Below are 72,089 nucleotides of genomic sequence, written 5' to 3' on the forward strand. Positions count from 1 at the left end.
CCCAAGAATGTTGAAACCAAGGGTCCTACCTTTGTGGGTAGAGTTTTCTTCCTTTATGTCAGAGCTGCTGCACTTTTTCCAAGCTCGAAAACATTACAGCAGCACTAGCTCATGGGTCCAGACCTTCGGCAGTTGTCCTACCACACTTTTTACCCTGCGCGCGGTGGACAGGTAGTCTGGCTCAAGGGCGGCCATAGTAGTTTTGCGGCGGGGCGGGGGGGAAACACAACTGACCATGAGTGGTGGAAATTTTAAGCTGCTGAGGGAGGAACAGCTGACCTTTAAGAATGCCTCCAAGCATGAGCGTGGCTGTTAGGAAAAGGAGCAGCAGCTGCAAAGGAACGAAGGCGCCCTTACAGGTGATTAACCACCACTAATGCCTCTCCTTCGAGATGGTGGGCGTGGCTGCCCCAGCCTCAAGATATAGGTTTTATGATGAGCTCTCCCTTCATGGCACCCTAATGGGAACACGTGGCTCAGATTTGGGGAAAATATTAACTAAAACCTACATTAATACAGAGTCTAATAGAGTCCTGTTTTTTTTTTTTAAAGAAGCAGCTGGCCATAACCTAATAGGGAAAGAAATGATCATGATGTAGCTGTTCTCCTTGCAAATGAAACTTCATAATAATATAACTTTCATGCATATAGGTCACCCCCAAGACCAGGCTCCACTGTGGGTTTTAGAAACATGATCTAATTTGTGTAGCTCTAAGTGCTCAGTCAGGGTCAGGCATTATTCATCCACGTATCACATTTTACCACTGAGTCAGGTGAGGGATGAGGTAGAGCCCACCTTGGGAAATGGTGTGAAATGAGGAAAAGTATCTTCAGCTCTGTACCAGCAGGGCACCACCCTCCACCCCCCTACCCTCCTTCCTCCAAGTTCCTGGAGCCTGGCCTCCCTCTGCTCTGCTCTCCACTAACCGAAACCTATTTCCTGTGTCTCATGCTCTCAGACCTCAGATGTCAAGCAGTGAATCTGATTCATAAATCAGTGCTCATGTGAAGAGACAGGCAGTGTACCATCATTTAAGTAGATTTTTAGTAAAATCTAGCTTTCACCTCTTAAGGGACAAGTAACAGCAATCACTTTGCTTCTGCTTTTTAAAAAGATGAAAAGAGTGAGTGTGACCCTGTGCGATTTGGAAGGGCCTGCACTGCCCACATCCCCTTTCTGAAGAAACAGCCTTGTAGGGAACTATGTGATTCTACCCCATGCCCTCCATCCACAGCACTGGCAAATGCCTGACCATAGGGTGGTCAGCCTAGACTTCTGGTCTGGCCCCAAAAGATGAACTTTGCAACTCGTGTTTTTTTCTTCAGAATTGGAAAACCGAAAGCAGCTGGAATGGCACATAGCCAGGGTATCATGGTCCAGAAGAGACTCTCCAGCCAAGAGAAGGAGGAGCAGGAGAGAGACGGTGAGGGGTGTGGCTGCCTTGAGAGTTTCCTTAGTCCCTGGCTACTTTCTAGGCTTTCAGAGCTAGTCCAATGAGACTTCCACTCCTCTTAGCCTGTTCTTGGATGTCCATGACACTTGCTCTTGAATTTCAACACCAATGAGACTGCTACCTAGAGGGTGAACAATTGTCCACCAGTTAACAGCAGAATATAGAGCAAAATCCTGGCCTCCAAACCTGAACTGATGTATCTGTCCCCAAAAGTAGGGGTGATCATGAAAACACCCAACAGTTGTGGGGCAGAGGCCCCACTCATCAGAATGGTCTGCCCTGTCAGATACCACCGCATGTGCCCCGGCCTCTAGCTTCAGTCAGGATGGTCGTGGCAGTTGGAAGAAAGCCATCAGAAATGCCTTCACACCCCTCCTTCCCTGAGATGACGCTGCAAGAGCTTACCATAAGTTATCTTCACATGTTTCCCACCCAGACTTGGTGCCTCCGGCCTCCCTGCGATTCCCATGGTGCCTAAAAGGGGTGGGGTGGGCCCTTCTGAAAGGGAAAGTCACCCTGGTCTGGCGCACGTTCCAAATCCTTAGGTGGAACCAATCCTTGGTTGGTCTGTATCCACACGAGTTAGAATGAGTCAGGGTGTGGCCATCAGAGCAGGGGGAAAATCTCTCTGAAGCTCTTGGGGGAGATTTTATAGGTCCCTGTGGAGAAAGACACACAGCATTGGCGGCCATGGTAAAAAGCACAGGCATGCTGCCTCTGTATACAGGCAGAGGACCACTCACTCCTTCACACAACTCCCGTTGAGCCCTTGGGCACTACCAGTCCTGCCCACTTTTACACAGACTCAGATGGAATTTGTAAAACATAGGTACCCCGTGCAGATTTTTAAGCTAATATCTAAATTTTTCATTTTGAGTTTAAACAGTTACAAACAAGTGTCACAATGCAAATATTGACATTAAAAAAAAAAAAAAACCTGTTCCATTATTCTCTTAAATGTAAAAATAGAAATGGCTAGTGAGATAGAATATGACTTGAGGGTGAGACAGGAGGGTGAGAAATCCTCTTTAAGCAGCTGAGATCATCAGTATCCAGGCAAAGCTGTAGGGCAAGAATGCTCTAAGCAGAGGAAACAAGTGCAAAGGCCCTGAGGCGGGAAAAGACCTGACTTATTTGAAGAACAGGAGAATGTTAGTGTTGCAGAAACACAGAAAACAAAGAGTAGTAAGACATAGGCCATAAGAGAGAGGGGTAGGCAGGGGCTGGATCGTGCAGAACTCTGGAGGCCATTTGTGTTTACTTCTTTTTGCCCCTCCACACTCTCCACCCCTATGTCCCTGCCTGGGCCACAGGAGCCTGACCCGTGCCTCTGTCAGTAGGCTTTGTTGACTGCTGACTTCCAGATGTGCTTAGCCAAGGGTGTGCTCCAGCAGGTCTGAAGAGGAAAAAGCAGGATTGGGGGGCTTATTCCCCTGGCTCCCTTCTTGCAGAGTCTCACGAGCCAGCTGGGTTCCTCCAGTGAAGATCCCAGCCCCTGTCAGGGAGCCTCTCTACCCTGCCTCTGGTTCTGGTCACCACTTTCTTTCCCCGCCTCCCCACACCCCTTCATGCCTGGGGTGATCCCACTTGCTGTTATAGCAAGGGAAACTCTTCTGGTTTCCCTAACACCCTCTCCACCTTGGTAAAAAGTCCCTCCATTCAACTCTTCTCCAATTATCCTAACTTGTGTGGGTCATCTGTTTCCTCCCGGACCCCGCTTGGCACGCCATGATAAAGTGCTTACATTTTATTAGCAGTATTCTTAAATCCTTTGGTAATCGTCTTCCATCCTGTGAAATTATAAAGTCGTATCACAGATCTTTTTTATTCTAGCTTTCATTTCCAGTGCTTCTATGGCGTTACAGGAAATGCAGTGACTCTATACGTGATGCATGACAGAGCTACGCTTGAGACACTTGAGAGACAACTGGTCCATTGAGAACAAAATGCAGTTGGAGGCCATGAAGTTCAAGTCTTGAGCGGCATTCCCATGCACAACCCTCTCTGGGGAATGCAGCCACAGTAACTGCAAAGTCCATTCCCCTCTCCAGGTTAAAAACTTCCTCTTCACCCTCGTGTTGTTATGTGGAAGACTTTCAGCCATAACCATGTTTAGTCCTATTTGGGGAGGGGTGGGGAGTGGCGGGCCAAAAGCTAAAAAGAAAAATAAAGTCTGTGTATATGCTTCCATAGCTGAGATCGGTTTACTCCTAGCATACTTGCTTGGGAAAGCCTCCATCAGAGGCCGCGTGACCAACAAACCAGGACGAAAACCTTTCCTTTCAACCGGGTGGACCCTGCCTGCTTTCATTCATCTCAATCCAAGGACCATCATGTCAAGTCAGGGCTTCGTTACGCTGTGGGACCCATAAGTGGCTGCAAGGCCACTGCGGACGGAAGACGGTCCACGCTAATCACGGCAAGTCACAGCTGTCTTTTTTTTGTTGTTGTTTAAAGCGTGTTTCCTTCATCAAGATAACATAAATGTACTGACAAAGGGAAACGTACAGACAGCCCAGAGAGGAAGCAGAAGGTAAGAGTGGATGGCCCAGTTAAAAACAGGAACATGTGCAGAGGAGACAGTTTCCCTCCCCTTGCAGGCTGAGCCAGGTCCCCAGCACCCTGAGCGGCTGCTCCAGGACGGAAAACCCCCGGTGCCGTATATTGTAACCAGACGTTCGGCTCACACCTTCTGAGAACACCAGGGAAGGCCAAGAAGCGTGGGGGCTCCTGAAAATAAGAAGCGAAGAAGAAAGGATGTAGGGGTTGGTTAAAAATAAAACTTATCAGATGAGAATTAAGTCCGCAGAATGTTATCTCTCTTCGCAGGAGGGCTGGGGTGGGGGGGGGGGGGGAAGGTGGGAAATAGGCACGTCAAGGAGAACGCAGGCCACAGGATGAATAAGCATAAAAATAGGAGGAAATGACCAAGCAAAGGAGCCAACCCTGCTGGGGGAGGGCCTTTCTAGGACAGGCGATAGCCCTCAAGGGCCGCATGAGAAACCAGCCAATGCACTGTTTCTCCTGCAGGGATCTATTTTTTTTCCCCTCTGTACCTTTTTCAAATCGGTTATTCTTTGTCGCCTCCCAGGTGCATTTATTATACTTTCAGAAAAAAATAAAGGTCTGTGGAAGAGGTTCTTGGGGAATTCCTACTTCCCGGCATTTTTACGGCAGGTAACCTTGTCCCCAGTGAATTTTTCAAAATCCAGACCGTGGGCAAGTACTTAAGCCCTCGCCCCGCTGGGAACAGCTGCCCGCCTCCCTACCCCCACCCACCTACAGCTCATCTGAGATCTGGCAGGAATTTGGGCTATTCCCAAAGCTGCCTTCCCAACAGGCCTACCACACCCAGACCCTGTTCTCTTTTAACTTCCATTTCCCTGGAAGTTCACGAATGATAGATAAAATGCTTCTTCCACTTCTCAATCCCAAGTCACCTTCCTCCTGTACATCCGCCAGGCATCTGTCATGAAGGATATGCTGTTCTCCCTCAAAGAACAGGCACAAAACAATGTCTACTTGTTAAATTAATGTTTAATGACCCAGTGTTGATCTGCTCCTAAAATGATGAATTTCATTCCACAACTGCTCTTAAATCTGCAAGGCAAAACTGTGGCAATAAAACACAACAGCCGTTCTGAGATGTTGCTCTAATTTTAAAAAAAGAACCACAAAATCATCTTCATACATTTTCTGAAAAAAATCTCAGCACTCAGGAGCATGAGCAGCAACCACTTCCAAAAAAGCTGACTTTTCTAAGGGCTAAGTTTATCAAAGGTCAAACAAACAGGATTCAAGAAAGAAATCTGGTGCTTTTTCAGCGCGCACAGCATTTAAGTAAGCAAAAGAGCTGGGTTAAGGAAATTAAAATGACATCCTTTTAGAGGCCACCTTAAAAAGACTCGGCAGAGACTGTCCAAGGGCCTTTGAGAATTAAAAATGTTTATAAATTTCTACTCAATGTCACTCAGAGGTGATGAAAGCATTCCTAAGATGACAGAGCCTTGCTCAGTCTCTTCCCTTAGTTTCTATTTCTCAGATGGAGAATTGTCAGGAACAGAACTACACTGACATCTCAGCTCTACCTCAACCCCAGAGTGGGAAGCTAGGTGTGTGAAAAAGAAAACTCGGCTTTCCTCCCCCAGAGTGCATCAAAACAGGGACAGGAGGGTAGCAGTTTACACGCTGCCCAAATGTCACGATGATGCACTGTGGCCCGCTGGGAAGCCTCCACATGGCAACCCAGGAAATCCATTCTGTTTTCCCTCCCAGTGGCCCACCCTGCATAACTCTGCTATGTGGGTGATGGTACGCCCATCCTGCCCACGCCCAGCGTGAGCCCGAGGGGCCAACATTGGACATATACCTAAAGTTCCTCCACGATCCTGAGAGGCAGGCAGGAAAGAACCCATTACAAAGTCAAGGGAGAATTCGACTATGAAGTTGGCGATTTCTGTTCCTGTGGTTTACGCTGAGTAACTGACATTCCTTTGGGAGGCTGGGCACTAGACCCCTGTGGATAACCAAATACTTAGGTAAATATGCAAGCAGCTAGCATTGAAAGCTCCCCTTCTCCCTACTCCACTCATTCCTCTCTTGTTTTACCATCTCCTCTGTGGGAAGGAGATACCAAAGACAACAAATACTGAGGAGCTGGAAGTCCCAAGTCACACCCAACCACGTTGTGCTACTCCATTACCCTGTGACCTTGGACAAGCCACCTAACTGTTCTGAGAACATTTTCTCACGTGTAGAGAAGAGCTGTATCCCACTGGCTGCAAAGAAGAAACACATGAGAGCGTGTAGCACAGGCCTGGCATATAGGTATTCTCTGAGTATGTAGTCATTTTACCGATTGTTCTGTGTCAAGACTCGTTAACCGCTGACCGTGGCCTTGTAAATAAATGTAAAGGAGAGAGGCCATGGTAAATGCAGCCTCTCAAAGGACCTAACCTATCAACATGAAGGATCAGCAATATAGTAAAAAATCACATTCGGAGAGGAGTGGAGTGGGTCTGAAAGTTGATTGGTTCTTTAATATAAGGCAGCACATACGATCCAACAGAGCTCCACGATACCCAGCTTCATTTTGAGAAGAACTATTTACTCTGTTTTGGCAAGTCTCTAACCACTTTGTTAACCAGTAGTATTCTCTTCATGTCATTCAAAGGATTTAAGACTGAAGCTAAGTTGATCTGGGATGATTTTTATTTAAAATAACTTGACCAAGAACATCCTTTGGGCCAGTCCTCATAGTTAATCAAATAGAAAAGCACCTGACATGTCCAAACTCCTATTTCATACAAACTGCTGACCCAGCATGGCATTTCCCATCATGGCTTTCTAAAACACACGAAATTTCAGGACTGAATGACAGAAAGAAAGTAGGATGACCCAACCTCTAAAAAACCGGAGTTATTTAAAGAAGAAAAACAAAATCATGTCTGAGTGGATAATTCATGATTCGGACAGCCTAGCATTTAATTGGTATTAACTACTCTACTAAAGATCTATTTAATGCACTTAGGTAAGACTTTTTATTTCCATGAAGTCAGATCTTTGGTTCAAAATTTAATCTCCTGCCAAGGGCTCTGTACTATATAGGTGACGTAACACTGAGGTAGGCTCTTAACATTTCATTGCCAGGAATATAAAGGAAATTGATCAAATTATTTGCCAAATAATGTTTCTTCAGCAGGGTTAAGTCTTCCCCTAAGTGGGCTGTCAAAGACAGGAGCAAAAAGCAGACCCTATTAAAGTTTTATTTTCCAGGTTAAATCTTCCAGGGCTCAAAATCAACCATGAAAAAAATCAGTGCATTAAAAATTGATTTCATTTATAGTTTATTAGTTTATAGGACCTTTGCCTGAAGGAAATAAGCAAGGCCTAAGGGGTCAGATCTTCTGGCAAGTCAAAATATTGACTAAAATGAAAGATACAAGACATACTATTGGAATGACAGGATATTCCTTCAGAATCTTGTCACTAGCATCTTCATGACATTAGCAACCATGGAAAAAAGTTACAATTTTATAGAATATAAAATTCCTAGCAGATGATGTTCTTTCTTTTCTCCTACTGATGTATTTCACCAGAAGTGTTGAAGGATGCACCCTGTCCTATCTGAAGTTATTTTTTTTTTAATTTTTTTTTAACGTTTATTTATTTTTGAGACAGAGAGAGACAGAGCATGAATGGGGGAAGGGCAGAGAGAGAGGGAGACACGGAATCCGAAGCAGGCTCCAGGCTCTGAGCCATCAGCCCAGAGTCCAACGCGGGGCTCAAACTCACGGACCGCAAGATCGTGACCTGAGTCGAACTCGGACGCTTAACCGACTGAGCCACCCAGGCGCCCCTGAAGTTATTCTTATGTTACTCCCATAGTCCCAGGCTATTAAAGGGCAGAATTCTTCTTTGTTCAATTTTCAGATTCAGAGTGTTCAACGACCTATTCCAACAGGTAAACAAATATAGAATGACACTATGACCAAAGCTTTCTAAAACTCTTAGCCTCGATTTGTAGGTCAACGAGAGAAAGATATGCACAAAAAAACTCCAGCGAGCCCTTTCTGCCAAAGGTGGAGGAAATAAATCAAACCACTAAGACACTAAAGTAGGAGACCAAGTTTATTCAACAAGTATTTACTGAGCCCTTAATGTGCCAGGCACTATTTTAGGTTCTGGGAATACATTCCATTGATTAAAAACATACAAAAATCCCTGTCTTCATTGTGCTTACACTCTAGAGAAAAGATATAAGACAGTAAACATAATAAATAAGTAAATTACATAGTAAGTTAGAAGATGATAAGTACTATGAAAAAAAAAAATAGAGCAGTTGTGAGAATGAAGACAAGCCTTATGTGGAAATTTTCCAAAACCAGAAACGGAAAAAAAAAAAATAAGCTTCTTTCTTGGAAAGTGTATATATCTGTAAATGACAAAAGAAGATATTTCTGGCTCTTTAATGTTCATGAGATTTGCAAGCAAGAAACGAAAGGGATTTTAAAATATGAAAATGGAATTGAAAACCAGGAAGAGTAACTTTCGTAAAATAGGTGCACAATACAGGGTTCTTGAGACGGTGGAATCTGTGGCTCTGCTGTAGTGGAATCTTCCACATTTCTAGCAAATTCCATGATTCTGGACATACTGCCAACCACAGTGGATCTGAAGAGTCAATTCTGTTGAAGAAAGGCTACTAGGAACAGAAAATGTGGACAAACTCAAATAGCTTTTCAGGATTTTTTTGTTTTATTTCCATTTCAATTTTAAAATACAATGCCCCGTTTTTTGTTATTTTCTCATTCTGTTAAAGAAGAAGGGTGAGCTCATTAAAAAGGAAAACTGAAACATGGGAAGGCCTACATTTCTAACACCATTGCCATTCTCAAATTGTTCACGATGCATACTTGAGGATTATTGTGTATCGGCAGACGCACGTCTTTTGATACCGTTTTTAGAGGTTGTGGTCTCCGAACTACCTTCCAGGTAGGTTCTTTTCCCCTTTGATGTAAATTCAAAATCCACTTCAACAAAGTAACCCGAACAATTTATGCCTGGTTTTTGCCTCTGGGGAATTAGGTCCTCCACGTAAGAAGTGAAAATAAAAAATAAATGGTGTATCATCTTTGATCAGAAAGTCCTAATGTCAGAAAAATGGGGCAGAGGCAGAAAAGTCCAGGTTGCAGGACCAGGAAAAAAAGAATGTCCACCCACAGGATACTTACAAATTGATGACTATGACAGCAGCCCTTTCTAGAGGTAATAATGTCATTAGATTGTGATAATTCTCCAGAAACCCCAAAAGCCCTGGATTAAGAACATCTGGAAATTGTTCTGATGACACAAATTTCTGCTTCCTGCTGTTAAGGCTTCAATGATGCCTCTCTGTGGCATCTGTCACCGTTGCTTTTTCTTGGCAAACCTCCTCCTTTCAAATCAGGAAGTGTACATAAAGTGCAAGTAAGATTCACTCCCTTGCCCATGCTTCCATGATCTTGTTTTGATAGCTAGTATTACCAAATCTATCAGTTAAACCGCTGGCCAGCTAGGTCGTCTGCAGGCATTTCTGGCGTTAGCAAATGAGTTCATCTTGCAAGGAGAGTGTCTGAAGGTGGATGCCATCTCGGCAAGAAAACACAAAGTACCATACGTCAGACAGGGATGTGAATGATGCAAGCAGGAGGGGGATTTCTTGTCACTGAGTCACCGAAGAGGCCTTCTTTGGATCTCAACTCTTAAAGAGAATTCGGGAACCATTACTAAAATGAATGAGGCCAGTGGATTTCAGAGCACAGTCAGTCTTCGGTGAGGGCCGATTCAGTTTTCCCTGGGTTGGGGACAGGAAAGAAAATAAAGAGGGGAAGGAGCCAAATCTGATGAGTTTAATGTCCCAAGTGTCATCAAAATAGCTTCCAGTGAAAACTTCCCATCTTATAATACAAAGTTGAACACAGTGCCCCATGACAGCACTTAGCAAAATGTGTTTTCTTTGGTTTTTGATAGAACTACAGTCCAAATGGGTCATGGGTTGGGCAATGTTACATATATCTTTATTTTAATCGTAGATTAGCTTGTCTTGATTAATATGCCAATGACCACTGTGACTCTTCAAGAGAGGAATATAGTATGTAATACATTTAAGGGGCCAGAGATTTACCTTTCGAAAACCAACTTGGCCAGACTAGCAGGATGTACAACAGATTTTGCGAAATGCTGGCCTACAACTGGAGGCAGGACAGGAATGGTGCTAAGTCACATTCGGTTTGTATTACATGAGCCCAGTGTCTGTAGACAGAGTCACAGTCCCACACCAATAGAATAAATCAACCATTCTAACTGGCCTCCACAGGATCCCCTATGAAATGTGCCAAAATCAGGGGCCAAATTGAATGTTATGTTTGATGGCTGAACATTAACGAAAAAAGTTAACTATTTCCCATGTATTATAACCTGTCACACCATCAGTGGACATTCACAGGGGATGAATGCCATTTGCATTTTTTCTGATTTTTTCCAGCAGAGCCCAGGCCAGGGGTTCAGGATTAAGCCCATCAAGATGTCATTACATCTGAAGCTAAGCCAAGGCTGAGACAGAACAGAGTACAGCTGACCCTTGAACAATATGGGTTCAAGGTTTGTTGAACCCATACACAGATTTGTTTCGACGAATACAGCACCGTACTGTAAATGCATTTTCTCTTCCTTAGGACTTTTCTTTTCTTTTTTTTTTTTTAATTTAATTTTTAAATTTATTTTTGAGAGAGAGAGAGACAGAGCACAAGCAGGGGAGGGGCAGAGAGAGAGGGAAACACAGAATCTGAAGCAGCCTCTAGGCTGGGAGCTGCCAACACAGAGCCCGACACGGGGCTCAAACTCATGAAGGGCGAGCTCATGACCTGAACTGAAGTCAGAGGCTCAACGGACTGAGCCACCCGGCACCCCCCTTAGGATTTTTCTTAATGGCATTTTCTTTCCCCTAGCTTTTCCTTTGTTGTAAGAATACAGCACATAAATACATAGAGCATACAAAATATGTGTTGACTTTATGTTTAATGCTTCCTGTCAACAGTAGGCAATTAGTAGCTAAGTTCTGGAGAGTCAAAAGGTATATGCAGATTTTCAACTGCAGGGGGGTCGGCACCCCTAACACCCTCCCCCACCCCCACCCCTGCCCCGTTGTTCAAGGGTCAACTGTATATTAGAATATATACAAAAAATCTTAAATAAAAGTCAAAGACTGACTTGATGAAAAGTCACAGAAAATTTTCGCACACGTACTGGTTAAATTCCTGAATTTCTTTTTGGCTTCTGCCCTTTCTTCAGCATCAAAGTACCATACAGTCATAGCGTATCTGTGAAAGATAAGCAAATATAATAAGAAAAGAAGCTTAAAAACACTACCAAAAAATTAAAATGCTATGAATCTCACATCAGAGTCATTTATAAAGCCAGCATTTAAAGTTGTCCCTATTATTAGAAGTCCATCCCAATTTTAATTTAAAATAAACTTCTCTGGTTTCAATTCTATTTAAATGTAATAAAGCACGTAAGGAATTCCAAGTATGCACCAGGCATTATCCTGAGCAATGGGAATTCAAATGATCATGAGAATACATCTGCCCCTTTCTCAAGGAGCGCAGGCTTTCACAGGGGAGGCAGGCCACTTCACAAATAATGTATCCGGTCAAGATGATCTACACAGAAAAAGACTAGAAGGGTGTCATTCTGCTAAAGACTGGGAGACCCAAGATGTTGGAGACAGCGCAAAGAGGAGGTGACAGTTGAGTAAACCTTTGAAGAGCAATTTATTTAAATGACAGAACACTTAAAGCTCTTGGCTGGCTTTCTCTAGTTTTGGATACTAAGGCAAAGATACAAGGGAATAATGATGCCCTCAAGCTTTCTACTGTGTTCCCATTAATTTGCTTTATCCCATCTATGGGTTAGACTGTAATAGGAGTCATTTCATGCACGAGTTTTCAAAAAGTTTCACTTTATAATTACTATTAGCTACTGGAATTTCTAGAATAGCATTCAAATTTTTTTCAGGTGCTTCCCATCAACGTCTAATGTTTCTCCTGTGACTTTGGTCATCCAGGGATTGGGGAATGACGAGGGAATTCTGGCAGAAATGACAGGGTCCAATTACCATACCCCATTAAACAAGCCACAAGCAGGCTCTGGTGGTAGAATTAGTTACCTGCTCACCTAGGGCACATTCCAATTTGACATTTAATATGCAACTCTGTGTGAGGCTCAGATCGGTGATTTCTGGAGGGGAACAGCTATAAATCTTAAATACTTTACACATGTGATTCTAATTTAATTAGGCTTGTTAGGGTTCAGTCATTACCCTACCCAAGTTCTCTCCCCCTGCCCCCAACTGCGATTCCCCATGCAAACTGCACCCCCACAGCACTCCAGCTGCACCTGGTTAACAGCTCTGGCCACAAGACAAAGGTAATAAGAGGCAGAATCCGAAGTTAGGGTTATGTCAAGAGTTTCTAGATTAATACTAAACAATACAAGTTTATTTACTTATTTATTTATTTTAGAATTTTTTTTTTTTCCATGATTGTTTTGAAAGAGAAAAGAGAGCACAAGCCAGGGAGGGGCAGAGACAGAGGAGAACAGAGGATCTGAAGCAGGCTCTGCGCTGACAGCAGAGAGCCCAAGGTGGGGTGCGAACCTGCAAACCGTGAGACCTGAGCCTAAGTCAGACGCTTAACCGACTGAGCCACCCAGGCGCCCCTAAATGATACAAGTTCAGTTATTCAGTTACTCTGAAAATCTCATGCTTGATCTAAAGATGGGGCTTTTAAAAATCCAATTATTGGGACAGGATGGGTATAGTGGGCCCACACCAATTTTAAGCAAAGGAAAGGGTAAAAAGGAAAAGAAGTAGGAACAAATTCCTCTTTCTTCTTCAAGGTTCCTTCTCTGTTTGCGATTGGCAACGTGTCAATTCACCCCGAGTTAACCATGAGAATTTCTGATATGGGATAGCCAGCATTCTCCAGGGACAGTTCAATGTTAAATCTGTTTAAGGTAGAAGTGGCAAAGAAAGAAGAGAAAAGCACTGTGGGAAATCTGGAATCCACAATGCTCACCTAATGGAAAACAATTTGTTAACAGTTCAAATTGACATTAGCTTTTGTAAAGAACCTAAGGAATCCAGTTTCTCCTTTAACTGTTATTGCCTCCAAAGAGGTATGCTGTCAGCTTTGGGGTGTGCTTGGTCCCTCAAATGCACAGGACACAAGTTTAGGGAATTCTGTGGGAACCGAGTTGTACAAAAAGCTTCTAAGGAGGAATCATGGCCTTGGCTGTTACCTGGTCGCATAGGAAGGCTGGACTTCATGTGGGTTCCTACGGTCTGACCAGAAGAACAAGAGTCTGTCAAAAATGGGCTCCACATCCGCTATGAATGATTTCCCTTCTGGAAATATCCGCAGGACCCCACCGTGTAGCTGAAGGCCACAAAGGAGATGGATTATTTCCTAGCCTCACACATAATTAACTAACAATGGTATTTCAGCCTCATCTAGAAACAATGCCATCTTCCAACCTCTAATCCAGGTGTATATTACTCCCCAGATTCTCTTCAACCTTCCACCATGTACTAAATTTTACTTCAGACTTATCTGGTCATACCTCTCGCACCACCTCATACCAAATGAAGCCTTCCTACCCCCATCACAAAATCCACGGATACAAAGTGGGGGTGCGGTTAGGTCCAATCACACAAAATTGCCAACATTTGACAGGTTTTGACCTACAAAAACCCACCAGCAATTTCATACGGTTCAACTTAATATTACGAACTTCCTAGGAGAGTCATCACACAGAACATCTCATTCAGTTAGAATTTATAGTTTTCGGGGCGCCTGGGTGGCTCAGTCGGTTGAGGTCCGACTTCGGCTCAGGTCATGATCTCACGGTCTGTGAGTTCGAGCCCCTCATCGGGCTGTGTTGACAGCTCGGAGCCTGGAGCCTGCTTCGCATTCTGTGTCTCCCTCTCTCTCTGCCCCTCCCCCGCTCACGCTCTCTCTCTGTCAAAAATAAATAAACATTAAAAAATAATAAAAAAAAAAAAAGAATTTATAGTTTTCTTTTGAAATCCTCCAACTCCTAGGTGATCTCATCAGTTGGAACTTCCATGCTCTTTTTTCTGAACGCAAACCGCCTCGTCCGCACCTTGTATTACATGTATCGCTCTCTTCCTCAGACTACTTTTTAAAAATACATACACCCCAATCTCCTGTTAGGATAACCATATCAAAGTAGAATTCAGGTCTCACACATCAATGTCTCCGCACAGCACAATGCCTGGCATTAACAGGCACTCAAATATTTGTTGAATGATTTCATACTTTGTGATTTATTATCACTGATGTGATTACTCTCTTGCCTGTAACACTACCTTTCACGATTTTAAAAGACAACTAAGGGACATATTCCAGTCATGTTACCAAATAGGGAGAAGAGATGAGCCTTGTCTCTTCTGATTCAGTGGTTTCCCAGGTTTTGTTTTCCTGAAGCCAGATAAAATATCTTTGCTTTAGGACAACCAATATCTGCCCTAATGAACAGGAAACGGAGATGCAGAAGGTTCAAAAGCCAAATGAGCTTGAAAAGTTCTCTGACTTCTCAGACTCCTAAATCATCCTTAGCTTTCAGAAAGCATACGAATTCCAGACAAATGTTTGTAAGCGTGGAACCAGATTTCATATCTCTAATCTATCTATATGTTCAAAAAAAAAAAAAAAAAAAAGCCAGAAAGCCTTTGGCATTCACAAACCAAGGAGAGCCATGGCAAGCGGCCACCAACGAAACATATCACCCCAAGAGGACTGTGTGGGAAACCTCGCTTGGGGACAGTTTTATATCCTACAGTTAGTTCTATTTTTGTGGAATTCTCTCAATGTTGCTGCTGGAAGGGAAAAGTATATATCTTACTGTGTGCACTGAAAATCCTATCAGCTCTGGAGTAGATGAAAAAATAGAACTGATCCCCATTCTTAAAATACTAAATTACCTTCTCTTTATCAACCACCCTTCCCATAACCTAGTAATGACCCTCCCCTACGCCCTTTCCCATCAAATTAATTTGATATCTGTTATTTTCATCTCGTCAACTTAAGTACGAATACCACAGTAGGAGAAAAAAGGGAAATGGTGATGTAGAAAAGATTCATTCATGGGAATTATGAATTCCAAACCCTTCTCTAAGTCATCTGAATTAGCTTCCTATAGTTTCTAACCCCACACTCTACTCCCTTTAGTCCAAAGTACCTTGGCGTCCCAATTCTTGTTCAGATAGTAGATACAGGTGATGCAGCGACCGTCACCGTTGGGGTTGTCTACGTGTCGAACATAACCCGTTCCATTTCCTGGGTAGCAAGCCACCATTGCCTATGGAGAAATCCCAAGAAAGCTGGTTAACAAAGCTGAGACAATCCACTCCTATTGGGGAACAGCTGAGTAACAGAAGTCTCCTTGGGTGCTATGTGACATTTACAAGTGGCTGCTGGCTCCTTAACTGCATGCACAGTACGTGCATCTAGACTCTTCATCATATAAGATTAACAGCCAAGTCATACCTTAGGCTCAGCCCAAGTGAAAAGTGGTTCAGCCATATTCCCACAGTTCTGGAACGTTTCAGACCGTAATCCAGCTACATCATCAGGATGCCCTGCTTTTCTCCAATCTTTCTTTTGGCAAAAGTAGGTTCTGGGCTCCCACCCTAGGCCCACAAAATCAGGATCGCTAGGTAATGGAGTTTAGGGATTATGCCTGGTGTAATAAGTGCTCCTGAATCACCAAATCACCCACTGTCTTAGAACAATGGTGATGGTTGCATTGACAAAGAGACAGGAACCAACCACAAAGGGTGAAAAGATCAGGCTTGCTCAATAAAATGCTTAGGACAGAAAGAACAGGAAAGGAAGGGTCAATCAGAAGGAAGCTATGCCCCAATTTGTTAGGACAGGCAGTGTGATCAGGCGCAATTCACAAAGAAGCCACAGACACGTCTCAGTGTGTTTCTCAATACACTCCTACTGTCTTCTCTCCTACTGATAATTATCACATCAGATGATATCCTGAAGTTTTCTTCCTTTGTCCAAGCACTACCTGTATCAGCCAGGTGGAGGGATAAAGTAGAAAGCCATACAAATCTTACTGAAAATTACTATTAAAGAATTACTATTACTAGGGTACCAAACCTCTAATTGTCCCATGGGAAAATTATAGCAAGGAGTAGAAAAAAATGGGCAAAGTGCAAAAGCTAGTTCTTTCCACAGGACACTGCCTTATTTCTAAAATACTTTCATAGGGATGGAAACAGATAAATAAGTAAAACATTTTCATAGGGATGAGATATATGCAGGGAAGATATGGGAACTGGCAACATAAAATGAAGAAAGGGATATTTCTCCTGTTTTGTTGGCCAATGCATCTTAGTGCCCAGAACAGTGCCTGACACATGGAAGGTGTCTGTTTAAAATTTGATAAGGGGTGTGTGTGTGTGTGTGTGTGTGTGCGCGCGCACGCATGCAGTGCATGGGCGGCTCAGTCAGTAAAGCATCCTACTTCAGCTCAGGTCATGATCTCACAGCTTGTGGGTTCGAGCCCTACATCAGGCTCTGTGCTCAAAGCTCAGAGCCTGGAGCCTGCTTCAGATTCTGTGTCTCCCTCTCTTTCTCTGCCCCTCCCCCACTCATTCTCTCTCTCTCTCTCTCTCTCTCTCTCTCTCTCTCTCTCTCGTGAATAAATATTTTAAAAATTAAAAAATTAAAAAATAATAAAATTTGATAAGTGAATTAGCAAGTGGCTCTCTCCTCTGAAGAGTAAGTTTACATTCTACCTAGATCAATAGAGATTTCTGTCATTTTATTTTTTTTAAAGTTTATTTATTTTCAGAGACAGAGACAGAGAGAGAGAGAGAGAATCCAAGCAGGCTCCATGCTCACAGCACAGAGCCCAATGCAGGACTCGATCCCACGAACCGTGAAATCATGACCTGAGCCTAAATCAAGAGTTGGATGCTTCACTGACAGCCACCCAGGCGTCCTGAGATTTTTGTCATTTTAAAAACCTATCTCCAAACATACGTGTAGTGATCCAGTTGGTATTTTTCCTCATAAAGGGCAGGGTTGTTTCACTGGTAAAATGATCAGTCACGTAGAGAGGCCCAAACTAATGCACTAGTGGCTCAAAGGATCAGCTTCAGTGCTGTGGGGCCAAGTCACTCCCAGCTATAGCACGAAAACATGAACGAAGCATGTAGCTTCAAAGGCTTCATGCACACTACATACTAGAATAACGATAAGGCTGAAGAGTAACTCAGCTTTACAATGATCTTAACGCTTAAATCACCGTCCCCCGCGTGCAGCTATCAATGCCCACATCCTGCCTCTGAACATCTAAAATGTCAACGCAATGTCATCTTGGAGCTGAAGTTAGGCTGTTAGCCCTAACCTCGTTCAGAAAGTGGAATTCTGAGGCTCCTGCAATCAAGATTTAACAAATGTGGTACCATCAGGCAAAGGATGGCTTGGAGAAAGCTAACTGGCAGCAGGCAGAAATGATGGGCCTGGCTGGGAAGAAGAGATAAATGAAGTCCCCCATAATGACTAGGGAATTACTCATCCCTGGAAGCAGCTATTAGGATTATAAGAGCCACCACTGAGCCAATAATGAAAGTCACTTAAGCCACAAACAATTATAGGCTAGATTCCCCACCATCTCAGCCTCTCCCCACTGTGAAGTCTTGAAAGGAAGAAGCGCTCCATCAATGCTATATAATCTTATATTCTTAAACAGCTCTACTCTAAGGAAAAGGTCAGTGGTCTGGATGCCTGCCATCTGGTTCACTCAGCAACTAATTGTGTGATCCCAGGCTTAGTGTCTTTTCTATAAAGAGGGGCTTGGGTTGGAGGGCCTCTGAAGGTCTAAGACTCTATCTAAGCAGCAACCCCAGAAGGAGCCACAGGGTTCTTCAGGGCATAATGAAGCACTCATTTGCCTCAGAATTCAGTTTGTATTAAATACTGGAAAAAAATAGACACAAACACACAGAAGTACATCCTTTACGAATTGCTGCATCTATAAAACATATACACCGAAAAAGAGCTAGCACATCCCAGGGACTTGGGACACCAGGAATAATCCCTAAACTCCATTAGGCACAAAACCCCTAAGTGCCAGAAAAGTATCTGATTGCTTAAGGAAGGGGAATGGAGGACATTTTTCTGGCCAGGGTGAATCTTCACCCTCTCTCCTGGTTTCTGAAGCCAGAGCATCAAGTTTGAAACAATGGAAGGAAATTATTGCGGGCCTCAGTGGGCCTGTCGAAACTACATAGGCCAATTTTATCAGTGTTTTCTGGACAAGAGCCATTGGAGATACGTCTTGGCTTGGGCACATTCCCAACTATTTGCTGGTCTCTGATACAGTCTAGAACCAGGAGGCTGAGGATATGCTGAGAAGCAAGGCTCACTTCAACAACTAGTCGTGCATTTCTGTGCCAATTTGTGCACGGGGCAGAAACAAACCCCGGAAACTGACCGGTTCAACTGCATTGCTATCTAAACCTCATCAAGCCTGGGAAGGGATTTATAATGTATAAAGGAGGAGAATGCTTCCGAACAGTGAAGAACAGGGCCAGAGTACTTGAATTATTGTGTGACCAACATGTCAAGCAATAACACGGACACTGATCAGGAGGATGACTCATTTATTGTGGACCTTTTATTTGCCAACACTTCCTGACTGGATTAATATTTGAAATTTATAGAAGTTTAATAACATATTAGTGCGGTCCACAATAGCATGTACAAGATAGCCCTAGAGTTGTATTCTTAGATGTGTAAATAAACCCACATGTCCCCTTATGCACTTACCATTCCTTCCTCTGACCCCACTGTGCACCCCCCCCCCAGCCCCCAACCACTCCAGGAGGCCTTTCCAGAGCTCTGTAGCAAAAGGAAATGAGCAGAGGGGTGAACCCCACCCAAGCTGGCTCTAGACCAGAGATAAGTGCTCTAGCCATCTAGGTGGCCATGTTCAGGCAGGAACTGTGTATGCATTCTTTGAAGATGCACACAGATACACAGAACTTTAATAGCCAAATCCAAGTAACAAAATCTGTTCCCCGAATGCCACGGGCAGAAAAGAGAACAGTGGTTCTCTTGGGAGTTATCGTTGAGCTGGCTTCATAAGAAGCCATATCTCATCAATCCAAAAGGCAAGGTTGAAAACTGAAAGACAAAGATTTCCATTCTGATGCCTACACAGAACACTCTTGACTGAAATCAGCCACAGCTTGATTGTACATATAAACCATTTTCAAAAAGTGCCATCATCAACACCCACTGTCCACTCAGCAATGATGATCATTTTAGACCCACAGGTGGGAAGGAGGTGCGTCTGCCCCATCTAGCCTCCAGTAAGACTCATCACTTTTCTAATAACAACCAACGGCCTAGATTTTTATGGAAACATATTTCACATTGCTCATGACTTTGAAGTCCGATTCGCCAGTCTGACTTGATCTTAAGTAATAAAGGGGACTTTTATGTAATTTTAACTTCACAAATTAAAATATTAATCAGCTCATTTTATTTGTAAAATTTGCAATAGATGTGAATCCGTTTTTTAAAAAAATTGGCAAGAATAGCATAAATTCAAAGCTACCTGGCTGAGTGACCTTTATATTTGTATTTTGGTCCACTGCTAGACCCCCCCTAACTAGCAGGCAGAAATACCAGTCAGTCTTTCCAAGGATTTGTTTTGAATTATGAATGGTCTTAAGCACAGCATACTTCAAATAAAATGCCACCTAAGTACAGGATAACCTGTGCTTAACCTCTTCATGCCTCAGTTTTCTCATCTGTCAAATTGGCTTATGAGGATTAAAGGAGTTAATCCATGTAAAATGCTAGCACAAGGCCTGGCATACACTAAACGCTGCTTCTTCAGCTATTTTTAATTCTTTTAGTGTTTATTTATTTTTGAGAGAGAGAGAGAGACAGAGACAGAGACAGAGACAGAGCATGTGCAGGAGAGGGGCAGAGAGAGGCGGAGACATAGAATCTGAAGCAGGTTCCAGGCTCTGAGCTGTCAGCACAGAGCCTGACGCAGGGCTCGAACCCACGAACCATGAGATCATGACCTGAGCAGAAGTCAGATGCTTAAACGACTGAGTCACCCAGGCTCCCCTTTAGCTATTTTTAAAGTTGATGGTGTGCACAGTTGTCTTCCCCTCAACTGGGGCTTCTGAGTATCTACCTCTTCTTCAGGGATCCAATTCTACTTAAGCGTTTTGTAGCTTCAAATCCAGGACTGGCTAACTCAAATAGCTTCTGGCGCTTCCAAGTAACATAAATGATTGAAGCCAATCAGGCATATATGTGTCAGAACTCCGGAGCGTGTGCTATGCTGCCTACACCAGGGAATCTGCTGTCCTTTGCAATGAAGGCTCCCTCTTCCAAATCTTCAGATTTTCAGAGGGATGCAAGCAACTGAACCAGATTTGCACATAAACTCTCCTGAATAGCTTTTATCCCAATTGTAAAATCGGGGCCACAAAAAACTACATCGCGCTGTACTATGAGGTCACTGTCTGCGGTCTCCTAAGAGGTCAAGCTACTCGGGGCACCTGGGTGGCTCAGTTGGTTGAGCATCCAACTTTTGACCTTGGCTCAGGTTATGATCTCACGGTACAACATGGACTCAATGTGTAAAGACTTGAGAAGAAATACACGAGACCATGCACCTTCTTCAGCTTGGAAAAACAGCCAAGCAGCTCACCACAGTAGAGAACACAACAGCTCAAACCTTCTGGCTAGAAATGCGTCCAGTTTATAGCTGGGTGACAACAACCGAGGCAATAAACTTGCCCATTTTTCTAGTCAGCCATGGGTAGAGGAGTTGAAGGCTATACCTACTCCCAGGGTTATTTTTCTGGGTGGTTTGTGTTCAGCACATATTTTAACATACACATGTGATGAGGACAGAGCAGAGGAGCCCCGTATCTGTACACTTTATGTCCTGTATTCACTAACACACCCTCTGAGAAAGGGGACCCATCTGGTAATTTGGGGGGTGGTGAGGGGATTGTTAACCACTGCAACAAAGGCACTAGCCCTAAAACTGAACTCCTATTTAAATTGAACTCCTCCTTTAAAGCGAGGCCACCTGGGTGGCTCCGTCGGTTAAGCGTCTGACTCTTAATTTCAGTTCAGGTCATGATCTCACGGTCCTGAGACTGAGTCCGGCATCAGGCTCTGCGCTGACAGTGTGGAGCCTGCTTGGGATTCTCTCTCCTTCTCTCTCTGCCTGTCCCCCAGCTCAAGCAGACTCAGGTACCCCCTCTCTCTCTCAAAAATAAATAAACTTTAAAAAGAAAAGCAAAAATTTAAAAAAAAAGTCTTCAAACTGCTCTATGCAGGTAAACCATAAGGAAGGCTAGAGAGAAAAACTGGAAGAGGCATGATCTTTGCAAGTTTTGTTCCAAGAGAAGAAAGAAAGAAAGAAAGAAAGAAAGAAAGAAAGAAAGAAAGAAAAACTAAGGATAAATTAAGCCAAAATGTCATTTTCCATTTGGCTCTGACAAGGACTAGAGGAGAGAACCACAAAAATCCTTTTCAAGGGCAAGTCACTTAAATCCGGAGGAAGAAAGCAAACTGGGATTATTGCTTTAGACTTTCTCAGTCTTCCTGGTTCAGGGGTAAGTAATCTTTAAGGGTACCTTGTAGGACCCACTCTTGTCACTTAATTTCCCACTGCACACTATTCATAAAACATCTTGACAAGATAAAGGCAACTGTGCAAAGCTTTCTGCAAGAGTTTCCAACAAATGACACTGCAAAGTTCACACTATTGGCCAGTCCCATCCTGTACCTGAAACTGAACAAAAGCTCTCCAGGTGATGATGAGTAGCTCATAAACATAAAAAGTGCTTTAGAATCTTTATACATTCATTCCAACTTCATCCAGATTGACCTAAAGAAATTAGTTGTAGATAATGAAGGTACTTTAGAGAAAAAAGTAGGAAACTCTGCGCAAACTGTCACTAGTTATCTTGGTATCTTGCCTGTTATCTATCTCATTGGTTAAGAGCAAACCTAGCTACCTCCTTCCTCCTAGTGCCTCTAGTTAAAGAGCGATGTAACAAAACGAGGGGAAAATAGGAAATATGTTTTTGGTGGGCAATAACGTGAGCTGTGGCCAAGCTACCATGTTCCCCTTCCCACAGTTGTCTGAGCAGACAAATCAGAAGAAGCAAAACACCAGACAGTCCAGACAAATACATCTGTAAGGCAAGTAAGCCTTTCAACAAACCTCAAGTTATTCATTAAAATGTTTCCCGTTATTCCACTTGTACACGGAGAACCACTTCTGCCTTCCTCATTTGTTCTAAACCCACACTAAAAATGCCTCTACCTGAACCTATGTACCCAGAACACTGCTACACAAAACCTCCCCTTCAGTTTAGAGCAATAATCATCACGCCCCTCGTGCATTAATTTTTTTGAAATGTGACAGCTTCAGTAATTCTGAAAATGAAAAGTAAGAAGGTATAGCCAACTCTTGGTTGCTCTGGTGATGTGGATCTACCCAGCCCTTCAGGTCAGGTGAGAGCATCATGCCTGTAACGGCTGAAATTTACCATCTTCACTTGAAAACCCAGGCAGACCTTTCCATCAGTGTCCTTGTTCTGCTCTACGAGGAATTCGGTTCTAGTTTGGGGATCATTCAAACCATCAACAACTACCCAGACTTTAGAACCTTCGATTTAGTTCTCCTGGCTCAGCGATGACAGTTTTACCGGATGGCAAAACCCCTTGAGATTCTTACATTAAAGAGTTAGGCTCCCACCCCGACCCCAGAAATATGCACACGTATACACACACACAAGTCTATATAAAATCACAGGGGATTCACAGCCTTGTAAAGTCTAACTGCACTAGATCGAGATTCTATTACAGGGAATCCTGCACTTCGTGCATGAACTTGAGTGAATCATCTTCCCCAGAGAAGCTATTGAAACTCTGCAAGGCCAAGAATTTAAGAAACTATTGTCATTCCTTTCTGAATTGTGGTTAATTCCTCTCCTTGGAGAGGATTCAGCCAGAGCTCTGCAATTAAGCACAGTAAACAGGCCGGGGAACATCGACATATCAATACAGGCTGTTTGGGTTTGGAAAGGCGGCCCTTCCCCCCCGGAGGCCTGGCTCTTGGCCAGCAGGGTGACGGCTGAGTGACAGGGCTACGTGCGCTGCGTGAGGGTGGCAGCCAGCCCACACCCGAGCACACCGCAGGGCAGACTGCGGAGGGAACCGGCACAGGACAGCCCTCCCCCAGCACTACTCCAGTCACCAGAGAAATGTTTTGAATAAGGGCTTCCTTGCACTTATGAAATTGGCAAAAGTCAGCCAGACTCAGGGTGAAGGACATTAAGACGGGCGTTTAACCATATCCTTTCTGATACCTTTCCCCATATTGTAACAGGTGCCATGTCCCTGAGGACCTATGTAGCCAGGTGGCACTTTGGGGTGGTGCTTTACACGTACCATCCCATTTAGTTTCCTGATTACGGGGAAGGTAAGCAGCAGCTGTCTGTCCTGAGTCACGCTGCTCACAAGTTCTCAGTAGAAGTCATTAACCCTGAAAGTTATCAGGTGAACCTACAAGTTATCTTCGTTGTCTAGAAAAACAAATTCATGAGTGATCCCTGAGGCGATCTGGGGGTAGGGACTCACAATATTTAACTTCTTTTGATGTGAGAAATAGCCTTATCAGAAAAACAAAACTTTACCTGCAGCTCTCTATAGTCTCTGAAAACATCTGTGGTTGCAGGATTGTCAGAAAATTAAATGCGGCTGTCCTTAAAGTCTTATCTGTAATGAATCCTAACATATTTCAGGGAATCTATGATAACTCAAATGTAACTGGTAAGACAAGATTTTATAAATGGTTAATATACCAAAAAAAAAAAAGTTACCAGTCAAAACACAACATGAAAAATGCCTTGGAACAATATTGTTAAGCCAAGAAAAACCAGGAAAACACTTCACCTGCAATTCCCACTGGATTTTCAGAGTATTGACTAGGAACACTGCAAATATGCTGGAAAAAATAAAGTCAAAGAACTTTCTAGGAAACCAGATCTTATATTTGCGTGTGCATTTCAGCACCTAGGAAGACATATCTGCTCAATGAAAGAAATGACACACGGCAAATCAGGTAGAATTAGAACGCACGAAATTCAGTAGACACATCTGTTTACCGAACAAACATTTGTATAGTGCTTACAACGTGCCTGGCACTGTTGTATGAGCTCCACGAGTAATCTCTCGTTCAGTATTCATAATAACCCATAAGGCAGGAACCATCATTACCTCCGTTTTACAGATGAGGAAACTGAGGCACGAGGAGGTTAGGTAACTTTCCTTTTTGAACCCAGTTAGTCTGGCCGCAGAGCATGAGGCCATCATCACCAAGTCATTCTTTATCTGTACAGCTTACTTAATGTCCAACATTAACCAGTTCATCCATTTTTGAGGGAACAGAGATCTTCAGCTCTACCTGAGGCACTTGAAGGCCTTCTCACCCTTGCCTATAACTCTTTCCACAATCATAGAAAATTGTAAAATGCAAAAAAAGAAAAAAATCACCAACTATGAAAAAGCAGCATGCTTGGCATGGAGTCTGGGAACCAAGGCTCCAAGGTGGTGGAGGGTGGGCAGCGGTTAACAAAAAGCACAGAGCCGAGGAAACTGACTCTGAATCTTGCCTCAAAGTACCAGCGGTCCACGTGGTCTTCGCTTCAGTTACTCCCACTGGAGGACAAATTCACTCCCATTCTAAACACTTAGCAGCCCTGGCAGGGCCCACATCTACTTAGGATGCAACTGCTCAACAACTAGCCCAAGTCATCCCAGGCTGCTCTTTCCAGGCCCAGGTTCTACGGGAGGAAATCAGCCTCTCAGGACCTTTCCTTGTTAGCTCAGGTCAGCACCAGTCAAGGTTTTCAGACTTGTTCCAAAGTCAGAAGATAAATGACCAATTAAGCAAAAATTTTAGGTGGAGCCTGGGTGGCTCAGTCAGTTAAACATCCAACTTGGGCTCAAGTCATGATCTCATGGCTCATGAGTTCAAGCCCCGTGTCGGGCTCTGTGCTGACAGCTCAGACCCTGGAGCCTGCTTCAGATTCTGTGTCTCCCTCTCACTCTGCGCCCTCCCCCCTCCCTTCCCCTGCGCTCGTGCTCTCTCTCTCTCTCTCTCTCTCTCTCTCAAAAATAAGTAAACATTAAAAAAAATTTTTTTTTAAGAAAAAATGTTAGGGGTTCCTGGGTGGCTCAGTTGGTTGAACATCAACTCGATTTTAGCTCAGGTCATGATCCCAGGGCCGTGACAGACAGGCTCTGTGCTGAGCCCCACATCAGGCTCTGTGCTAAGCATGGAGCCTACTTAAGAGACTCTCTCCCTCTCCCTCTCTCCCTCTCTCTCTCTCTCTCTCTCCACCCTCACTTGCACGAGCTCTCTTTCTCAAAAATGCAAATAAAAAAATTAAAAATATCTTTATAAAAATTTTAACGTAAATACAAAAATGTATTTGCAAAAGGAGCAGCACCTGGTAAACTCAGAGGAATCCCAGGGATGAGATGAATTTTCCTTCCTCATGGCCAAAGCCTGTTGAGGAGACAAATCCACTGCTTCCATGTGAACTGGAACTCACTGAATACAGAACTTCTTAAAATCACGTTAATTAGAATACACTGGACACAGACCTGAGGCTTAGAGGAGGGGTAAGATCTAGAAGGAGGAACTTAGAGGAGTAGAAAGTAAAAGGCTCCTCTGAGAATAGAGTATAAACTATTTTAGGAGCGGCAAGGGGACTAGAAATAAAGAAGTGCCTGGCTCTGAATTCAGGGGACAGGGGTCATTAATTTAATTCTCCCCATGTTCTCCTGATATATATACAAGCCCCATTTTACAAACATAGAAACCGAATCAGAAACCAAAAGTAACTCATGGAACATTATAGAACTAAGCGTGACCTTTCCACCACTAAACTCTGCTTCTAAAATATCAGGAAACATTTGTTAACTGAAAACAGGTGCTCTTATTTCCAGAGCGCCTGCTTCCACTCCACGATAAAGCAGCAAGGGTGAGCCTCGGATGACTCCCGTGACTTACCAAACGCAGGCTTGAACTTTGAACGGGGAAATCGAAGGCCTCCAAGGCAAGGAATCAGAAGAGGCAAAGAGCTGCTAGTCCCCAACCTCCTCCCGGTGGCACCTTTGATTCCCATAAAGCTGGATTCAGCTGTCCGTGTTCCCCTCCCCTACCCCCTTCCCCACCCCCAAAGGGCTCCTCATCGCAGTCTTCCCAGGTCTCCCACTGGACAAGGGCCAGGGACCACCTCAGACTTCTGTGTGGTGTCCACGGGGAGCACAGAAGAGTGAGCACGAAATCAAGGCAATCTGTGCTTCCAGTCTGTGCTCATCCCAGATCACTAGTATTCTTCCCCCTTCCTCCTGGTGCCTTCAGCTCTCACTTCTCGCAAGACTGTTGGACACAGGAGGGAAAGCAACACCCTGCAGTTCATTCCCAAAGACTCTTCCTTCTGCCTCCGTTCACCGTGAACAGGAGGGAATCAGTTCCCAATTTCGCTCCAATTCTGGCTCTAGAAAATTTAAGTTAACTGATACAAATACAAAAACAATGTGTGAACATGTTAATAACATGTGGTGGCTTTTTCTCAAAAATTTCCCAAATAAACTACACATGCTTGTATGTTTTAGTTCTAGCAATGAATTAGCTTACATCTGATCAAATGACTGAACTTTGATTTTCTTACTAAGAAAGTATAAGGATATAGCACCACCCCTATTTGGCCTCCTCTTACTTTACTCAGCGCTTCTCAAAACTTTAGCATGTGTGAAAAGCACCTGGAAGTCTCGTGAGTTTCTGACTCACTAGGTTCTGGGGGGAGGCCCCAAAACTCATATTTATGTAGCAGATTTCCAGGTAATCGTGATGCGGCCGGTCCAACAAGCACACTTGGAGAACCATGGCTGTTCTGTGGCAAAACCAAGAGATTTTGTGCAACACCTCGCCCTGGATGATAAAAGGTAAAGCGTAAGGAGGCGACTGTCACTAGTGAATCTGGGGAGGGTGGTCGTTGGTGGAGGGGGCGGTGCATAGAGCAGGAAGTGAGAGAATTCCTCAGGCAGTTTTTGGCACAGGCTTTGCAGTGTGATTCCTAAAGCTGGCAGGAAACATTCCAATTGTAACTCTGTAGCATTGTTGAGGATTACTGTCATGTCAGCGCTGGAGTGTGACTGGTAGGAGTCTCTTCGGGAATGAAATAAGAGGCACTGAGAGCACCTATTTGCCCTCTCAGATGGAAATTTAGTCTCAATTTTCATTTAACTCCCTATCATCTTGGAGGTAGTTAAATATTGTATCCATGTTCTAGAGGAGGAAAGTAAGGTTCGGAAAACTGATTGGCCCAAGATCACAAAACCAGCCAAGGTTTTCAGACTTGTTTCAAAGTCAGAAGATAAATGACCAATTAAGAAAAAAAATTAGGGGCGCCTGGGTGGCTCAGGCAGTTGAGCGTCTGACTCTTGATTTCGGCTCAGGTCACTGAAATAAGATGTAAAGTACCCATCCTAGGGTCTAGTGGTAGCTCCCAATTAAATTAAATTAAAATATAAAAATAAAAAATCCATCTCGTTCATGAAGAAGTGGAAACTGAGGTCCCGAGACAACCACTTGCCAGAGCCAGGATCAGAAGCCAGGGCTCGAACCTCACAGTCCTGGGTGTTCTTGCTTCTCTGAGCCAGACCCCTACGGTATGAGCTGCCAGGATCTGGGTATGACCTGGAGACCTTACCCCCTGGGGCCAAGAAAAAAATTTCAGAACTGAGAAAAACAAAAAAAAACAAAAAACAACCTTATAAAGCCAAAGTCCTTTCTTTGAGATGCTCCTTCGCAGCACATTAACGTAATAAAATATTTAAACACTTTGACATGAAATTAGGGGCCACACTGCAAAATCTTTTTTTTTCACCTAACAAAATATTCATAGCTTTTTTGACACCCTGACAGCCTTTGAAATCAAAGTTCCTTTTGAAGATGAAATTAAGTCAAACACCTATGAACTGTAAGAGACTATATATATATATATATATATATATATATATATATATATATCAAGTTTACCAGTGTCTGCCGTTGAGGAATTTATAAGTAAATGGACGGCAGGGTAAGCAAGTAAGTAGGTAAATAAATACATTCATGTATGCGTGCATGTAGTGGGGAGGCTTGGCCTGAGCTACCCACAGAGTTCTAGGCTGCAGAAGGGAAGACTTCATGGAAAAGGCACCTAAGATGCATTCTGAAGAGCACAAGACAATAGGGAGGCTCAGTGGGCCTGGCCAATCAGCTTCTAGTATTTCAGGGACTGGGACGGAAGGTAGTGGGTCAGCAGGAGATTAAGCAGATGGGGTCAGATGAGGTCACATGGAGGGCCTTAAATGACAGGGTAAGAACTTCACAGCACGTACAGTGGACAATGGGGTGAGAGCATGGTTGTTGTTTTTTTTAATGCATGGAGACTACATGAGTAGTGTTGAGTTTTACACTACTTACATTCTGGCAAAATTACATTAAAATGGATCACAGGGAGAATGAGAAACAAAGGCAGGTGATCTATGGTTAAAATAAGTCTCTTGAAAATAATTCCCTCCTCAGGGATTTCTATGAAAGCAAAAAAAATTTTGTTAAGAGACAAAAAAAAAAAAAAAAGACAAATCTTGAGGTTCCACAGCGAACCTAAAACAAAACAAAGACAAAAAGCCAAAACAGTACAAAATAGGCCAAATTTTGACCAATAATACTTACTGCATGTTCCTGCCTGTGTCGAATATTTTGTTTTAAAATTAAAAAAAATTTTTTTTTAATGTTTATTTATTTTTGACACACACACACACACACACACACACACACACACAAGTGTGAGCAGGGGCCGGGGAGGGGCAGAGAGAGAGGGAGACACAGAATCCGAAGCAGGCTCCAGGCTCTGAGCTGTCAGCACAGAGCCCGATGCGGGGCTCGAACTCACGGACCGTGAGATCATGACCTGAGCCAAAGTTGGATGCTTAACCGACTGCACCACAGAGGCAGCACCACCAATATTTTGTGTTTTAAAAAGATTCTATTTAGGGGTGCCTGGCTGGCTGGCTCCGTCCACAGAGCATGTGACTCTTGGTCTCGGGGTTGATTGTGAGCCCCCAAAATAGGTGTAAAGATGTAAAAACAAAATCTTAGAAAAAAATAAAATAAATAAAAGGTTTTGTTTATCCACTCCCATCATTCAAATTAACCTGCAAAACAGTATGAGGCGGAACGAAGCCATCCCAAACACACACAGATACACAAAAGACTCACTGTCAATTCTGTGTGGGGCATGAAACTCTGAGTAATAGTCCCTCAGGTTTAACTAGAACGATGAGGTAGAAATAGGAGGGAACGTCGAGGGAGGGGCCCAGGCAGAATCTATGTTCGATGTGTTGCGTCCTGAGAACACAGAGCACGCTCCAAGAGATGCTCAGTCTGTTTCAAACAGCCATGTCCTTACTACTCCCAAACAATGCTCAGAAGAGTAGTACCCTGAATACTTCAAAACAACTTCACGTCCCCCCTCGTAGAACCAAAAAGAGATGTCACTGACAGCTGGAATTGAGTTTTTCATTTTGTTTTCTTCCCAGTGAAGAACTAATCAGGACGATTATCCTATTCTTTGAGTCTTTGTATCTTGGAACTGTTTTTACATGGGAATAGTATTTTGGCCTCATTTTGGAAGGAAAAATAATATCTACTAGGAAACAGGCACTTTTATTCCAGAACTTGAGAAACAGTGATCACTATTATCTCCCCTACAGAATAAAAAGCTGGCTTGGCCTAATAAGGAGGTATATATAATAATATGACACTGATCATGAGGGATGCTCATGTACCGAATGAGGGAATCCAGTACAAGATCTGAAAGCCTGCATTATACGACTATAAACCCACATGTCTGGAAGGCTGGGATTGAGTTGGGGAAGGGAGTGAAAAATATAACCCTCAATCACTACCAGCACACCAAAACCAAGAATAGAATGTAACACACAAATCATTATCAAAAGAAGACACAAAATTAAGGCAAGTCCCATGTTGGTTTAAGATTGAAATAATCGCTGGAAACGGGGTATAAATTGTATGTATAATGAACCAAGCTAACTAATCTTGCTTGGTAAACAGACACATGGCTCTGAATCAGAGCCAAATCAACGGCTCCTGGCAATCTGCCAAAACCGAATTCCTTAGTCTGGCAACATAAAATGATCTGTCTGTCGCATTTACAATTCCAGTGCCTCTGGATTCCACTACCCGCTGGGCACCCCTGGCAGCTGCCCAGCAGAAGACATCCAAGCTATCATTACAGTCAGAACGGCAGCATTTGACAAACACTAGAGAAAAATGACACCCATTTCTTAGAGCGATATTAGTTAACAACTACAAAGTGATACTACAAAGGAATTAGCAAATCTGTTGCTGTAATAATTAACAAAGAATTAATAACCTCCTCTATAGTGCTAACCTGTAAGCTCCTCCTTGGTGCTCAGTAGACTTGGGTCAATATGTCACTTACTGTACCTAAGACCACAAAGGTGATTCAGAAGCAGAGGTCTTGCCAAACTGAGCAAACGTGGCCCACAGGCAAGGTCCTCCAAGTTTTATCCTGGAGTGCACGATGCTGGAAGTGCCTGGAGATGCTTCTCAGATGTGCTCTGCTCATTATGGGTTAACTCCACCCCACTTTGAAGCTTCAGTGGAGAAATCTTCCATACATGGTGTGTTTTCAGAATGCAGTTGTAATACGCAAGACTGCGTGCTATTTACAAATTTGAGATGTTTCTAGCCAGAGTCAGGGTACAGGGAGGAATTTACAAATTTGGCTTGAGCTGAGCAAGGTCAGAAAGGGAAATCATTCATGACACCCAAAAGTCAAATGCACATAATTCCACCTAAGGGTGGATGCACATAATTCCACTTAAGGATGTTTATTAACTTAAAGTCGTAATTATATTTAAAATCCCCAAATCATGTGCTGGTGCAGGTGAATTAACTTAACGACCCTGTCTCTTGGTCTACCTGACTCATGGAGCAAGCCTAGCCAGGAGAGCCCCTCTCTAAGGCACCTTTGCTCAGGCCCAAGACACGCCCCAATCCCTCCTTCCAGGGCTTGTATAAGGCTTCATCTTTCCAAATATAAAAACACCTTACCTGCAGAACGACTGACCGCACAGGTGTGATTTCTCATACCTCGTTAGCTCAAAAACCTGTATTATTAAAGTTCTGTGTATTTGGGGCCACTTACTTTAAGTGTATTTTGGTCACTTCTCATTTTAAGTAAATAGAGAAGTTGCTGAAAGCCCAAAGAAGAGAAACAAAAATGACAAATCACTGCATGAGTGGACTATTTAACCAGAAAAAGAGAAAGCAAAGTTAGTGACAACTATCTCGCCCCATTCTCGGGGCACCTGGGTGGCTCAGTCAGTTGAGCATCCGGCTTCGGCTCAGGTCATGATCTCATGGTTTGTGGGTTCGAGCCCCACGTCGGGCTCTGTGCTGACAGCTCAGAGCCTGGAGCCTGCTTCGGATTCTGTGTCTCCCTCTCTCTCTGCCCCTCCCCAACTAGCACTCTGTCTGTCTCTGTCCCTCAAAAAATAAAAACATTAAAAAAAAAAAACCACAAAACTATCTCACCCCACTTTCTATTTTCAGCATACTTCTTCATGTAGTTCTGTAATCACTTTCTACCTCCCTGTGTCAATCCATGCACAGGTCTACCTCAGCACAAGGCATTTAATGATTTGCGAATAAATAAACTGATACCCGCTGATTTGCCACTTCACCACAAAGCAGGTAAGGTTGTGGTGGAGAGGCCAGTGGCCCAAAATTGAGCCAAAGAAATTATAAGGTAAACACACACACACGCACCCCTATTGTCTTTTCTTTGCTCCTAAGTGTCATTCAACAAAATGGACCAGGAACATTATAAAAATTCACCCAATGGGGAAACCTGCTTCACTGTCAACTGAGGCTGTATTTTATAAATTATTTCCTTGAATTAATACCCTGCCTCCAGGAGCTAAGTTATTTTTAAATACAAAACCTTTTATAGAAATTCCTCACATCCTTAACAAGAAGATATTCCAGTGCTTCAAACTCCATGACTCGTCCCCCCCCTAAAGTACCTTATTCACAGGCAGACTTTTAAGATCTTACTTACAGAGACACCAGGCATCGTGTCTGGTCCTCAAACACCATAGTCTGAGAACGGGACCTTTCATGGGCCCTGATAACCACTGTTTCACATGATTCTACATGCCCCACTACCACCCTCTAGCCAGGCTGTTAGGTCCCCAGGGCCAAGGTGAAACCATCAAACTTTACTCCAGAGAATGAAAACAGGGATTCCAGAATGTTAGTCAAGCCTCTGTTGATCTCAGACTGAGGCTGAGGTGGCCTCCAAGATGGCTGTGGGGCCGCCATCTTGAGCCATATGCATGGAGAAGCAGCCAAAGCGAGATGGTAAGTAGATTGGGGAAGAAATCCAGAGCGGAGCAAAGACAAAGGCCATAAAGCTCCAGAGAAAAAAACTAATACACCAGCTGGCCTTAGGACTTTCTGGTTCCAAGTTGGTGATTCTGGTCTTCTGTGAACCCTGATGGTGTTTCCTACGCTAGGGTCCTGAGACATATCCTGATTTGTGAAGTATTTTATACCCTTTTTATTTAAAGCAGCTTTCAACCATGATAATAAGCCCCCTTGAAGAAAAGACATTCCTGATATCACGAGAAGGGTGGGCCACAACTGCTACTGCTCAGCAGCAGACGAACAAACCTACCACCTTGCAACATGTTTTCTTTTATTCGTAACTTATTGCTGAATTACCATTTGTCTGGACTCGTTTGGGACTGATCTATCTGTTCACAGTACAACTTCCTCCCATGACCCCATCGTCCAGTACTCCAGTCAGGGATCCTAACAACCAACTTTGTTAACAAATACATGAGCACAGCACTCCACGCTTTCTTCTTCAGTCTTTGGGTTTTGTCTTTTTGCTGTTTTCAGCTTGCAAATTAATCAGGTGTGAACTAGGGAATCCTACCGTTCACAAGCACATGGGCATAGAAGCTCCATGAGGCAGCGTCTATGCCTGTTTACCTCTGTATCCCCACCCCCTGCAAAGTACCCCACACAGAGTGTACACGGGCCAGATAAATGAAAGGACAAAAAGCAGAAGCATTATAGTCAAGAACACAAACTCTGGAAGATCCAGGTAAGAATTCTCAATCTTAAAAAAAAAAAAAAGGAAAGAATTCTAAATCTTCCACTTACAGCTTCGTAACATTTATAGGGGCACGCAATTCTAAGAATTTTATGTACATTATCTTGTTTAATGCTCCTTCCCCCCAAAAAGCTTTAAGGTATTATTATCCCCCATTTCACACTTGGTGAAAACTAAGCAACTTACCTAAGGCCACAAAGTTACTGAGCTCAAGCCTAAACCCCTAACACCTATAATAAATGGTTTCTTCTGGCTCCCTTTGCGACCTTGGGGAAATGATTTAATCACTCAGTGTGCTGAAGATTGTGGTTCCGAAGACTAAGTCAGATAGACCGTGTTTATAAAGTGCTGAGCACAGTGCCAGACAGGGCAAACTGCTCAATAAAAAGCAGTTCTTAGTCTTAAAGTTACTAACTAGTGAGTCTGCAGTGAGATGCTTCAAGCAGGAGAACATTTGGTTCCATAAATTACACGTTCTCTGGAAAACAGCCATTTTCAAGATCTAGGCAGCCAAAGCAAAAGGAGCAAATTATGACCAATATTTATCTTGGATATGGTCTAAATTCTCCAAAAGGGAGTAATAGATAAGAAATCTCAATAGCCTGAAAGCAATGACCATTCTTGAAGTTAGGGGGCGCCATGCTGCTGCACATTTTAGGAAACCCGCTTCCCCAGAGGGTCTCCAGCACCCTTGGATTTTTCTCCAACAAACTGGAGGAAGAAAAACTCTGACTGGTGACAACTTTTTTGGCAGGGAGGGGGAACCTTTCAGTATTTCTTTCCATACTCTTCCACAATTCCAATTTTAGGTCCAATATATATACCTCTATTTTACTCCCAATGCCTTTGCTTTTGCTTCATTGAGATAAAGGGCATTCTTGCATTATTCAATGACCTTTAAAAGTCAAGGGGAAAAAAAGTATTTAATTAGGATGAATGGGTTAACAGACAAGCCCCAAGAAATATCTAAAAGAAATTGGTGTAAAATAAATGTATAAATTGGCAATTGTTGAAAATGGGTCCTAGGAGCATAATTCATTATACTAACCTCTCTACATTATATACATGTTTGAAATTTTCCTTAATAAAAACTTACAAATAAATGTTGAAAATAACTGTACAAACTGTGCCTTTTAAAAAATTTAGTTTCTACTGAAAACCTGCTTGGAGGATGCAGCAGGAAACCAGGTCTGTATCGCTAATCTGGGAAATGGCACAGAGTAAGGCACTCGGTTGAGGGAAGAGAAGAAAGTTAAACTAACTTGAAACTAATATAAATCATGTATTAATGGACTGTTTTTCTACCATGCTTTAATAATGGACATCAAACAAGAGACCCAAGGCCACAAAGCTAAGGAGAATTCTTTATACAAGCAAATCAAACTTTTTTATTTTTGACTCTAATAAAATTTGCTCAAGCCTGGTTTATATTGGGCTCCAGTTGACCAGGGAGTATCCCAGTCTAGAGGTGATTTTTCTAAAGGACAGGAATGAAGAGTTTTGTGCCACGACAATCAAAGAAAAGCTGGAAATCTAGGTATGGACAAAAGATGAATTTCTCCTTTGAATTCACAGTCACCTTCTGAAAGGGTTAACTGAGGAGTTACTTGTTCTACCCAGAAGATAATCTATAACTAAAGAATCTTATCTCAAGATCTTTCTTTTTCCTTATCCAGATGTACAGAGTGGTTTTCATTCAGTTTGCCTGAAATCTAGCCTAAAACCCAACCACTGTCCTTCAAATCAAAGCCAAATACAAATACTTAACTCTGAAATATGTTAGTGATGTCTTTCTACCAATTAATTCTGACCTCCCTCAGAACACAGTATGTTCCTAGAATGCTGGAGGTAAAACTCTTAGCACCTGAGTTTAAATGAAACTTTAAAACGGATAAGAAGCCATCTGCTCTTCCAGATTAAAGCAACAAGCACTTCTGTGACACTGAGGCTAGCCCTTCCCACCTCCCCATTCCCAGCCCGGTAAGCAAGGTCAGTCACTGCAAAAACAAAGCTAACCAAGACAAACAGCTTTCTAACACACACCCAAACGACAGATGAAGAGTAAAGAAAACACTTGAACGTCAATCTTCTATACAGTCCAGGTAACTCTGGATTTTCCCCAAATCAAAATAAAATTTAGAAAGCAGCATTTTCTCCTAACATTTACTTTATTTGCGTCCGATTAACAACTGTGGGTTCACACATTCTATTCATGTCCTCCTGGCTTGACAGGCATACAGCAATCTGCTTCTCCCCTACTCTGTTACCCCCACTCCAACCCCTTCGTTTCTACACATTTCCAGTCTTCACCACTTGCCCTATATTAGCAGTGTCTCCGACACCTATGAGACAAATGTGACAATAAGGGTATGTTTCATCAAAAGGTTAACCTTAAACTGAGATTATACTGCATATATTGTTAAAGAATGGTGCACCTTCCTTCCGGTGCTAGCATGCTTTGCCTCTCTGTGTTATAGTGAAGTTTTCCACAGTTCTGAGTGCCCCTTGACCAGTCCGCAAATTCAAGTGCAAATCACTCAGAACTGCCACCAGAAAATGGCCGCATTATCATTTGTAGAAAAGACTGAGTAGATGGGACTACCCCAAAGTTATGTACATGGACCAATATCATGGTGCTACACGTTCCCTATTTCTGCCAATCTACCTGCAAATGTTTCCAAGATAAATTACCACCCAGGGAGTCACTTTGGGTGGTGTGAACAAAAACATGGTTTCTTTCCAGAGGTACTTGACTACCTCTCCCCATCTCTTAATTAGTTCTGAGTGGATTTCTCCAGCGATTGATAGTTGGGAAAGGGAAGGTGGTGGTGTAGGGCTCAGGACCAAGAGACTTTTCCCAGCCAACGAGATGATCCAATAGTGTCCTGGGTGCAATAAGCCAAGGGCAGCACTCAAAAGTGAAGAGGAGCTTTCCTCTTTCCCAGGTCAGACTTTTATCACACCTGCCAAACTCCACAAACGAAAGGCTACATTGCAAAATCACAACCGGCTCCAGAATTCTTTAAGAGAGCTTTTGCAGGAATACCCTCTGAACGGGGTGAAGTACAATACTAGGTGACTTTAGAGTGGACATAGAATATCAGTAACTCACACCTGTCTCAGATCATACACAATGTTCCTAATATCCTGACCCCCATCTGGACCTTTGAGAACCCCCATGTATTAAAATCAGACCAAAATCCCACAGCTTATCCGGTTTGTACGACCCACCAGACCCATTATTTCAGTGAACAGCAGGTCATCGGAATTATACACCTGAGTCCTCAGCATAGATTTTTCGCTCCGAGGAGGTGTGGGGGGAGGGGGAACCAGACCGACTTCTCGCTTCTTGGTTAAAAACTAAAGTTCACTTGCAGCCTCGCGAAGGCAACAGACAACGGGCTCCGAATGTCCCGGGTCCCCGCGGGCTACAGCGGTGGCGGGGAGCCCGCGCGCGTCCTACCTTGGACCTTTCCTTGACGTAGTATTTGCCCAGCCGGCTCCCGCAGTACAGGACAAGCCTGTCAATGAGGGACAGGAGGAAGCTGATGGCCTCGCAGCCCTCCTCATTGCCCCCGATCCACGTGATTTGGTCTCCCCGCAGGTGCCGCTTGGAGATGCCGGCGCGGGGCCCCGCCAACTGGCCGTCCCGCAGGGCCCCGTTGCAGTGCAGCTGCTTGACGCGCTCCAGGACGCAGTCGCCCACCACTTCGCCCAGGAAGTTGTCCAGGTAACAGAAGCCGACCTCGTGTAGACAGGGCACGATGTACTCCAGGGCGATCTTCTCCAGATCCAGCCTCATGATGTGTCCCAGGGGCATCTCGCCCGCAGAACAGAGCTCGGGGATCCCCAGCGTGCACTGAGACCCGGAGCGACCTAAGCGCGCGCGCAGCCGAGGCTCGGGGAGCGTGGCTCGGGGTTCAGCTACCTGCGGCGGCCACGGTCCCCGAGCCACCGCCGCGCCAGGCAGAGGGGAAAGTTGCTCGAAACTCTGGAGGAGAGATCCCTTCAGAAACCAGCGGGAGTTGCGCGGGGTTCCACGACCCAGCGCCGGACTGGCCCAGCGAAGAGTCGGAGGGCCCCTTTTGGAGATGCGGAGCCACCCCTGGTGCGGCCGCGGCCCCAGGCGGGGAGAGGCTGAGGTCCAGCCCCCAAGCCGGCCGACTAGGCGCGTCACCGGCCCCGCCCAGGCCCCGCCCCGGGACCGCCTCTGGGACAGCCCTTCCCCGGGCCAGTCACCCACTCCTCGTCTACCACTGCCCGGCGCCAGCCTCACTTGTTTGTGACTCAGGGAGGGGCTGAAGAACACAGGGAATTTTTAGAATGCTATCGATTTGCATATGTTTTGCATAAAATCCCATAACAAACTTAGATCCCAACTCTTAAAATGTAAATGAAATTAGCACAGTTTACTGCCACGTTCTGGGCTAGTCACCCCTTGAACAGAACAACAAACCCACGAACAAATATGTATATTAAACAGTGACCTCCTTACAGCTTTACTGGTGCCTTTCCTAATTCCCCTTTCCTCTGCTGTTTGGCCGACGTCAGGAGGCTCCAGCCACTGAGAGACTGGGAGAAATCCAGTTTCAACTAAAACTAACAAACGTTTCCCTAACCCCTACTATGTGCAAAGCCCTGTGCTCTCTCAACGGGGAGGGGGGCGGGGAGGAGTGGATGTGCACAATGAAAAAATGCTGGGTATTATCTGATTGAACCCTGAAAATGCTGTGTTTTGCTTTGCTGGATGTTTCCATCAACTTCTCTTTAAAGCTTCTTACTGAAATAGGATGCTCTGAAAGCCTGCCTTCAGAATCAATCACATGCTCATGTAACAGCCCTATAGGTAAATCCCCTCAAAAATAGACTAAATTTTAGATTTCCAATCTCACTTTTTCTTTTTTTTTTTTAATTTTTTTTTAACGTTTATTTATTTTTGAGACAGAGAGAGACAGAGCATGAACGGGGGAGGGTCAGAGAGAGGGAGACACAGCATCTGAAACAGGCTCCAGGCTCTAAGCTGTCAGCACAGAGCCCCATGCGGGGCTCGAACTCACGGACTGCGAGATCATGACCTGAGCCGAAGTCGGCCGCTTTACCGACTGAGCCACCCAGGTGCCCCCAATCTCACTTTTTCTACAAGAATCTACACCTACACAGGAGGGACAGACACCACCTGGAAGACTTTTTAGTTACCCAAAGGTAAGCTGACTGCTTTATGGATTTTTCATTCTGTTTCCTGCCAAACACCAGAGATCAGAATCAGGGGAAAGAGATCCATAAATTGCATGCAAAGTCATTTCCATATTTTAGATTTTACATTGGATTGCATTCAGTTTCTTCATTTAAGTTGAACAAAAGAATGTACAGGCTTTACAGGTATTGTGTATTTTGTACACAATCCTCTGCATCTTTTTTGTACACCCCTCTCCTCTCTGCATGCTAGAGGTAAGATATGCAAGGGAGCAACAGAGGGAAATCCAGGCCAAGAACAAAAAGTAGGATAGGAAAAGACACCGCTGCTACATGGTGGAAAGAAGCAGACAGAGCACCTGGTGGCCTAAGAACCTGAGGAATGTTCAGAAGGAGCGGTCCATAAGAAACCTTGGTAAAACTTCTGTTTTACTGAGAGGAGCTTCCCTGCCAGGATAGTGACTGTTGGCACTGTCAGCATGACCTTTCAACAGGAGCTGCACCAACTGGGGTAAAGGCTTGACTTGGCCAGCCTCAAGGAGCTGTTGTGCAAATTTCCACAGCAGCTCCATAATGACAGGAGCCCATCATCCTGGACCCCCAGCCCCTAGCACCTAAAGGTGCCTAATAACAGTGACTGGGAATCTGGTGTGCAACCCTTAGCCATGGCAACCTCCACGAGGGTCCAGGGCACGTCTGGACTTGTCTGAAAGGCTGCAGGAGGGGTCTATTGGCTTGAGGACCTGGGGGAACCTGCCCAAAGAAAAGTCACTGTAATGGGAATGCAAGCTGGTGCAGGCACTCTGGAAAACAGTATGGAGGTTCCTCAAAAAACTAAAAATAGAACTAGCCTACACCCAGCAATTGCACTACTAGGCATTTACCCAAGGGATACAGGCGTGCTGTTTCGAAGGGACACATGCACCCCCATGTTTATAGCAGCACTGTCCACAATAGCCAAAGTATGGTAAGAGCCCAAGTGTCCATCGATGGATGAATGGATAAAGAAGATGTGGTATATATATACAATGGAGTATTACTCGACAATCAAAAAAAAAATGAAATCTTGACATTTCCAACTACGTGGATGGAACTGGAGGGTATTATGCTAAATGAAATTAGTCAGCCTAAGACAAATTTCATATGACTTCACTCATATGAGGACTTTAAGAGACAAAACAGATAAACATAAGGGAATGGAAACAAAAATAATATAAAAAGAGGGAGGGGGACAAAACAGAAGAGACTCATAAATATGGAGAACAGAGGGTTACTGGAGGGGTTGTGGGTGGGGGTGGGATAAATGGGTAAGGGGCACTAAGGAATCTACTCCTGAAATCATTGTTGTACTATATGCTAACTAATTTGGATGTAAATTTAAAAAAATAAAAAATAAAATAAAATAAAGTCACTGTAAGAGTGTCAGGCAGATCTGCTGGGTCCAGAACAAAAACCTCTGAGGCCAGTGAAGGAGACAGGCATTCTGCAGGGTATCTGTCTCTTGGCTTTGTCTCCCCATCCAGCCATCGTAAATGTTCAAATCCTGGGAGCAGGAAACCTAAAGTCAAAGCTGAAGGACTGTTCATTTGTGGCAAGGAGTGAAATGGAGATGCGATACCAAAAGGGAGGAAAGCCCTTCTCCCACTTCTGCTTGAACCCCCACTTAGCCAGGAACTGCTTTGGCCCATTCAGTGATCTCCTCCGGGGGCGTTACAGATAATGGGGAAACCAGGAGAAGTGTGGCCGGAGATGACTTGAATATGGGCCCTATTAGCCAGTGGCTTGTAGTGTTTGCAGGTTTGGTGTGTTGTTGACCTTAGGGGTAGATATCCCTGAACAAAAAAAAAAAAAGAAAGAAAAAGGAAAAATGACAGATAATCCTTGGTAGTTGGCTGAAATTTTTCTAGCTAAGGGTTCTTTGACGTTTATTTATTTTTGAGACAGGGAGAGACAGAGCATGAACGGGGGAGGGTCAGAGAGAGAGGGAGACACAGAATCTGAAACAGGCTCCAGGCGGTCAGCACAGACCGCAACGCGGGGCTCGAACTCACAGACCGCGAGATCATGACCTGAGCCGAAGTCAGACGCTTAACCGACTGAGCCACCCAGGAGCCCCTAGCTAAGGGTTCTTTGTAGATACACCTGACGCTCATAGGAATAATTAGGAGGGAATTTATAGAGGACTAGAAATCTGTAGTAGCAGATGGAGGAAGCGGCAGTCAGCAAAATACTGAAAATCGCATACCCATCTCCCGGAATGAACATGTTGACTCAGGACTTGAAATCGCAGGCCTGGGTAAATTTGGTTTACCAGTCAAATAATGTTTCAATAATTTTAGAGTCTAGTTGTAACTAGTCTAGTTGTAACTAGAGCAATTGTCTATAAACAGGTTATAGTGACTGATAGTCTTAAACTGTTCCAGATGATTCGGTTGCAAAATGTGGGCAGTTTAAAAGGATATTATCCCTTGCCACCCTCCCTGCTCGGCAAGGGCACCTATTAATCAATCAAGCGCCTCCTGATCAACTTGGGGCTGCCAGCACTGCGCTTGGCAAAAGAACCCGAGATACTGTGACTGGCAAAAAGCACAGTGTGTGATTACACAGAGGGGTGCAGACAGGCTGGAGCCGCGTGCGGGCTCAGAGTCCGAGCGTCAGCGTGGCAAACTCCAAACCAATTGTTAAAGCACATTTGTTTTAGTTATTTATCCATTAATTTGTGGCATTATAATAATATTAAAATATTTTCATATTACTAACCAAAACAAATGAATTTCCCTGTCATTTAACTACAATCCTATCGTCTTCCGGGGCACATCCGCAGTACAGATGCATCCATTTTCAAGCAAGTGCCAGAGTCAGGGAGAAAGGAGGACGTTGAATTTCTATGCCTTAGAATTTGAACTCAAAGGGATCCCAGGTGAGGGAAGCAAGGCCCGAAGGGGCTGGACGTCAATCAGCCCCGAAGGAGTCTCTAGTGGGTGGCAGGGGAAGCCTGGAGCACCTCTGTCTTCTCTAGAATAGAGAGAGAACTCACTCTCATCCTGGGCTGTATTTGGGGGTTTTCTAATGAGGTAAAATTGACCAAACATATTACTCTTTTAAAGTGAACAATGCAGTGGCATTTAGTACAGTCATATGTTGTGCAAACCACCACCTCTCTCTAGCGCCAAAACATTTTCACCACTCCACATGAAAACCCTGTACTCGCTAAGCAGTTACTCCCCAGTTCCCACCCACCCCCAGCCCCTGACGACCATCAATCTGTTTTCAATCTGGATATTCCCCATAAGTGGAATCATAGAAGATGTGATCTTTTGTGACTGACTTCTTTCCCTTGGCATGTTTTCCAGGTTCATCAGTGTTATGCTGTGTTATCAGTACTTTATGCCTTTCTAGGGCTGAATAATATTCCAACGTATAGATATACCCCATGTGTTTACCCGTTCATAAGTTCATGGACATTTGGGTTGTCTCCACTGTGGGGTTATTTTGAGTAATGCTGTTAGAAGCATATATATGTAAGTATTTGGGTGCCTGCTTTCAATTCTTTTGGGTATATACACGTAGCCCTGGAATTGCTGGGTCATGTGGCAATCCTATGACTTTTTGAGGAACCACCAAACTGGTTTCCACAGCAGGGGCACCATTTTACATTCCCACCAATAATACGGGAGAGTCCCATCACATCCTTTTTAAATTTCTGACAGAGACTGGCAACATTTCTCTTGCCCCTTCAGCGTCCCGCTATGCCTGAGGTTCCCTCTCCCCTAGCTGCTGCAAATATTCTCTTTTGTGTTTTTGCCATGCCATATCAAGAGGTTGATCATTACATGTGAATGACTTTAATGTGGGCAGGGGCTGTGCTATTTGTTGATTTATCAAACAGTTTTGCAACATTTACCACATTCCAGGCACTGTGGTCAAGTGTTAACATTACTTCTATTAATTCTGATGACATCGCCGAGCAACAGCTACTCGTATATTTCTGCATCATGAGGATGACGAAAATGAGACACAGAGAGGCTAAGGAACTTGTCCCAGTCATGCAGTAAGAGAGGATAACAACGCTGAACAAAATCAGAGAGATTCCAATGGAGTAAGATCAGGGGAAACACTCATCTTGAGCCACTTGCTTGGCATAGTAATGTTTTTGCCCTTAAGTACTCTCTTTTGTTAGAACTCTTAATTATAACACTCTCACCGGCAATGACAGTTTTAATTATTGGTTCCCTTACTGATAGTTGGTGCAGAAAGGAGATAAGCAAAACTTAGCATAAATTAGTCGCCTACATTACGAGTAATCTTCCAAACTACAAATTAGGAGTTGCTCCTTGCTCCATTCCAATTATGACCCGGTGTTTCCAGAAATCCCACATAAATCCAGTGACAGTCTGTTGCTGGCAGTTGAGTAGTCCTTGGTGAGAAGCCTCACCTCAGTCCATCGGGTTGCCGGGCTCACCCCTCAGGACACAGGAAGTGCATTTAATTTAAATGGAGCTGGGAAACAAGAGGAGAGTGCCTGAAGGGAACTTATGTTGCAGCTCACTGCTATGAATTGGGTTTAGAGAAAGATGCATATGATTATGTCCCATCCCCTGTGAGTCAAGCCAACCTACTCCTTTCCGGGTCTAGAGGGATGGCAATGAAAGTGACTTTCTATATGGGCTCTTAATTGTTCTAACATATGGACAAGCTTAAGCCTCTCTCACTTGTTCTTTGATAATTCAGGCCGTGGGCAGATTCTGGGAAGTGAGAAATATCAGGAATCTTCATTAATATTTTCCAGTTCAACTCTTGTTTAAGCTGAAAATGTTTTAAAAGTATTTGCTCTGGCTAAAAGCATGTTACTGATCATAAAAATACAGCAGGGTCAAGTTTCTATTAACATGGAGTACTTTAAAGAATGTTTTATGCTTAATTTTATAAAATCTTTCCCAAAAGTGTTCTCATTCATTAGAATTTCACATCTTCATGTATTGTATTTTTAAAAAATGTTTTATTTGACAATAGTAGATTTACAGGAAAGTAGTGAAGATATATACAGAGTCCTCATGTGCCCTATGTCCAGCTTCCACTACTAATATCTAATTTAGTACAGATATGGGCACATTGTCACCATTTGTGAACCAATATTGATATATTATTTTTAACAAAAGTCTTTATTGTGTTCAGATTTCCTGTGTTTTTACCTAATGACCTTTTTCTTTTCCAGGATCCTGTTGAAACTGCACCGTGGTTGAAATAAGGTCACAGTGTTTTCAGGAAAGTGTAGACCAAAACAGTCTTTCCAGCCCTTGAGCTCCTACAGAAACTTGAGCTCTTACAGAACATGCCTTCTTCCCGTCCTATTCCCAGCCCACTGTGGTGGCTGAGGCTTGCTGGCACCATTGGGAGACCATCTCTGTAAAACCAGGGGTCTCTGGGGTTCAGGTCACTAATCCTTCCCCTCTCCCCGCTCTTCCAGGCTGACTATGAAAGGAAGGGGTGCTGCAGGCTCCAGTGACTTGGGGCTCACTGTTCTCGCAGACCTTGATTTTGTTCACATATTTACCTCCTCCCTAGCTCCACAGAAGGAGCCTGACTGCTCTAAGGCTGTGTGCCACAAACCTTAGCATCCATCAGAATCACCTGCCAAGCTGGCTAAAGCAGAGGTTACTGAGCCCCACTCCCAGGACGCATCAGGTCTGGGTGGGGCCCAATAATTTACATCTCTGACAGGTTCCCAGGGGCTGTTTCTGCTGGTCTAGGTCACACTTTGAGATCCACTTTTCTAAGCCAATCAGTTCATGACATTACCCTGGTAACGGTCAGTCCAGGGGGTGGGCAGGTGACCTAAACCAGCCTTATCCAGTGGTTCTCCGCCCTGGTTGTACATTAGACTCGCTCGGCAGCTCCTAAAAACTACCTCCAGCTGGGAAACTAATATTTCCAGCAATAAGACCCAGGCATCCAGCAGCTTAAAAATTAAAATAGCAGGTAAATACATACTACATCATAATCACCATCACCATCAGAAATGAATAAATAATAAATTAATAAAGATCAATTAATTAATCATAATGAAATAACAGCAACAAATAAATAATTAATAAAGCGCTCCTGGTGATGTTAACATGTAGCAGTATTTGCACTGAAAAGAATTTATATTGGAGGGAGATGTCTCTCTGTTTTTCTCTATGCTAAACGTGCGGCCTCGGTGGCCTCTGGCAGTCATCTAGTCACCGCGAAGACAGCCAGCCTCAGGATGGAGCCAACACAGAGGAAGGTGGAACAGAGTGTTGAAAGAACTTGGGACCTTGGTGACGTCACTGAGCAGCTTATCTTACCGTTCCGGGAGTCCGTCCTACCTCTGGACTTCTAGTTATGTGAGAATGTGAGATAACACAGTTTCTCATTTTAAAAACCAGTTCAAGTCACAGTTTTCAGCTACTCGTCCTCAGAAACGTTCCAACAGGTAACCCCAGAGAAATGGTCATCCTGCACCCGTAGTAAAGAGCCTCTACTCTTTAAGGACACGTCAGCTCTGTGGCACCCCTTTTGTGCACCCCAGGGCACCAGCTTCCTTGTCAGAAATCTGACTCACGGAGACCAGACAGATGAGGCAAGCACAGTTTTGGTAGAGCGTGGGGCTAAGCACCTCTCCCTCCCCAGACCACGCGTTTCCAGTTCTGCCCTTAGTCCTGGTTTCTTCTCCCCAGCAGGGAGAGGAAGACCTGGCATTCCACCTTTCTGTTCAAAATAATTAGTTTTCTCTATCTACCTAAGCAAATAATCTCATAATAGTCAAGTTGGAGGTTACAACTGTATTCTTTGTGAACTGTTTTCTTAAATTGCAAATTTGCTTTCAGGCAATAATTCCTTTTTTTATATATTTATAATAGGAAAATGTTAGTAAAACATAAATATTCAACACTGGGAGCTAGGTGGAACAAAGGAAATGTCCAGCAAATGTTTATGGCATATAGTTAGTACAATAGGTTACAAAACAGAAGGTAGGGTAAGAGTCCCTTTTTGAGAGAGAAAAAGAAAGAGATTGAGACCAAGATGTTATTAGTAATTATTTCTAAGTGGGAATATGAAAGGTTTTTTTTTTTTATGTTCTATTGTTTGTCTTAATTGCTAATTTTTTTCCAATGGGCACATATTGTTTTTGTAAAAATAAATCCGTATTTGTAAAGGATATGGGATTATTTTTTCTACATGAAACAAATCTTTCATTCTTCCATGTGTTGGTCGTTGGCCGGTTGGTGCCAAGTACTGTTCCCGCCATTCTGTGCGGTGCTCTGTCGGAGGTGACTGGAATCCTGTGAATTGCACTTCCCAGACTCTCTTGCCAGCTGGCAAAGTTAGATGCTGCCAGTGGGAAGCAGTGGTGGGAAACTGGATGAAATGATGGGGAGACACCCTCCCCTTTGTTAAAAGCTTCTGGCAGTGGCTGTGGCAGTGACCAGCGGCTAGGGGCTCCGATAGCCTTCGGCAGCTTCAGCAACAGCATCAGCGGTTGGGGCAGTGGCCGGTCCAATGGCACCAGCGGCTTCCCACAGTGTCAGGTGCCATCACCGCCTCCCTCTTTTCCCTCCAGCATTAGGAATGGTCCTGACTTCCTGCAGATGCTTACTTACCTCCAGGTTACCACACCTTCCCTTTGTGTTCCTCTAAATCTTTCCAACATTTGTGACTGATTCCTTAAGTTGAATTCCCTCTGTTTGAAATACCTAGAATGATTTGTTTTCCCAATTAGAGACTGACTGATATGCTTAGTACTCTCAGTTCCGGCATCAAATTCACCAATAACTCCTCTACTGCCAAACTGTAACTCTGTCCTCTCCTCCCTATCTCCATCGCCACGGCCCGTCTGGCCCACCTCTGTTTCCCATGTGCATTACGAAGCCTTCTCTCAGATCTCCTCCCTTCTTTTCGACTTGCCTTAGACATAAATAAGGTGGCATCATTCTCCTTTGGGAAACCCCTGCTTTTAAAGTCCAAACTCATTAACATGGCCTACAAAGCCCCGGGGACCAGGCTGTCTTCATGCCTTGCCTTCTTCACTCACTGTGAATCAGCCACACCACTTTTCTTTCAGTTCTTGAAACAAGCTAAGCTCTCCTACCTCAGCGTTAGTGCATATATGCTATCTTCACCTTGGACTACATTTTTCCCTACCCTACGTAAAGCTAGCTTCTTCTGATCATTTCCTACATTTTATTTCTTCACAAAGACCTTTATTATCACCCTAACAAAAGTAAGCTCTGCCCATCTCAGCTCCTTGTTTATTTCCTTCATAGTAACTATCAACACTTGACTTGTTTGTTTGTTTTGTTTTTGGTTTTGGTCTGTTTTACATTCTTTTCTCCCAGAAGTCTGAAGGCAGGGACATGTTCACTGTGGTATTTTCCGATGCCCAGTACAGTGCCTGACACAAATCAGATGCTTGCTATACACTGAATGAATGTGCTTCATATTTAACTGTGTTTCTAAATTCATGTGTAGAACTCAAGGAAATCTGATTTTCTCGATAATTTTTTCATTGTTGGATGTTTACATTATGTTTCTGTAGAGAATAAGCCAAAAGTTAATTAAAATCTAAGAAGTGGAAAGAAAAAAGTAAACATTTTGGGAAAAGAGACCACATTGACAAAAGATAAATAAAGAGCTGAAAAATCTTCCCATGATGTAGTTGCAAAATGTTCTACCAAAACTGATTTGGTACAAGTTCTTCAGCTGACAGATTTGCTTTTGCCTAAATTGATTTAAGTCCATTAGCTAAAGCTGATCCAGTTATCCATCCTGGTTTCTGAGTCACTTTTAAGGCTCTACGAAGGTCAAGCAGAGAATTTCACTTAGGATCCGATCTCATTCTTGAAACGCTTTTACTCTTGCATTCTTCTATCCTTCAGGTAGGCATTCATTCATTGAGTCTGTCAGTCAGTCAACAAATATTTTCTTGCATGTTTTCCCTCTGCCACACACTATACTAGGTGCAGGATACAGAGGTACAAGACAGATGGGATTCCTGGGCTTCGGAGGCCTACCGACAAAAGGGAGACAATCAACGGGGAAGAACATAAAAAGCACAATTTCAAAAAAAAGAAAAAAAAATTAGTCTAGGAGCTCCTGGCTGGCTCAGTTGGTTCAGCATCCAACTTCGGCTCAGGTCATGATCTCACAGTTCGTGGGTTCAAGCCCCGCGTCGGGCTCTGTGCTGACAACTCAGAGCCTGGAGCCTGTTTCAGATTCTGTGTCTCCCTCTCTCTCTCTGCCTCTCCCCCACTTGTGCTCACTCAAAAAAACAAACAAACAAAAAAAAACACAACAATTTCAGGTAGTGATTAAGTGCAATGGGAAAATGTAACAGCAGAATGTGATGGGTGGCAGAGGGGCACCTTCAAGTCACTGGTCGAAGAAACCTTCCCTAAGAACACCCCATGAGCAGGGCCACACCGAGATTTGAACACGTCAAAATTAGGATGTCTCTCTCCTTCCCACTCTCCAGGTCATGAAAACTCTAAAAAGCCAACCAAGTCTTAAAATAAGTGGAAAGAGTGTCAACAAAGCCCCGATCTCTCTACCCCCCCACCCTCAATACAACTACTTGAATACTTTGGGGGAAATATCTAAAATCAAATTCATTCCAAAATATTTTCTCATTTTTAGGGCTCTTTTTTGTTTGTTTGTTGTTTTTGCTGAGTCTCCGAGCATACTTTTAATCTGTTTAGTGAGTTAGCTACCACTTAGAGCCATCTATGCAAAAATCTTAGGAAAAAGTATCCCAGAAAGAAGGGAGAGTGAACACAGAGACTCTCAGAACTTGGTGCATACAGCCTGTGGGCCAAATACAGTTTTACTGAAACGCGGCGTACCCGTTCTTGGTGGAAGCGTCTACCTCCACATTTGCATGACAGCTTTTTTCCCTTAGGCAAGCTGTTTTTTTTCACCCTAGCACAGCCCATCACTGCACAGTAGATATCAGGTCAGACAACACCCAAAATACTGAGTCGCCCACTACAGAAAACGTTTGCCGACCCACAGATTTTTTTTTAATTTACGAAATAAGATCGAGAGCTGGTAGAGACTTTTCAGTTGCGGAGGGAGCACGATTGCATCCTCCCTTTTTATTATTTGTGTCAAATGTTTATTTATTTTGAGAGAGAGAGCATGCACTAGCAGGGACGGGGCAGAGAGAAAGGGAGAGGACCCCAAGCAGGCTCCAAGCTGGCGGCGCAGAGCCCAATGTGGGGCTCGAACCCAAAACCCCGTGAGATTATGACCTGAGCTGAAAACAAGAGCGGGACGCTCAACCGACTGAGCCCCGCGGGCGCCCCTCACTTTCCCTCTTTAAAAGAGGACTATGGCAGCTGTGCAGAGAATGTGGGGGGGAGGCTGGATATAGCAGAGACCAGGTAGAGGCTTTGACAGTGGTTGTGGTGAGTCTGGGAAGCTCGGACTTGCGTGGGAACAGTAGGTATCAAGTGTGCCGAAAAGCCAATCCCTCCATAGCTTCCCACAACAACGTGGGCTTATTTTTCTCTTCAAAGAGCTTGAGGTGTCCTCGCCAGTGTCTAGCTTTTATCAGTAGGAAAAGGCACCTTTTGAGACATCCCATTTGATTAATCATCTTACTTGAGAAGCCTTTGATGTTCTTCTGCCCGTTTCGGGCCTTCACAGAAACCTCTGGAACTCTGGTATCCCATTTAGCTCCCAGATGCCTTGGAAGTCCCCCAGGGCCTCTGCCAGCTGCCTGAGCCATAAGAAACACACTGTAGATGTTGGTGTCACTCTCCAGCTTCTCCTGGTGGCAAGCTGGTGGAACCCTGGGAGCTTAATGGCAGAGTTCTGGTGCTGTGACCCCCTCTCTGGTCCTTATCACAGGGCATGGAGTCTTCTGGGGTTCTGCCGATGTGCCTGCCTCCCTGGGCTTCACTGCTCAAGAGCTGAGACTTTATCCAAAGCACGCCTGCCTCTCTTTAGTGTGATCCACAGCGGTGTGGCCTCTTTGAGAGCCCCGACTCTGCTGCACCTCTGGCGGCCGCCTGGGTCCTCTCTGGTGTCTGCCTTCTTCTGAGTTGGCTCCTACTGGCAAGGGAAGGAGAGTGGGCTGTGTTTGACAAAACTTCCTGGACTGTCCCAGAGTGGCTGGTTACTGCCCTACCTCACGTGTTCATTCTCAACACAACTGTAGTCAAGGTTCAATTCAATTTTTAAAAACTAAATTGCTTTCCTCAAATTATTTTGTGGATTTGCGTTGAGATCTTCAGCTTGGTACTGCCTGAAGATGCCTTTGTCTTCTACGTCTGAAGGCAAAGCAGATGAACACAGAGCCTGGGACGTACCCCCAAAATAATATTAATAACCAAAAAAAGGAAATCTTTATTTTTAGCCAATTTTATTCATTCAAAGAAAGGAAGGGAGGGAGGGGGAAAAATTTAGGAAAGTAAATGGAATCATGTCTGACCAAATATGGTAGAGCTACTTCTAAGTGTCCCTCCATTTTTCAAAGTTCTATGCCTCACTTACTTTTTAAAAAAATTGATTAAAAAAAAAAACCCCAAGTAACCTCACTTCTTGATTTATGACACTGTAATCTTTCCTGCCAGCCCCATTTACTCCCCACCCTCCTCAAAATTCTCCAAACCTCCCCAGCAGCAGTGTGCTTTATCTGATAACTGGCAAAAAGAGGCAGAAAGGGAATACCCAGGGGCCCCTGGGTGGCTCAGTCGGTTAGGCGGCCGACTTGGGGTCAGGCCATGATCTCATGGTTCGTGGGTTCGATCCCCGCATCAGGCTCCGTGCTGACAGCTCGGAGCCTGGAGCCTGCTTCGGAATCTGTGACTCCCCCTCTCTCTCTGCCCCCTTCCCAGCTCATGCTCTGTCTCTCTCAAAAAATAAACCTTAAAAAAAATAATTAAAAAAAAAAAAAGAAAGGGAATACCCAGGTGATTTTAAAAAGATAAGAACTGTTTAGAGGCTGCTTGCTTCCAAGAAGATTGAGTGGCTTAGAGAATGATCTGGGAAGTTCAGTTCTTGCCACCCTTTTGATAAACACGCAGTGAACAGTAGTGGTGTTTCATTCAAATTAGAAATGGAAAAAGCCAGAGAGAGGAAACAACTCTGGTCTGGCTTCTTGGGGCACCTCAAGGGCCTAGAGAACTAGGCTGACCAAGGCAGGGAGGTGTCATGAAATAGAGCTACCTGGGCTTTAACTGCAAGGTTAGTCTTCATCTGAGAGTGAGTGTGGTTTCAGAGCCTTATTGGAGAAGCGCGGGTGGCCGGGCAGGATTGGGGACCTATGGGTTGAACACACAGCAGTGGTGCATTTACAAAGGAGGAAGCATATCAGAATCACCGGTGAAACTTTTTCAACCTCACCATTTTGATCCAATCCTGTCCACCATGGACCCCACTCCCACGCCCATATCCTCCTCTTCCTCATCACTGTAGAATGAACCTCTGTTACTCACAGGAGTGTGTTTGTCAACCAACTGTGTTGGGACCAGGAGCACATCCAGATTTTGTGGGGCCTGAAGCTGATACAATTTTAGAGGCTATCCTTAAAAAAAAAAAAAAAAAAAAAAAGCAGATATAAAATGCCTGTAAGCTAATATAAAATATACCCAAAGCACTCCAGTGCCACAAACAGATCTGCCTCATTCTTTTTAATAACTGCATACTATTTTATTGTAAGGATGCACTATAATTTATTTATCCATTCCCCTATTGATAGATCCATATATTGTTTCCAGCCTCTTATTATTATATAAAGCGTTGCCATGAGTACATTTGTACATACATCAATTCCCACATTTGAGAACATATCTGTAGGGCAAATTTCTAAAAGCAAAAATCACTGGGTGAAAGAAGCATTTGTGTATTTGTAATTTTGATAAATATTATGAAATTACCTTTATAAAAGCTGTTCCAGTTTACACTGTTACCAGCAGCATACGAGGGTACCTGTTTCTCATAGCCTTGCTGGTGTAATACTATTATTTATTTACCTTTGCCAATGTGATAGATGAAACTATCTCTTGCTCTCTCTCTCTTTTTTTTTTTTTGAGTAATTTTTCATGTGTTTGAGCAGCATATGTAGGTTGTTTTTTATTTGAACTGTTCCTATCTTTTGCCTGTTTTCTTTCTTTTTTTTTTTTTTACAGTAGACCAATAACCTAATTGGCCTTTTTCTTTTTTTCAATTTTTTTAATGCTTATTCATTTGGTGGGGGGGGGAGACAGAGTGCAAGTGGGGGAAGGGCAGAGAGAGGGAGATACAGAATCTGAAGCAGGCTCCAGGCTCCGAGCTGTCAGCACAGAGCCCAACATGTGGCTCAAACTCAGGAACCATGAGACCATGACCCGAGCTGAAGTCAGATGCTCAGCCGACGGAGCCACCCCCAACTGGTCTTTTTCTTACTGAATTGTAGAAATGCTCTCTATTTTAGGGAAATTATCACTGTAACATGTAATATGCAAATATTTTTCCCAGTTTTTTATTGGTCTTTTGATTCACATAGGGCATATAGGAGCTTTGCCATCATTTTTTTTTTTTTTTTAATATCACCAAATTTAGCCTTCTAAGAGTGTGGTATTTTAGCTACGGCAGTGCGGGCAGGGTCCTCTCAAAAGGTGGCACTGGAGCTGACACCTAAAAGACCTCACGTGCATCTATTTGTGCAGGTGTTTCATGCAAAGAGCAGGAGACAGGAGCCCTTGTCAGGAGGCTCTCAGGAAGGAATGTGCTTAGTGTGTTAGAGGAACTGAAAAGAGCCGCAGCAAACATATACAAGAAGTGCAAGAGCTAGACAGGACCCAAATCACAAAGGTTTCGAAGGCCACAGAAAGAAGTGTGGGTTAGCTTTAAGGCCCCAGAGGGGAACCAAAATCAATGGGGTAAAAAACCATAGGAAGCAATTTTAGATTCTACGTATAATTAGACGAACATTCTAACAGTTATCACTGTCCGGCACGGACTGGGCTCCAGGGGTATTCATCAGTGAGTTGCTGGCCTTGGAATTTTTCAGGCAGAAGTATAACACAGCTGGGAGGAGATGCTAGGGGAAACTGAAGCATTCGACGGGAGTTCAACTCGGTGACATTTCCACCTTTACCAAGAATACCAAGATTCGGATGTTTTCTGTGGTGTATTGTATATACACCCACTTTCTCTGCCTTTGTGGTTTCTCCCTCTTTTTCTGTTCTTAAGTCTTTCTTCCTTCCAACCTTCCTTCTTTCCTTCCTTTCCTTTATCCTCTCCCACTTGGTAGAACTGCCAATGGTTCATTCTTGGCTCCACTGACAGCATTAAAGGACATGATGTAGTGTTTACATGGAAATAACTTTCTATTTCCAGTGACACCCGTTTATAGAGATGCTGTGCACGTACCTGGCACCGGAACCCTCTTTGACCCAGGAGTCCCTGAGGGCAGGAACCACATCTTTTCCCTCCTGTGTTGTATTCTGGTGCAGGGACATGGATATACTATATGCTCAAAAAACAGATGATGTTAATATGCATTCACAGGCCGTGTCTGCAAAGTGGCTAATTGCAAATAATATGGTATCCTCTGAGCAGGTCAGATCTAGGAATGGTGAAGGCAAACACTGGTCTGAAGGGTCAGAGTAGGAGAAGGATTTGAGAGTCTTCCCTATAGATGAGGCACAATTACGGATGGGATCACTAGGTCAGAATGCAGTGGAGAAGGTATAGAGGGCCAAGAAAACAAAGCCTATCCATAGGATTTCTAGCAAAGGGATGCGTGTAAAACTTTAGGCAGGCAATATCATGTGATCCTAGATTTGGAGAAAGGCTGGGGTAGGACTGGAAACTGAGAGGCTGCTCTCAGAACCTGGCCAGAACTGCAGCAGTGCAGTAGGGGGGTCAGGGAGGAAGGACAGAGAGCAGGCTGCACAGAGTTGGTGCCTTTGCTACGACAGACACTGCTAAGTGCTTTACATCTTTAATTTCAGAGCAATTCTCCAAGGTACTAATTAATATCCTAGTTTTACAATTGTGGAAACTGAGGCAAAGAAGAGCCAAGCGATTTCCCCCAGGTGACACAGCCGGTAAGCAACAGTGCTGAGGTTTACGCCCAGTCTACCTCCAAGGCCTCACACACTCAATCAGAGAAGAAGTGAAGTTCCCCTGCTGTCACAAACACTCGCGGGGCAGGCCAAGCACAGACGGGGAGGCCTTCAGTGAGTGTGGGATGTGTCTGGAGCCAGGTGAGATGGGCCAGCAGATATGCTCTGCTCTTGGCAGAAGAGGGAAAAGAGAACTGTAGTTACAAGCTTTCTCGGCTTCTCTCCCCAGCCAAGTCAACGTCATGTTTGTTCTAGGGCCATCTTTTATCCAAATAATATCTTAGTGTTTCCTCAAAGGAAGATGCACCAAAGTTTGGAAGCACCAACCTCTTTCCAATTTCTTATTTCCCTGGGGCCACATTCTCTTGACACGTCTCCCTTCCACACATAGCAACCACACTAATTTGGAATTGGAATCCTACACAAAGAGGGAAAACACCCAGTAGGAAAATAAATCCTAACATGCTTTTTTTTTTTTTTTTAACCCACCATAGATTGAGCTGGAGATGAGAGGGGTTCTGCTTCAAACACACTGCAGTACAATTAAATACAAAAGCAAAGAACCCTAAATGTTATGATTTGCTTACTGTTTACATGACAAAATTAATTGAATACAAGAACAAAGGCAAACACTTGCAAATGGGGAAGAGGAGTAAGCGGCCAAAAATATACCAGGAAGCAGGAGTTGATTTTCTGCTTTTTAAAAAAACTGATGAATCCATTCCACATGATTTCTTGCCTACCGCATATTTTTCTTATCAATGGGTACATAAATAAAGTACCCATTGATACATCTAGAAAGCTGTTATTGTGGAACAAATTCAAGCAAAAAAGAAAAAAAAATTACAGAACACAGAGAATATTCCTTATGTAAATCCTGAATTAGAAAATGCCAAAAACCAGTGGAAAATGAGAGTGCCGGCTGAAGTAGGACTTGGGACTAGGCCCTCAGAGATGTTTCTGCTCCCTAAGACTTCACATTTCAGCCTCTGCCTCACTCCCCGTTGGCCACTGGGGCCCTGGTTCTGCCACTCATTTGATGAGTGTGTGAGGCTTGGAGCAGCCACTTCTGCTCACTAAGCGTCAGGATTCTCACCTATCAAGTAAGGGGCATGGGAGTGACAGATTCTCCAGATACCACATCCCCTGGTTCAACGCAAACTGTACATCCCAGCACCTGGTCCCATTCATTTTCTGATCTAAGCCATTGCTGCTGGAGGTGTTACCACTGGGGATTCTGTGGGGGGACGAGATGCACCTGGTCCCTCGGTGCTTTTCTTGGAGTAAGACACACTGTGCATGTAGCATCCGCCACCCCCAGCACTTTCTCCTTACGGGGCAGGCAGAACTGCTGGTTCTGTAATGTGATCACATAACTCAGAGATCATAAAAGTTAGCTATCTTGTGCACCAAAATACTATGGCTCCATTTTACTCAAAATCTAGTCCGGCCTGTTCATAAGCAAATCATCTCACATATAAAATTACTTAGAGGGGTTCCTGGGTGGCTCGGTCAGTTGAGCGTCTTGACTCTTGATTTCAGCTCAGATCATGGGATCCAGCCCTGCTCTGAGCTGAGCATGGAACCTACTTGGGTTTTTCTCTCTCTCTCCCTCTGCCCCTTTCCCCTACTCTCTCTCTCTCTCTCTTTCTCAAAATAAATAAATAAATAAATAATTAAAAATAAAATTACCTAGAATTTAGTTCATTAAACTAAACTATGTTTTTGGTTTATAATTATTTTTATTTGTTCTTTAACATGAATGGTAATAATAGACAGTACACTGTTCACCAAACCTCTGTTTGCATATCTTTGGTAATACATTTTCATTTGATGAACGTTGATACTGGGTTAGGAAACATGTAATCTCATAAGAGCAAGTTTCCTCAAGACAAACCACTCTTGAAAACAAGTGAGAAGTTTTTGTCTTTAATTCCTGTTTTAGACATGTTATAAACATGCAAATTTATTTCCCAGTTGATTCAATCTGCCACCTCTAAATCTTTAGGGAGAATTACAGAAATGGAGATAAAATCTTGGTAATTTATTCAATTTTATCACTTCTACTGATCCCATAAAAAGACTCCATCTGTCAAATTATCTTTTCTTTAAAAAAACCCAAAAAACCTTTTATAATTTTCTTTATATGGGAATGCTGAAAACGAGTAGTTTAAGTATCTGTGTCATGAAAACTATTGACGTTCCAATAAAATCTGTTCTTTCTAAATTATCTGTTCCTTAGCCTCTTTTGAGAGGAAACTTCAGCTTCTATCATTTGTTTATAATTTGCTCGTGCAGCTTGGGATTTATTGCTTTGGGTGAATATATTATGGCATGTTTGGGAAGTGGAGAATAAAATATTCTTATGTTAACATATTCTGTGATTTGGATTCCAATCCATAATCAGTACATCTTTCTTTTTAAAATTTCTGCTGCCTTGGTTTTATTGAAAGCACAAATAGTAAGCATAAAAAGATGAGAAACCTAGCTGAATTCCATCTTTTATCATATATTTTAAACCTTGTTTCTGTAATCCTAGGCTGCGTGAATGCCAATGCACCTGAGCCTCTGGGCTCCGTTAGAGAAATACCCCACCACCACCATCATGAGGTTTCTGGTGTCTAATTCTAATCGGGCCCTCATTGTACTAATCTTTGGTTAGCTCTCTCAGTCTCTCAGTGACGATTCCAGAGCCTCACTTTTCTCTTGAAAGGCCCACCTAGGATTGTGAGATAAAATACATAATGCCCAGTTCAATTTGAATTGCAGATAGGCAATGAATAATTTTTAGTGTAAGTATGTCCCTTGCCATATTTAATATGTCCTATATTTTGATTTGCTGGAATCTGGCAACCCTATCCGTAACGTCTTTCTCTCGCAGCCACCTTTGTCTCATGGTGAAATCTGAACCTGGGGGCCCAGGTGACTCCCTTAAGCATCTGACTCTTGATCTTGGCTCAGGTCGTGATTTCACTGTTCCTCTCTCTGCTCCTCCCCGACTCGTGTGCATGCGCACACTCTGTCTCTCAAAATAAATTTAAAAACTAAGTAAAATCTGAAGCCATTACCACAAACTCCCTCAACTTCCTGCCATCTCCTCTTCAGATTCTCCAACCTTAAGACATACACTCACCTGTCTCTCTCCCACCCCAGTGAGTAGCCTGTTCAAGACCAGCCTCCACACTGAGCTCTTGACAACTCCTGTGCAAGGTATCCTCACACAAAGTCCAGAGCCAGCGCTGTACTGAAATACAAATGCCCCCCACAGAGCTCAGCGCTGGATGCATGTGTTTAGTGGAGAAGCAGGTTTGAAATGTATGGAGCCAGAAGCCAGTCTATGGAAAACTCTTCCAAATTTTACAGCTCAAAGAGGAAAAGAAGCCTGATGGTTTTCCCAGATTTGACAATAATCTTAAATATTTGCATGGCATATCATCAGTAATGGCTGTGAGGCTCAAAGAAACCGTTCTAAACTATCAATTTGTAAAAGTTTAAACAACTATACTAGAGGAAAGAGAAAATTACCTTTCTATTTACTTTACAAGAAGTGATATTGCAAAATCATTACCGTATGAATCGTTGATTAAAACTATGAAGTCACAAATTTAGGGGAAAAGTATTTTAGAGGTACTTTGTGGAGTTAATTTTTTTTTAAACATCTTATTTATTTTTGAAAGACAGAGACAGCATATGTGGGGGAGGAGCAAAGAGAGAGAAAGAGGGAGACACAGAATGCAAAGCAGGCTCCGGGCTCTGAGCTGTCAGCACAGACCCTGATGTGGGACTTGAACCCTCGAACTGTGAGATCATGACCTGAGCCAAAGTCAGTCGCTTAACTGACTGAGCCACACAGGTGCCCCTTAATGGAGTTCATTTTTTAAAACCATGTGAATTTCTAGATTTTGTGAGACTGTGGCATTTGTCAACATTAAAAAATTTGTAATTATTGTCATTTCTCTTTTATACTAAATAAATGTATTTTTTTAAGATTTTATTTTTCAGTAATCTCTACACCCAACGTGGGGCTCAAACCCACATCCCCAAGATCAAGAGTAGTACTCTCCACCTAAGCCAGCCAGGTGCCCCTAAATAAATACTTCTGTGTATTATTTTATATTTATAATTTTGTATTTTCTTTTCTTAAAATGGCCTCCACTATTGTGTGAACTTCAAGGTCCCATTCAAACCTGGATTCATCCCTGCGTGGAGAAATACCAGAACAAAAAGCACAACTGAGTCATTCATGCTCAAGGTGGAAAATTTATAAAACCCACACCAGGTGGAAAGGGAAGCAGACAAAGGATCTAGAAAATCCCTTGAGGGAAACAAGCAGTGAACTTGTTAAATTCCAGAAATGAAAAGCAAATGCTTTTGGCAGCTCTTGACACATTCCTGGAGTTCTCTTCACTGACAAGTCAGGTTTAGTTTGGGAGAAATGGTTCCCTTTCCTTTGTTCAGCTTTCAAGTCATATTCTTCAGGATTCTATGCTTGTCCTTCCCTCCTTACTCCACACAATTAAAAATTAACTAAACCATTTCATCTATTCCCATGTTTATAATCAACTCCTACAATCTAATGGTGTTTGACTATCTCTGGGGCTCACCTCTCTCTCAAGCTTCATGCTCAGAGGGACCTCTTCAGACCATTTTCCCAACTCACAGTGACCACTCCAGCCGCTGCCTCCCCCGCAGCCATCTTGTGGGATGTGCTCTGGCCTCCGGGCCACAGCTAGTTGAGGAACGGGGAGTCATCTGATCCCTGTTCTATAGATCCTTTTTCTATAGATTTGTAATTGGGAGACAGAGGGCAAACATCAGCTGACTTTCCTTCTTGAGAGAGCTGGGCATGTAAAGGATAAGTGAGGTTGAGTTGTGGGGCAACAGACTCAGGAGAGGCCGGTGCACAGGCAAAGACAAGGAGCCGGTTGGTAGTGCTGACTCCCAGCCAAAGCAGCCGCCCAACTTTCCAGGTCTTTGTGTCAGAACCTCCCCAAGACTCCATTGACACGACACCTCGGTATTCCCATAACATATTTCTCATTTTAGCTTAAGTTAGCCTGAACTGATTTCTGGTACTTGGAACCGGAAAGGTACATCTAACTAATAAAGTCACCAGGTCATACACAAACTCAGATTAATCAACCCCGAAACATTAACAGAAAAAATTCTCTTTGCAGAGGAAATCCTGCCATTAGATTTGAGGGCATCTGAGAATTTTTTCTAAATAGAATTTTTGTAGCTCACTTCAATTTAATTACAGAAAACTTTACTGTTAAATATCATCAGCTTCATTACAGTCATTTGGATCATAGTCCAGCTGTTTCTTTATGGACATATAACTTCATGTAAATTGGATTTCCCTGTAGGAGATTGAGATTATTCCAACTTTTCCTGGAGTGATAGAATGAGTTGCAAATTGATAAAAATTATCCTTATGAGGTTTACCAATAATAATTACAGGAAATATTTTCTAACATGGTATATTACATTGGAGCATATGCAAATAAAGCCTTTTTTTTTTAATTTTTAAAGAGCTGCCTTTACCTAATGATGCAACAACATAGTATTGTTTTGATAATATTTTCATTTTCTAAAATGGCTTTACAACAGCATCTTAAAGAATTCAAGAAAGTGAAGAAAATTAGACTCCCATAAGCGTAAAATGTGTGGTAGAGTGGTTAATTTCAAAAGTTTTCAGGCAAGGGAAACTTTAGAAACTGTCTTCATAAGAGCTATGTGCTAGAGCCCTTATTGCTGCATGATCTAAAAACTGGAAACAACCTAAATGTCCAACAATAGGGTGTTGGTTAAGTATGCCACAGAAATCCAGGTAGCTATTAAAAATGATGTGGGCTTAGGGGCACCTGGGTGGCTCAGTTGGTTGAGCGGCCAACTTCGACTCAGGTCATGAATTCACAGTTTGTGAGTTCGAGCCCCACGTCAGAGCCCGATGCCTGCTTCGGATTCTGTGTCTCCCTCTCTCTCTGACCCCCCTACCCCCTGCTCATGCTCTGTCTCTCTCTCTCAAAAATAAATAAACATTAAAGAAAAAAAAATTTTTAATGATGTGGGTTTATAACTGTTGATGTGGAGCTATATTCACTGGGGGGAAAAACAGGTTATAAAGTGGCAGGTTTCAATCCATCTTTATAAAGTAAGTAAATGAATAATACTGTATAAATCTGGAATTTGAAATGATGTACGCCAACATGTAAATGGCAGTGCTTTGGATAAAGGAAATATGGGTAAATTCTTTCAATTTCTATGTTTGTATTATCTGCTTTTTTTAAAACAGTGTGCACTTATTACTTCCATCATTAGAACCAATAGTAATATTATTTTCATTTAAAAATATCTCAAGTTCAAGGGTAGAATCCAAGAGTTTTGATGTAGAAGGAACAGTAAAGTCTTCCCTAATTCAACTTCCCCAACTTTTTACTGCCAGGGCTGGAATCCCTTTTGGATGATTCTGTCAGACCCTCACCCAGACTTAATGAATGGGAAACTCACTACTTTCCAAGTGTAACAAGATAATTCTGATGACAGCAGAATTCCATCTGGGATGGGAATAGAGTTGGGAGAAATGCAGAATACTGTGGGGCACTAGGGTGTGGTAAGCCCCCAAAACCATGGGGTATCCCCATGCTCAAGTGCTCTGTATGAGACAAGGAGAATAATTTGTGTTCTCCTGATGGGGATGGGAGAGAGCTTTGCAGAGAAAGATGAGGAGAGAGGGCATATCACAAGTTGGAGAGAGGCTGGGACCATTGCAGCCATCTCTGAGAGGGGCTGGCGGGAGGTCTTTCTACCCAGTGTGCCATGAGAATGTTACTTGGCTTGTTCGGGGTTTTTCCCCCATGATGTTAACAGATCCTGTCTTTTCTGCTTTACTTCCACCCACTCTAATTTTTTAGTGAAAATTAAAGTTGTGGGTGACTTTAAACCTCGAGTGAGACGCTGCAAAACAGACACAGCACAACTGACGGCAGGTACCCAGAGTCAGCATTAACCATAAGACAAGAACTCGCCAAACTCTTGCTCACAGGTCTGGACTCTCACCTGGTGCAAACTGAGGGAGGAGGGCAAGTCCATCTTGCTTGGGTTCCACAGGCAGAGGCCCCAGTGGCGTGGAGGTTATGTGGGGCAGCCCCTCCCACTGCTTCACAACTTGGCATCTGCCTCAGAGCAGCTCCAAATCTGCGTCTGCCTCCGTGCCTTTGGCTCTGCTCTGGAACAACTCGGTCCATTTAAGCTCTGTTCCAAATGAAAGATAAAGGAAAGATGATGCCTTTGAAATATTAAACCAAAGTAATTTTCATTCCCCATAAGTGGTGCTGTCCTATGACCCCCTCACTCATTGAATCAATGGGTTTGACTACTTCAGGGAAAGGCTGAATACTTAAGTAGAACAAAGTCATTACTCAGCTTAGAGTGTCAAACTAAATTTCTTAAGTTCACAGCAAGATAATTCCAGGCTTTGTTAAGAGAAAAAAGGGTTTTGCCTGATTCAAAAAGTTTTCTTTTTCAGTATTTAAAGAGCAAAGCTCAGGGGTCTGAGCACAGAACTTCACACGGCTTCGGTCTTCACACTGGTATGTGTGTATCTCTGGGAGTGCACGAAGATTTGCTAAGGTCAGTGTATGGTCACTGGGAATTTTAAGGGACCTGTTTTCCAAACGGTCCACTTCCACGTGCATTATTTCCTAAAATTAACCCTCTTTTAGAATTTGGAGATTAACCTGCTTTTTCCAAGTATTCTCCTTCTTTACAAAAGAAAATGATACCTCTCATTATCCAGAATCCCAAGGGTACCACAACCTCTGGGTCACCAAATGACTGGACATTTGGAGAATGCACGCCACCAAGGAAGGGATCTCTGGGAGCAGTACCGGGTGAGCTCCCAGGAAAATACTGAGGGCCACGGGGGCCTCATTTCACTCAGGCTGCATCGTCATGCATGGCGGCTAAGTGCCTCATCTATTTATCTTTGTTTTTACATACTAGAATTCAGAAGTGATGTGGTTGTCATGAGGACTTACACTGAAACACTGAATTAAACTGAGAAATAAAATCTAGACTTGTCCTGACAGAAAGCATGGCGGATTTGGCTGACTGGATAGATAACAAAAACTGACTTTGCGGGTTAGGTTCTGTGTGGTTATTTTCCATACGTTGAATGTGCAAAACTTAATGTCCTAAGGTTTTAACAAAAATATATTTAGAGCATACATACAACAGAAAATACATCAGAGACAACATCTTTTGTAACTATTAAATGGAGATAAAAATGTTCAGATGTCAACATAAAAATATGGAAGTTTTTCAGAATTCTTTAAGGGCCTGAGAGGAAAAAATTTGCTAAACAGTGTAGGGAGGCAGGGTAAGGTAGAAACCCATTGGGGTTAAACATGAAGTAGCAGTGAGGTGAAGGGCAAGAGGTCATCTGTCAGTGTGGGAGCTCCCTCTTCCACCCCCCACCCCCAGGCAAACCTTAAGATCCAAGAGCCCACAGGAAGTAGGAAGTACTTGGAATGAACAGATAAATTTGAGAGAATCCAAAGCACAAGGACTTATTTCTTGCCTTCCAGGACACAGTAGCTCAGGAAAACCTCAAGCATCTTGGCCCACAACATGAAGTAACCCCGGCGCAGTGGAAATGGTGGTGAAATATCCTTAGAAAGAGAAAGCACTGAGAGACCACCAGTCCTGCCTCCCTGTGGCAGACACATGATGTGCAAGAAATTCCCACAGCCCTACGGGACCCACCGAGGGATATACAAGGTGCCTAGGAGTTAGGAATGGCCTGATCTTTAGAGGAAGGTGGCTGAACTCCCAAGGTGCAATCATACTCCCTCCCCGCTTCTCCTTTCTGGGCTCTGATATCATCCAGGAAGAAGAGAGGAGGCCAGATGTTGGAGGAAACCTGAAGGAGGAGGTTTTTTGTTTTTTTAAGTTTATTTATTTTGAGAGAGTAAGAGTGTAAGCACAAGTCAGGCAGGGGTAGAGAGAGAGGGAAAGGGAATCTCAAGCAGGCTCCACACTGTCAGCACAGAGCTCGACACGGGGCTCGAACTCATGAACCATGAGATCATGACTTGAGGCGAGATTAAGAGTCAGACGCTTAACAGACTGAGTCACCCAGGTGCCCCAAGGAGGCAGTTTTACACCAGGTGTAGGACTCCTAACCTGCATCTGTGAGTCACCAAATAATTTGCACAGGTGACAGCTTTTTCATTAGAGCAATATATATAGTTATTGAGTTTTAAAGCTTGAAGGAACTTGAGAGATCATTGGCCCTTTGCTCTCATTTGATAAATATGGAAAGTAAAGCCCTGATTGATAATATGAGTTGGCCTATGTTTGGGAGCTGGTATCAGAAGTGGTGATTCCCACTGGCTCACCTTAAGACTGAGTCTTTGGTAGTCCTTTATGGTCCCAGCCTTCCAATGTTTTTTAGAATATAAATTCTCCCCACTCAGTTTAGATGCTCTGCAATGTGTTCAGAATACCTTCAGTTTGGCTGAGCTGCTGATACCTCCAGAGTAGCCAGGAACACTGGACATTTTACACTGGTTTAACTGTTCCTGAAGAGAACAACAGTGAAACAAACTTCATAAGCATTGGTATTAGGAATCATGAAAACACTTTACAGTAGGACTGGCCAACAGAATCTTCTGCGATTTTGGAAATGCTCTATATTGGCACTGTCTGATTTTGTGGCCACTGTCTATGGAGGCTTTTGAGCACTAGAAATGTGGCTAGTATGACTGAGGACCTGAATTTTACATTTTATTCAATTATAAATTTTAACTTATCTATGAATAATCACATGTGGCTAGCGGATTCTGTATTGGACAGTATAGCTCTATAATATTCATAAAAATGAGGTTCCTCTTCTTTTTCATCACAGTTACAGGAAATTGGTTGAAGCCTTTAAATTTTGGCCTGTATAACAATGTTTGCCTCAGATATTTTACTTCCCAATTCTCGAGGAGACAATATTGTGCCAGAACAACCCTCATTCTCTGGAAGATAAACATGTTTCTTTGAAGGTCAAAGTTTGAGAATATCTTAGTTACTAGACCAAGACTTATTGGTGTTATTTACTTAATTTTTTATTTACTTTTACTATGCACATGATTTTGAAAATTAAATTGTTTTAATAGGTTTAACTTCTAAATAATGTTTTCCTAATTCCCCTACATTTTCAGATGATATTGGGTCTTCAGTATTACTATCTATTGCTGCATAACAAATCATCCCAAAACTTTGTGGCTTAAAATATCAACATAGTCATTATCACAAGTTTCTGAGGATCTGGAACCAGGTAACAGCTTAGTTGGGTTCCTTGGCTCAGAGTTGCTCAAGAGGCTGCAATCAAGTCATCAGACAAGACTGTAGTCATCTCGAAGCTCGACCAAGGGGAGATGTTCTCCCAAGCCCCCTCCTACAGCTGTGGGCAGGCCTCAGGTCCTGGCTGACTGTTGACCAGAAGCATCAATTCCTTGCCACGCAAGGGTGTTACTCACAACAAGGCAGCTGGCTAGTGGCTGCTCTCCATTCCTTGCCACATGGGCCTCTACACAGAGCAGATCACAACATGGCCTCTTGTTGTGCCTCTTGAGAGAGAAAGCAAGAAAAACCAAAGAAAGAATGGGAGCAAAAAGCCTGCTCTTTTGTAATCTATTCTCAGAAGTGACATGCCATCCCTTTGCTGTGTTTTGTTAGAAGCAAGTCATCAGGTACAGCCCACACTCCAGGTGAAGGGACTAGACAAGGGGGTGGACACCAGAAGGCAGGAATCATTGAGAATAATGTGAGGAGCTGATTTCTGCAACTACTTTAAAGAAGGCTCTTTTTCTTGCTGGTCTAGGCAGTCTTGAATCTTAGCTTCAGGGTCAGCTCTACCCAGAGTCAGGGTGTGGGTATGTCCAATGTCACCCACCTAGATAGTGGGGGAACTAGACCTAGAATCCAAGTCTCCTAAGAACCTGATCAGTCCTCTCTTTTCTGTCATACATGTTTGGTTAGGACTCCAGCACACCCACATGGAGCCCCACAACAGCAAGCAAAAGTATTTTGACTTTAAAACACAGGCACTAAGGTGTCTAAACAGAAGAGTGCTACGACAGAAATGATTTTTAAAGAAATACTTTAGTATGATGTAAAGCGGATTGGAGAGGGAAAGACAGGAAATTACATTAATTCCAATTTATTTACACTGAGCATATTTATGGCCTACAGTTTTGTAGTTTGTGATTGTAAAGACATCCCGTGTGTTTTCCTAAGTCCTAATAAAATGGTCTTTGAAAGACTTATTTGGGCCCCAAATTCATCAAGTAAAAATGCTACATGGGAAAGTCTATGACCAAGTTTTATAATACACAATATTTCCCCATATGCACATTGAAATAAACTCTAAAAGTTCTCTGGTGAATTTCCAGAGATGATGTTTTCTATTAACATAGGAAACTCCCGGGAGAGTCAGGACTCAAAAACCTTGAGAAGATATTGTAGCCTGTAAAATGTTTTGAAGTACTGTCCTACAAAGTCTCTACTTCCAGCCATGACAATAACACACAAACTTGCATTTAAATGAGGAGGATGGTGTGGCAAAGTCTCCCACTTATCCATCAATAGTCACCCTCTCCTTCTTTTAATAGTAAATTTTCTGATGTTTAGCTGGGCACATTGCCTAGTCAAGACTACATTTCCCAGCCTCCTTTACAGTTAGGCGCAGCCATTAAGACACAGTTCTGGCCAGTGGGTATGAGTGGAAGTGATGTAACTCATTCTGGTTGTGTCTTTAACTGGGAAAGGTATGTGCTCCCCTTACTCCTTCTCCCCTCCTGATTAGGTGGTACGCAGATGTGATGACAGGAGCTGGGAGTTGTCAGAGGTGAAAGCTCCCATAACAGCCTTGAACCATTGACCTCTGGAAATTTCCAAGACAGTTAACATTTGCTTTCTTGCCTAACTCCCTGTGATTTGGAGTCTCTGTGTTAGAGCAGTTTAAACTATAACTTAACTACTATGATAACTATCCACCTTTCCTCTATCTTGGTTTTCTGCCTAAAGTAATGACAGACACCTAGACAAAAGTGATAAGGAAAAGGGATGTATTGGGCCATATTAAATTCTTGTTATCCTCTCCTAGTTACCTGGGAAGCTACCAGGATCATAGTGGTAGTAGCAAACTCCTAATTATTCTTGCTATTTGACTTTACTCCCCCTCTTTATTAGCAAACAATTAAAGAAGCAATAATATTATAAGCTCAGACTTGCTAATGAGCCAAGGGTGCCTTTAGGTTTCCCTTTCTCAGGGTTGACTAGGGTCAGAGACTAGAGATCTATACAATTTGGTATTGATAAATGTTTAACACTGGCTCCCTAAGGAAAAACAAGCCCCAGTTGGTAGGGTTTGCCAATTTCCATGGTGTAAATACTCTCACTATGGCTGATTTCAAGCTAGGAATATGAGAAGAAATGTTCACATGTGCACCTTGCAAGGTAAAACTTGCTGGCTCCAGAACACTGGGATCCATCTATCCGTTGCCTCAGCCTGGGACTGCTCCCTGATTTCCTTACACTCTGCAGAAGGATGCTAACTTTACAGTGCTATGCACCAGGAACAGCAAAGACAATGTGGGGTGTGGCTCTGATGCTGTCAGAACTGCATCTGGGGCCTGGCCTTCACTTGATTTATGATGCTCTTGCAGTAACATTTCATCCTTTTGGTTCAAGTCAGTGTTTGGTAAACTTGACTACACACTGGAAACACTGGGGAGCTTTAAAAACTAGCAATGCCTGGGGACCAGCCTTAGAGATTCTGGTTCAATTGATCTGGGCCAGGACTGTTAAAAGCAGATATTTTAATGTGTAGCTAAGGTTGAGAACTACTGGTTTAAAGTAGTATACCCCTTATTTACATAGACCCCTTATTTATCCCTTATTTGCTTTTGGCATAAAAAGGAAAAGTCAACCTAGGTAGCCTGGCAAAAAGGGAAGAGGTCAATGGCAAGGCCAGGACCGTTTTCTTAGTGAAAGAGAAACCTGAGCAGAAGAGGTCTGTGTTCTGTCTCCTCTGTGGGTCCTAAAAAGAACCTTAAATATTATTCTTCTGAACACTTAAAATAAAAAACAAAACACTACTGAGCCTTTCTTTTTAGTCAAAAATTGAAGTAAGCATAGGAAATGCTGAAATCCTGGGAAGCTGTTATAGATCATTTAATAATCTCTCTTATGTTCTGAATTTATATAAACTGCTATCTTCATTGTGAGATCTGGTTCCATTTCTTTCCATCCACATTAGGAGTAGATGCTAAACTTCCTGGTATTGAAAAATCAGCAGACATCCAGGTTGTGTAGTTTTTGACCATTAAGTTAACCTCTGCAGGAAGCTGTGATGAGAATTTTACAAATTGATAAAATTGCTAGTTTACTAATGAATCATCTTTCATATAGCATTATTTCATACAATAATCAATACAAGTCCATATGTAAATGCACATACAATATAAGCAAGACACTAAGGATCTGTTGGGCCCAGCACCTGGTCAGGAGATGGGCAGCATGAGACGGTCAAAGAACACAGGAGCAGGAAGCCCAGGGCTCAGCTTGGCGCTGTTCATGTCTGATGCAGTTTCCTGAGTCATAAAAAGGAGCACATAGAACAGGATTACTTTGGCCTCTTCAACTTTAATATTTTGATAAGGTATCCTGAGACGGAAATCCATCAGAGTGTCGATCAACCACACAGGTTCAAAGAACCAAAGAGGTTCTTTCCCCTAGGTTTGGCAGACATTGACAAGCTCTGAGAATGCGTGTCTATTTCTAGAGCTTTTCCATCCTGAGCTTATATGCTTGCTAAATCAGGTATTGCAAATAGGTTTCATCTCCAGGTCCAGTCCAGTTGACTAGTAGTGGTCTCCCAAAGCACTCTATTGGGCAGGATTCTGAAGCCAGGAGCAGAGTCGGTGGGGGTTAAGAGTGCCATGAGAAATGAAGATGGTCTTGGGTCTGAAAGGGGTAAAACAGCAGTACAGACATATCATGTGCCATCTGTGCTCCCAATCTTTTCATTTAGGCCAGTGTTTTCTCATCTCTCATCAGGTACTTTGGAAGTGAAATGAATTTTGGGACTCTGTACTCTTGCCATCTTTGGCTTGGAAAATTTAGTCCATTATCAAAGCAGAAAGGGATCTGAAAGTAATTCAACCCAAACATTCGGCTACTTACTGAGTCTTTGACAAGCAGCTTCAATTTAGGTAAAATCTTTCTAATAACCAAACAACCAGCAGATTCACTTCAACAACTAATTTATTTAAAGAAAAATAAATGTTATTTAATATTATTTTGGCTAAAACAAAAAAAAATGCTTTTTGATTCTTTGGCTCTTAAGCTAGTCCCATTAGACACAGTCTACAAGATAACAGAAATCGTGACCTTCCCTCTCTCCCACCTCCTTAGCCTGGGTGGCAGCATTTTTCCCTTCAGGCTGTGTGACACCACAGCATGATCTGAAAAGTAATTAACTACTTTAGAAGTTAATCCAGCATATACTTTGAAGCAGAAGCAATTCCATTCCTAATAGTTGCTTGGCAGATTGATTCTTACTTCTGGCTCTCGAAACGGTATGTAGTAATTGCCCCAGAATTTAAAAATCATCTGGGGAATTCCTTCTTCCACATCTAGGGTACAAATAGCTAATGACTTTGACATGTAGTGTGTGTGTGTGCGTGTGTGTGTGTGTGTGTGTGTGTGTGTTGTGGAGGAAGGGGTTCTGCTGCTTTCTAAGCAGTGCCTTGAAAATCACTAGATAATAAGAAAGTTGTCTCTTCTCACTGTGAAGACCTGAACAATCCTTACTTGACTGGATTGCAAAACTGAGCTTCAAAGCTAGTAAAATGATCACATGTAGAGAGAAATCTTGACGGGGTAGGTCTTCTCAGAGTGGATGCGCTCTCACTTGGGTACTCTGGTTATAGAGTTGCCTGCTTTCCTGCTGGTTTTGGTGGTGGTGTTACTGCTTGTAGAACAGTGCTGTGACATCTTCAGAGTAACAACTCAATCACTTTGTAAACTAACCACTCATCTCTGGATCAGAAGATCTTATTTGAACACTGTTCTCATATGCTGATTCATTTTATGCCCATATTGATTTGATCATTAGACTATGCTCTGCACACTACCCTTCCTAAACTTGCTACATTCCCTGTGATTGGGGGAGTGGGTTAGACCCTCTTTCAATCGTTTCCATCTTCTCCAACTTTAGAGTCTCCTATAACACTTGACACCCAAGAAAGACCTCACTGAATAGTCTGCGAATCAACTATCATGATGGTTGTGTTTAGTTTATGTTAGTTATTTATACTCTGTCCCTCTTCAAGAACTGAAGATGATTCAGTTGGGATTTTCAGCTATTATCAGTTATCCATCAATCAATATAAATCCTTGAGCTGTCAGGTAGACTTCGTTTGAAATATTAAAAGTATGGGGCGCCTGGGTGGCTCAGTCGGTTAAGCATCCGACTTCGGCTCGGGTCATGATCTCACGGTCCGTGAGTTCGAGCCCCACGTTGGGCTCTGTGCTGACAGCTCAGAGCCTGGAGCCTGTTTCAGATTCTGTGTCTCCCTCTCTCTGACCCTCCCCCATTCATGCTCTGTTTCTCAAAAATAAATAAACGTTAAAAAAAATTTTTTTAAAGAAATATTAAAAGTAATTGAACTAATAAATTATTCCCAAACTGGAGATGAATTTCCGATTTGGGGATAATTAAAGGAATCTGTAAGAAAACAGAAAACTCAGGCCTTGCTCTCAAGTTGGTTGCAGTTTGGTTGGAGACAAGACTCATGTGCCTGAGACACCATGTACAACAGGAGGCATTTGACTACAAAGTCCTAATCACACTCTGTAAGTTAGAAAGGAGCATGATCTCGGAGGATGGTTAATGAGTGAAGGCTTCAGGGGTGAGGTAAACTGAGTCAGGTATTAAAGGGGAACAAGGTTTGGAAAGGCAAAAGGAGAAGAACAGACATTCTGCGTGAGGCGTTGACAAGGGTGAATGCATGGTGAGAAAAAATAGTATGGCCCGGGAGGTGGTCAGCCTGTCTGCAACAGGGGTTTGGAATACCGTGGTAATTATGTAAACTTGACGGGTAGGGGTCCAATTACAGCGGGGCTTGTGGTCAGTGCAATAGAAAATAAGGAGCCCCTGAGGGATTTTGACCCAGGGAGTGACATTATAAAATGGTGTTTTCAGATTCTATTTCTGGCAGTGATACATGGGATGAAGGAAAACTAGGAACAAGGCAGCCAAATTGACTTAGCAGTGAGGGAAAACAGGACATTCTGACTACAGTGGAGGCAATGGGGACAGAGGCAAGAGATAATTCAAAAGAAATTTCAACCAGTCTTGGTGTCTGGCTAGATGTGGGATAAGGATGGAGTAGGTCAAGGGTAAATCTGAAGGTGGGTGAGCATTGGGGTAGGGGGTTCAATGACAGAAACTGAGAAGTCAGAGGAGGAATTGTCTTTGAATGTGTGGAATTTGAAATGACAGCGAGCAGGGTGAGGAGGTGACACTGTAGGAGAAAGCAATGCAACTTTGTTTTGAAACAAACTTTGTTTTGAGTCTAAGTCATTTAACTTCACTGACAAGGAGAATGGTACCTGACTCACATGGCTGAAGAACTGAGGAACTCTGGTAAGAATGTCAAAGTGTTTTGTGAAGTGCTACCCAAATGTACACCTTCAGCATTTTATTACGTGCGCATCTTCTCCCCGGCTGCATATGCTAAAGTGGACGCAACACTGAGGCTCATGAATGTCACACTGGTGTGTTTTGAGGTCTATCGTTTCTGGTGACAGAGAGACTGGTTGGGAGCCCTCAGCAGCGAAACAGGTAAGAGATGAGGAGGAGCATCTGGCCCGGGGCAGTGACCACACAGGTAGAACTCAGTGGACTTACATGCTTTCCAGGAAGAAGAATGGATTGGATGTGGGAACTGAGTAAGAGGGAGGATTCTAGGATGACATCCGGGGTTCTGGTCTGGGTAACTGACAGCCTGTGGTTTAAATCACTGAGGAAGAAAAGATTGGAGGAGGGGCAAACTTGATCAGGGAGGAATATTCTGAGTTTAGTTTGGACACTGGTGGGTAAAATAATGCCCCACCCGAAGGAGTCTACATCCTAATTCCCAGAACCTGGGAACATGTTACCTTTCATGGAAAAGGGACTGTGCAGATGTGATTGAAGATTTTGAGATGAGAGTATCCTAGACGGTCTGGGTGGACCCTATGTCCTTCTGAGTGAAAGAGAGAGGCAGGAAAGTGAGAGAGCAGAGGTGAGAAAGATGGGTCATTGCTGGCTTTAAAGATGGAGGGGGCTGCAAGCCAAGGAATGTGGGGGGCCTCTAAAGGCTGGAAAAGATAAGAAATAGCTTCTCACCTAGCACTTCCTAAATGAAACACAGCCCTGCTGAACCTTGATTTTAGCCAAGTGAAACTCGTGTTGGACTCCTGACCTTCAGAACTGTAAAATAATACATTCTTAATACTTAAGCCACTGAAGTTTGTGGAGATTTTTTACAGCATCGATGGGGAACTAATATAAACACAATTTGAGATATGTAAGAGTCATCTAAGTAGAAACCTAGGACAGTTTTATATAGAGGTCTGGGCTGGGATTATAGATTTGCCTATAATTAGTCTTTAGCCCATGTCATATATATGTATATGTTAACGTCTCTGAAATCAGGATGTATCTTACAATTGATAATATCTTATAAGTGTTGTCAGACAACAGATGTGTCATCTGTGCATGTCCAGGTGGCTGGGCTAGACAAATGTAACCTCTGGACATTCCAGTCAACAAAACACAAAGACTATTTGAGAAAGGTATGTGAGTCCTGTTGTTGTCGAAAGACTTTCTGTTAATAAGTTTTGGTAAGATCATAAAGGGCCAATATTAAAATTTTCAGAATAGGCGTCAACGACTTTGAGGAAATTCTTAGAGACATTACTAATTCTTTTAAGCAATGCTGATTTATCAATATTCATGATAGAACAAGAGACAGAATTGTGATGGAAAAACAAAGATGAATTTGAGTCAAAAAGTAGCTCTGAGGACTTGGATTCTGAAAAATTGTAAATAATACATTAACCAATATACTGTGCTTACATTTCCTTTTTATACATGCACAAAAGTCTAAAAGAACTTTTTTAAAGTTATGAAATTCAAATTTTAAGTGATGAGAGAGCATTATGTCAACCTAATTAACACCATACTTCTGTATTCATAAAATAATGGTGAATCTTACTGAATGGAATCCTAAACTTGACAGTCTTTATAGCTATAGAGATGGGTGAAATGATTCAGAAAATGCAGAATAATAAGAGTGGAAGATTCATGGAAAAAGTCTCAGAAATATTACC

General features: G+C 43.2%; 1 protein-coding gene and 1 long non-coding RNA gene across 5 annotated transcripts in view; both read right to left on the bottom strand.

Moving 5' to 3' along the window:
• The window catches only part of LOC131517076 (uncharacterized), a 216,257-nt gene extending 215,461 nt beyond the window's left edge, over nucleotides 1–796 (bottom strand). For all 4 annotated transcript variants that reach the window (XR_009264371.1, XR_009264370.1, XR_009264368.1 and 1 more), the window contains exon 1: nucleotides 30–796. This is a non-coding gene — a long non-coding RNA (uncharacterized LOC131517076). The remainder of the gene's footprint in view (nucleotides 1–29) is intronic.
• A 7,275-nt stretch (nucleotides 797–8,071) lies between these two features.
• EGLN3 (egl-9 family hypoxia inducible factor 3) lies at nucleotides 8,072–37,525 on the bottom strand. Its single transcript, XM_058738787.1, has 5 exons — nucleotides 36,848–37,525; nucleotides 15,258–15,377; nucleotides 13,296–13,432; nucleotides 11,241–11,314; nucleotides 8,072–9,789 (listed from the first exon to the last, which is right to left on the bottom strand). The coding sequence occupies exons 1-5, from the start codon at nucleotides 37,202–37,204 to the stop codon at nucleotides 9,758–9,760; spliced, it is 720 nt and encodes a 239-aa protein (XP_058594770.1). The 5' UTR covers nucleotides 37,205–37,525; the 3' UTR covers nucleotides 8,072–9,757.
• Between the last annotated feature and the right edge of the window lie 34,564 nt (nucleotides 37,526–72,089).

This window comes from Neofelis nebulosa, chromosome 7, assembly GCF_028018385.1.
Source record: "Neofelis nebulosa isolate mNeoNeb1 chromosome 7, mNeoNeb1.pri, whole genome shotgun sequence".
Lineage (NCBI taxonomy): Eukaryota > Metazoa > Chordata > Mammalia > Carnivora > Felidae > Neofelis > Neofelis nebulosa.

What these genes read in the sequence shown, in the direction of transcription:
- EGLN3 (XM_058738787.1), bottom strand. Translation starts at nt 37,204, where the DNA reads ATGCCCCTGGGACACATCATGAGGCTGGATCTGGAGAAGATCGCCCTG. An exon ending in ACGTCAAGGAAAGGTCCAAG is followed by an intron (nt 15,378 to 36,847) that starts GTAGGACGCGCG and finishes ATTTCTCCATAG; the next exon opens with GCAATGGTGGCTTGCTACCC. An exon ending in ACAAGAATTGGGACGCCAAG is followed by an intron (nt 13,433 to 15,257) that starts GTACTTTGGACT and finishes TGTGGCCTTCAG; the next exon opens with CTACACGGTGGGGTCCTGCG.